This window comes from Leucopleurus acutus (assembly GCF_964270905.1).
Source record: "Leucopleurus acutus genome assembly, chromosome: 3".
NCBI classification, from domain to species: Eukaryota; Metazoa; Chordata; class Mammalia; order Artiodactyla; family Delphinidae; genus Leucopleurus; species Leucopleurus acutus.
This window is the reverse complement of record NC_139145.1, coordinates 170,396,633-170,468,721: the sequence shown is the minus strand read 5'-3', so window position 1 is coordinate 170,468,721 and position 72,089 is coordinate 170,396,633. Positions and strand designations below refer to the sequence as shown.

Genomic DNA, 72,089 nt, shown 5'->3' with positions numbered 1-72,089 from the left:
GAGAGATATGACATGTTCATATAGTAGAATAGTCAATATTGAAAATATATCAGTTTTTCCCATTATCAACTACAGATTCAAAGAAGTGGAATAAAAATCCAAACAACTGTTTTCAAATGGAATTTTACACTTTGATCCTAAAATGTTTATGGAAATAAAGAAAGCCAGTAACAGCCAAGGCACTTTTGAAGAAGAGCTAACTGGGACAACTGGTCTACTGGCCTGTCTGTGCAACCTCGCAGAGGCCGGTAGGTCTTTGCTCACCACTACGTTGATGGTAATGGTGACCCTTCCACGTTGTACGGCTCCTTTCACAAGGTTAAAGAAGGCAAAACCTGACCGCAGTATTAAGGTGCCTACTGAGATGATAAATGAATATATATATATTTCAAGATAAAAACCAATAAAGATGATCACTACAAAATTCCAAAGAGTTTTAGCTATACTTGTGGTTTTGGTGGTCCTGGAAATTTTTGCATTCATGGACCTGGGTGTGAGTACAAGGGTGCTTGCTTCATTACTTAGCTGTCCATAATTTTTCTGGGTTTTATATTTCACAATAAAAAATCTGAACACCAGTAGAAGAGAAAAAAGAAATTAGTAATTTATGGAAATTTACTAGGATTCTGTATTAGTTTCCTTGAGCTGCTGTAACAAAGTACCACAAACTAGGTGGCTCAAAACAATAGAAATGTATTCTATCCCAGTTCTGGAGGCCAGAAGTCCAAAATCAGGGTGTAGGCAGGGCCGTGCTCCCTATGAAGCCTCCAGAATTCAGATTCTTCCTTGCCTCTTCCAGCTCTGGCAGTGCCAGGGGTTCCTTGCTTTGTTGCAGCATCACTCTTATCTGTCTGTCTTGACATGGCCATTTCCCCTGAGTGTCCGTGTCTCCTCTTTGTGTATGTCTGTGTCCTAATTTCCTTTTCTTATAAGGACACTAGTCATATTAGAGTAGGGCCCACCCTGATACCTCATATTAGCTTGATTCCATCTGCAAAGACCAAAGAAGTTCACATTCACAGGTACTAGGGGTTAGGACTTCAACCTATCTTTGTGAAGGACACAATTCAACCCATAACAGTCTCTATATATAGGTGTAGATTCTGTAATGAGACCGAGTCCCTGACATTAGCTAACAAGGTGTGTCTTTGAGCAAATCACTTTCAGTGTTCATCCTCTTTAGCTATAAAATGAGGATACCAACTCAGATGCCAGTGTCAGATGGTTTTTTGGAAGATGTAATACTTATAAGGATCTAAGCTACTTAGAACAGTTCTTAGAACAAAGTAAGTGCTACGTCAGTGCTTGCTGTTATTTTAATTCATACCTTTATTATTAACATCATCTTTATCTTTACGGTGCAGGCAGGCACTAGAGCAAACTCAGATGATGGTATGGGTACAGGGATATTAGGGGCAGACTCCACTTTTCACCTTATTATGTTACACAGTTTCCATTCTGGGCAGGAGTATGTGATGGTCACGCTGTATAGGGAAATGTCTTTATTCCGTAATATGGGACTAGATGTTCCATCTTCAGAATTTATGTTTGTCTTTGGGATATGTGGGAGGTCTTTGACTGAAATGTGATTCCATCTATTTGATCCAGTTCAATGTCTACAAAGAGTGGTGGTCCATGCTTGATGCTGGAGCACTTGGCCCGAGACTCAACTTGTCATTCTGTGGTCCATTCCCTGCTGTCGCCCTTAACGTCAAGCCCATCTGTCTCCTCCCATCAGTGTTAGCCTGACCTAGACTGAATAACCCAGATTTGGGTTATTTTAGTTTCCTGAGTCTGCCACAACAAACTACCACAAAATCGATGGCTTAAAACAACACAAATTTATTCTCTTAGAGTTTTGGAGTCCAGAAGTCTGAAATCAACATGTCATCAGGACTGTGCTCTTTCTGAAGTCTCTAAGGGAAACATTCTTCCTTGCCTCTTGCAACATTTGGTGACTCTTGGTATTTCTGGCATATGGTAGCATCACTGCAATCCCTGCCTCTGTTTTAGGTCTTGGACATACATTCTGGGGAGACACAATTCAACCCACTGAATGGGAAATGTTTCTGCTAGAGCTTCCTTTGTCCTTGGGCCACCTGATGGGCAAGGTTATGCATCTCTCTGCAGGTCTGGTGGGAAATGTCCTTTCTTGGAGACAGACACAGTAGCAAAGGACAAGGGTCCCTGGGATACAATCTAACTTCTATTTTGGCTTTTTCACTGAATTAAGGGAAAACTCATTTGGAGTCTATAGTTTATAAATTTTTCTCCCATGTTATAATTCCCCTTCAATAACCCTTATTCTTCATTAAAGTAAAAGGGTCCTGCATAAACTTACAGTAGTGTTATAGAGGCAAAGAGATAAAGTCATGTGTGCCCTCCCCAACACGTTACTTCTCTAGATTCTGTCCAGTGGTCTGTGCCAGGTGTGGTTGCCAGGTATGAAACAGTTTTGGCCTGGATCTGGAACCCTAGGGTAGAAATGTGCACCCAGCGGGAATGAGCAGGCAGGTACAACCTTGGAAACACACCCAAGCACATCCACTAGAGCAAGATAAACCTCAAAGGTAGGGGAGGGCTGGTGTTTGGGCTGATGAGCACATCTGAAAATAGATGTTTCAAGGGCAGACTTGAACTTGATCCATCATAGGCTGCAGAGAGGGAAGGTCATGGACTTCCCAGAACACGGGGACAATCCTAGGGACATAGAAAAACATCCTCAGGGGCATCACTGGGTCTATTTACTGATCACAATACTGAGGAAAAATCTCAGTATGAATCAGGATAAGTATAAATATGATCGATGAGGAGGAGGCTATTTTGTACCTTAGGAGGGATTTGTTGTAATTGTCATCATCATGCTCACTATTGTTTGGAGCCTTTTAGTGCCTTCAAGCGTATTTTTAAAATCTGTGGTTGACAACACCAGCCTATCCCAGAGTCCAAAGGTCTCAATGCACCTTTATCTTGATCTCTTGTCCACACCACTTTGAGCTACTGGTCCACTTGCACTGCTTTTCAGGGAGCCTGGTGTTTCCTGAAAGCATCGGGGCCTTTTTGTCTTCTGGGAAGCTTTGCATGCTCTTCCCCTCTGCTGATGCTGTCCTTGCCTTACCTGGTCAGTGTTTTAGACCACTCAGCGTGGGGCAGGCCACAGGCCTGGGGTGGGGGGAACTCCTTGGCAGTTTCAGGGTGCTGGAGACTCATCTCTCCTTAACCAGACCTGACAGTGTCAAATTCACCTCTAAACCTTCCAACTCCACCCAGAGCCTGCATCTACGGGGTGATAAGTATAGAATAGTGCCGCATGGCTTAGCTGAATTGGCCTTTTCTATAAAAGTAATGACTTTGGTCTGCTGGGAAATATTCTGAAGGTTAATATCCCAGAGTGCAAGAGAGAAAATGAACAAAGAATTGCTTCCAGTCAGCTCAAATAGATAATGATTTTGTGATGTTTCCTAATTATATTTTTTATTGAAAAATGTATCTAGATGTTCACAACTCCAAGAGCAGAAACACAAAGAACTACATGGTCTGGAATCTTCCAGGTTCAGAATTTTGTCATATTTTTCCCAAATACATTTCTCTCAAATTTAACTATTTTTATGAAAATAATGGTATGATAAAGCAGTTTATAAGAGATGTTGATTAATCATTTGAATGAATTACTTTTTGATGAATGATTCTGAGCAAAAGTTACTCTAAATGAACAAGGATTCACATTAATATAACTTGCACATAGACATGCTACATTAATAAAGTGACAGCATTTGAAAGCAGATGAGTCAAAACAGAACAATTTACAACAGAAAGCAGTGGGGACTTCTCCCCCACCTGGATTTTTTTCCAAGAAATCAAATTCAAAATACCATGTACTTTTAAACACTGGTATTACACGATCTATTTGACAGCAGTGAATTCACTTTGCACAGACTTCCTAGCTGAGATAAGTGGCTAAAAATGATTTTCTTTTTAACCATCTTGACCTAGTTGTGCTCAGCTGCACTTTCCAGAAAAAAAGTAGAAAAGAAGTAAAACAAAAAATGTTGTATAAACCTTAGAAAAAGAATTTGAGCAAATAATGACCCTCCAAAGCAAAGTTCAGTACCCTATTTTGTTGTTTCACAACTGTCAACTCTTTTGAATTATGACCATTATTATTATATAAAATTATTGCATTACAAAATTATTCTTTTAATTCTTAAAATATTATTATAAAATTATTAGAATTATTTTAGTTATTAAAATTATTATTTCAAACTTTGGAAATGGAGGTGTGCAAAAGTATTTTCCAAGGACGCTCTATTTACTGCTCAATTATCAGAGAATTTTGTGTTCAGATTGAGGATGTGCTGCCAACTGGACTTTTATGAGGTCCCCACTTTTTTGTTGCTGTTTTAATGTTAGCAAAGTTCTGGCACATACATAGTGGGTATTCAGCAAATGTAAGTTTTTGTGGAAAACATGGAATAAAGGGTACATAATAGACCCTTAACAAATAATGAACACATTTATAATCCATTCAACAATACGGTATCATTGGGTGGATGGTGGAAAACAGGCAAGTGCTGGGACTTCCCTGGTGGTTCAGGGGTTAAGAATCTGCCTGCCAATGCAGGGGACATGGGTTCGATCCCTGGTCTGGGAGGATCCCACACGTCACGGAGCAACTAAGCCCGTGCGCCACTACTACCAAGCCTGTGCTCTAGAGCCCGTGAGCCACAACTACGGAGCTCGAGTGCCACAGGTACTGAAGCCTGTGTTCCACAACAGAGAGAAGCCACCGCAATGCGAGGCCTGCGCACAGCAACGAGGAGTGGCCCCTGCTCGCCACAACTAGAGAAAGCCTGTGCACAGCAACGAAGACCCAATGCAGCCAAAAAATAAAAATAAACAAAAAATTAAAAAAAAAAACAGACAAGTGCTAATTAAGGTTAGTGGCATTCACAGTTCTGAGAAGTGCTTAACTGGAAACAATGGGTAAGATACTTTCTACTGGTCATCTTGTTACATGGAGTTTTCCTCCCCAAATATCATCAGGGCTGTTATTGTGGTGATTATTTTAAATGTAATGCATGCACATGGTGAGTAATTAAAGCAAAACCTATCAACATACAGTGAAAAATAATAAAAAAGTGAGCCTCCCTCATTATTATAAAGTTACCTGGTATTTCATTGAATAAACATAATCTGCTGACCTAGGTAGTATTGATTCCAGGGTTTCACCACTATGAACAATGCCCCAGTGCACACAATGCCTTGGGCACTCATTCTTCCCCATATGTGGATGTCTGAAGGAAACCTCCTGTAAGAGAATTCCCAAACCAAAGGGCAAGAGATTTTTAAATTTTGGTAAAGCTGCATGTTACTCTTCAAAGAAGTGATGCTAAAGAATGTTTCAACCAGCAATATAGAAGAATCAATTTCTCCACACTTTTGCAGACACTTAACAAACAATTTTTTTCATGATCTAATATTGAAAATGATGCCATCTAGCTTTTATTGCACTGTTTTCTTTTCTTTTCTTTTTTTTTTTTTTGTGGTACGCGGGCCTCTCATTGTTGTGGCCTCTCCCGTTGTGGAGCACAGGCTCCGTATATGCAGGCTCAGCAGCCATGGCTCACCGGCCCATCTGCTCTGTGGCATGTGGGATCTTTCTGGACCAGGGCACGAACCCACATCCCCTGCATCGGCAGGCGGACTCTCAACCACTACGCCACCAGGGAAGCCCTTATTACACTTTTTAAATAAGGCAAATAGAGTTTCTTTTTATACATTTTAAATTATTTCTTCACATTTATTGCCCACTTTTACATTGTTTTTTCCCCTTTGTTTTGCTGATTTGTGAGAGTTGTTTATAGTTTTTAAATATTTGCTCTTTATCTGTGATATGTGTTATAAATATTTTCCTGGTTTATTGTGTTGTTTTCACTTTATTTCTGGTACTTATTTTGCCATGCAGTAAATTTTAATTTTTTATGTAGTTAAACCTAACATTTATTTGTGTGATTGTGTTTTGGATTGTGCTTAAAATGTCTCTCGTATTCTGAGATAATTAGTAAAATTTCTGTATTCTCTTTCAGTATTTTACAACTTAATTTTAAAAACTTAATTCTTACTTTCACCTGGAGTTTGTTTTTTGTTTTGTTTTTTGTCTGCACCCTGCAGCATGCAGGATCTTAATTCCCTGACCAGGGATGGAACCCTAGCCCCCTGCAGTGGAAGTGCAGAGTCTTAACCACTGGACTACCAGGGAAGTCCCTGGAGTTTATTTGATGTAAGTGTTGAAGTAGGAATCCTAGTTTATATTTTTTCTCAGATACTAATTAGACACCTCACATACATACACACATGTATATTTGTATTGGGTTGGGCAAAAAGTGCCTTCGGTTTTTAAGTAAAAATAAAAGACACATATTTCATTGTCACCAAGAATTTTGTTGAACAACATATTCACCCTTTTGTTCCACTACCTTCTACCTTCTGACATTTTTTAGGCAACTTCATAATTCCATCTTCCCAGAACATTTTATCATTTTGAGTAAAGAACTGTTCCATGTGCCTTTTACAGTCTTCCAGGGAATTGAAACTTTTTCCATTAAAAGAATTTTGTAAAGACCTAAATAAGTGGAAATCTGAAGGTGCAATGTCTGGTGAATACAGCAGATGAATAAGAACTTCCCAGCCAAACTGTAACAGTTTTTCCCTAGTCATCAAAGAAACATGCAGTCTTGTGTTATCCTAATGGAAGATTATGCATTTTCTGTTGACTCATTCTGGACACTTTTCATTGAGTGCTGCTTTTAGTTGGTCTAATTGGGATCAGTACTTGTTGGAATTAATCGTTTGGTTTACTGGAAGAAGCTCATAATAGAGGGCTCCCTTCCAATGCCAGCATATACACAACATCACCTTCTTTGGATGAAGACCTGTCTTTGGTGCAGTTGTTGGTGGTGGTTCATTTTGCTTGCCCCATGATCTCTTCCATTCCACATTATTGTATGGTATCCACTTTTCATCACCTGTCACAATTTGTTTTAAAAATGGAATGTTTTCATTACGTTTAAGAAGAGAATCACATGTGGAAATATGGTCAAGAAGGGTTTTTTTGCTTAACTTATGTGGAACCCAAACATCAAAGCGATGAACATAACCAAGCTGGTACAAATGATTTTCAATGCTTGATTTGGATATTTTGAGTACGTTGGCTCTCTCTCGTGTGGTATAACGTTGATTGTTCCCAATTAATGTCTCAGTTTGATCGCTATCAACTTCAACTGATCTACCCAACCATGCAGCATTGTCCACTGAGAGATCTCCGGTACGAAATTTTGCAAACCACTTTTGACACATTCAGTAAGTCACAGCATCTTCTCCATATACTGCACAAATCTTTTTTGGCATTTCAGTTGCATTTTACCCTTCTTGAAATAATAAAGCACAGTATGCTGAAAATGTTTTTTTCCTTCCATCTTCAATATTCAATATTTTTCTTCCATCTTCCATCTACACAAAAATTCACCAATTTTGATATTATTTTTTAATACATGCTAATATGACAGCTGTCATATACTATCTAACAAAATTGCTTTGAATGAAGTTAAGGACAACTAAATGCTACTAGAGCCATCTTACAGAAAAAAAAATGAATGAAACTTTTGACCAACTCAATATATATGTGTATTATAGATAGTGTTGTTGCATCACATGTTTAAAAAAATGAGGAGGAACTACACAGGGCCAAAACAGAGGTATTTATGATTTCTTAAAATAATATAAAATAAGTCTTCTGAAATATTTAGAATTCCAGAATTATAAAGTCCAAAGAAAGAGAAGTATGAGATAGGAGGTCATTGTTAAGGACTGAATGTCTGTGTCCTTCCAAATGCATACATTACAGCCCAACCTCTAAAGTAGAGATGGGGTCTCTGAGAGGTAATTAGGGTTAGATGAGGCCATGAGAACAGGCCTCTGGCCTACTGAGATTAGTGCCCTTATAAGAGGACACTATAAGAGATACCAGAGAGTCTGATTTCCCTATCTCAATCCATCCTCATGCACACAGTGAGAAGGCTGCCATCTGCAAGTCGGGAAGCGAGGTCTCACCAGAAGCTGACCATGCTGACACCCAGCCTCCAGAGCTGTGAGAAGATTAATATCTGTTATTTAAGCCCTTCGGTCCATGGCATTTGTTATGGTACCCTGAGCAGACTAAGACAGGTGTTTTATTTATTTACCAGCTAAAATAAATCCAAACAATGTTTAACTTAAAATAGAATGAGGAAAGAAGAACTTTCTGATGATGAGACTGACCAAGATCTTTCCTGAAGATCATCATATAGTGGGGTGGGGGGTGGAGGTGGAGCACAAACCAACCAAATCCCTTCACTCCTGGAAATTTGAAACATGCACCTGTTTACAGACAAGGGATGTGACTATTTGATTCCTCAAGCATATTTTCTACCCATTCCTTGAATATTAGATGATGTTGAATTTGATATTTTTATTTAATATGTCTATGTGAAGCCCTTGACCGACTGGTTTATGAGTACTTTCTTCTCCAAGATTTAATTTTTAAGAAAAACTCTTATGGACATGATAATGTATTTCACCAAAGTGGACTCACCTTCAATGTGTTCAAATCCATTAAATGAAACAAATTAAGGGTGAATTTTGGAAAAGAGATGGGCATTTTTAAAAACAGCTGATTTCTACCCATATTGCTTGAGTGTTGAGAAATCAAGTTAGACCTCATGTCAAAATCCACATACATACTTACAAACTATATCATTCATCTTTAATTATACAACAGTTCAATGGAGGTTGGTATTAAACTCATAAAACCTGTAAGGCTGGTTCACAGGCACCAAGCTTTTCTTCATGGAGGAAAATTGATATTCAAAAGGGACAATTTGGGAATGGATTGATGTATATTTAAATAGAGATATTTTGACATAGACTCATTGGTTTATTTGGCAGATTTGGGGTCCAGTGAATCTATTAAGGACTCTGTTGGCACATTACTGCTCTGCTGAGGACTGAAAGATGTCCTTCCAGCAGTAGGAAACATTTCCTCCCTCCCAAGTGCTTGTACACTTTCAAGTAATGACTGGAGAGAACACTTGATTAATAGCTTGTGACCATAGAATATCATTTTGGAAGGAGCCAGAAAGGAAAGAAAAAGAAAAGTATTCAAATGATCCACAGCATTAGAAGCTACAGCTGAGTAAATAAATTTTGAGTAGAAATTATTGGGAGATATTATTTCTTCAATTTCTCATCAGGAAGAGCAAAAATGCAACCAGCAGCAAGAAAGAAAAAGCTGCATGCAGTCCCAACTGGGTGTTATCTTATGATAAGATTCTGAATATATGGATTGAACTTTCAAATACTAACACACTGATGAAGATTACTTGGATTTAAAACCACTGGTGCATACCAATGAGCAGATATAATCAAAGAAGGCCATTGGTTGTCAAGGTCATAAGGATAGACAGTTGCCAAAGGAAGCCTGTCAAAACAATTCAATTCTAACCTCACAGCCAACCACCAGTGTCACCCAGGAACATCAATGCTAGTTGGCATCCCTCTTATGTCTAATCAGGTAAAATTCCATTACACAGCACTGGTGACTTGGACTCTAACGTGATTGGAAAGTCCAGGTTGGTCTGACCGCCATCAGCAGGTCAACTAAGTTAACTGTTCCTAAGAAGAAACATGAGAATGGAATTTTAGCTGCTTCACTGAGGGACACCATAGGGAATGCAGACCTGATTGATGGGACCAACACATCAGTCTTTCTTTGTGACACACAAGCTCTCTCTTCTAATCCCCATGTCTTATTGCTGCTCTCTCCACTCCACTGAGGCACCTCAGCCAGGTTGTAAAGCACTAAATTTCCAGTCCATCAATGTTTAGAAAGCATTCTGAGAGAATCAGTTAGCTATATGAAGTTGACAATGAAGTGTTTTGTATATTTTATTATGATTTGCAAATATGTGCTATACAACCTTCATATCAGTAAAATGTATAATAAAAATACCACACACATACATTAAAAAAAAAAAAGAAGGAATTTTTCCTCAAAGCCAATGCCAACTGGCTTCATTGGAAAAGCTTTCTTCCCTAGCTCTCTGAATTATGCACTGGTAGGTTGTGGTTGTTTATTTCAAGATAGTTGTTTATTGTGGATTTTGAATTATTCATTCACATGAGGCTGTCTCTCAGCAAGGCAGATACAGCTGAACAGTCTGGTGTCCCCAACAGCTCAGGAAACGTGGACTCTAGAATGCAGTTCAGAATCCAAGCAGCTCCAGTGGTCACAGAGCCGAGTCTCATCCACCTTTGTTCTAACCCTCTGTTCTCATTCCTCTATGTCTGTCTTGTAAAAGAAAAATTGCACTGGATTGCAAGGGAAGACTTTATTCAAGACTATTGCAGCAGGGGAGAGAGTCTATTGATATAGGGGAGAGAGATTGATCTTAATTCCACTGAATCAAAAGATGGAAGAGTTTTTAAGCCCTGGGTGAGCTGGTGGAAAAGTACTGCAGGACATTATGGGGAGGGCAGTCAATGTGCTTAAGATCTGAGTTCACTAAGTTTTGCACATCTAAGTTAGGATCTCATCCTCCCACAGAAATTGGGAGACAGGGACAGTATCCCCACTCCATCATGGTCACATTTCAAAGGTGGTTCCCAGGTCCTTGAGGAAGACAGTTTCTGGGTTGTAAAACTGGCAAGAGGCTGAGAGAAGGTCTATGTGTCAAAGGGGCAGAAAAAGAATTTACAATGGTGAGTCTTCAAAAGGAAATGTTCTAAGTAAAGGGAAGCCAGGGGTCTGGGGTCAGGAAGAAACCAGTTCAGGGTCAAAATTCAGTCAAGCTGAGGGAATATTTAGGCCGTTTCACTCAGTGTACACATGCTTTTCCACCTGGAACTAGAGCCCAACCCCAGACCCCAGATTCCCACCCTAATCCTTGCCCTCTCCCCTCTCCCCCTTCCTAGTGTTCCCTACCCACCCCCCCACCACCACACACTCCCTCTTCTGGAAAACAGTCTTAGTTCCAGCTTCTCTTATGCAGGAAATCTTCCCAAATCCTGCTCCCACCCCCAGGCTGCACTCTTACTGTTCAATCCACATTATAACAGTTCCCTCTGGTTTGCCCTTTCCACCAGATGCTGAAAGTCTGCAGTTCAAGACCACGTCTTTTGTTTCTGAATCCCTGAGACCTGGCCTGCTACTTGGACACGTAGTAGGAATCCATTCGGTGTTTACTGATTGGTAAACTAGTGGTTAAATGCTAGTTTTATTCAACAGTCTCAAGGAAACATTTTAATATGTCAAGTTTTCCAGAAGAAGAAACGGATTCACATGTAAGCATCTGCAGAGAATACCTTTTGTGAGCCTTTACCTTAGGCTTACATAAAGCAGAGGGCCTTCACACCATATGGTGATCATATGGGGCTCCTCCACAGTTTAGAAACCCTTCTTAAAATAGGTTGTATTTGTCCATCACATTACAGTTTATATAACCCTTCTGCATCACTTCATTTGATTTTTACAACTCATCTAAGTAGTAAAAGACCTTTTATCCCTGGTGAAGGATGGACTCTCAGCAAGTTACAAAGCCAGATGCTGACCCCAGGTCCAGAGTTCTTTCATCACCCCACTCCTACACCATTCCCCACTGCCTACCTTCAGCCCTCACTCCTGCCCCCTTCACTTCTTCAAACAAAAGCTCCTTTCTTTCCACCTGCTGTAAACCCATCAATTCTTGGAGAATCTCATGAACTCTAATTCCAAATTTCTTCTGACATAATGACATTTATTTTTTAATGTTTCAAGGATTGAAGGACCTGGAAACAAACTAAAATTAACTGTTGCTGAGGGGAAAGCAAATTTTAAGTTGTTCTTCCCACTTTCCAAACTGATAAGGCCTGCGGCAGCAGTCTCTAATTCACACTTAGACCAGGTAAATTAGACTCCCCATGTACTATTTGTTACCTAAGGATAGATTCTTGAATATATCATTTATTTCTCAAGGCACATCGGCTCTCACTCTCCTATCAATCCAGTCCTTATCTGGTTACCTCTCTCTGGAGTCCTTCCATTTTTCCCCCCATTTTACTTTACCAGGGAAGCAGGGAATTTCTTTTTTTTTTTTATTATTGGAGTATAATTGCTTTACAATGTTGTGTTAGTTTCTGCTGTATAACAAAGTGAATCAGCTGTATGTATACATATATCTCCATATCCCCTCCCTCTTGAGCCTCCTTCCCACCCTCCCTATCCCACCCCTCTAAGTGGACACAAAACACTGAGCTGATCTCCCTGTGCTATGCAGCTGCTTCCCACTAGCTAACTGTTTTACATTTGATAGTGTATATATGTCAGTGTTACTTTCGCACTTTGTCCCAGCTTCCCCTTCCCCCTCCCTGTGTCCTCAGGTCCATTCTCTACATTGAAGCAGAGAATTTCTGCCAATGAGTGGAAGTATGGGTAGCAGAAATATCTCCTCCTTATCTTAAAATAATAGTCATATGATAATAAAGATAATAAGATGATCTTCCAAAATCATCTTTGCTGGAAAATATGAGGATGAGTAGAGTAGAAATAAAAGATCTGAACAGTAGATAAGCATTTCTAGAAACAATATCCCTATTACATATTGACATTGGTAAAGCTTCAAGTAGCTTTCCTCAAAGAAATCGGTAATATATTTAGGGTCATAGCAATAAAGCAGTTGCTTTTTTTCTTGGTATAAGAAGCTAGGCTAGTACTTCACACCTTAACTGTGTCACTGAGTGAATGTTTATTGATGGAAGAAAGGAAGGAAGGAATAAGTAAAAGAATGAATGAAGTGAGCTCATAGCAGGTTGGATGAGGCTCCGAGTCACTGCCAGCACCCCCTTCATGCCCATCTTCCCCCTTCCATGGCCCCAAGGCTTCTCTCTCTGACCTTTGGTCCAGAACAGCCAGCTCTGCTCCTCTGGATTGGACAAGGAAAGCAGGGTAGAGGACTCTAACGTGTGCCCCCAGCCCGTTTAGCATGGATTTAGATTCTTTCTTCAGGTCGCTATTTATCACTTTGCAAAGCTGAGAGGCACTGAATTCCAAGGGCTAAGGCCCTGACCTTGACTTATTCAATGGGAGCCCAGGATGACCTGGGCAGTGACAGAGGGTACAGACCAGGAACAAAACCCAAGCCCACCCTCCTGAATGACCAAGGTCTGGCTGAGTGGCTGAGACAGTATGTACAGTTATAGCCAAAGCAAGAGGCTCCAGGTGCGGTGCAACTGAGGTTCCAGTGATGTCATCCATCAAGAGCTCGCTACGTGCCACCGCCCAGGGCAGTGATCCAATTATGGTCTCTACTGTGCGTGTGAGATTTAAGATTGATTAATAGCAGGTTCAGGCCTGTGTGGCAGATCTGGGTCTGTAACTGTGGTCTATCTGTCTCAGAGCCTGAAACATAAACCAATCAGTTCCGGCATTGACAACATTTCCCTTCCTTTAGGATAAAGTTCTGATGGTTTCTGGGGGCCACTCATGGGGGATTCCTTCCTGCCTTTCTCTCCAGTAAACAGGCTGAGATGAGATGTGACTTGAAGTTACACTGAGCTACACGACGAACCTCACGGAATCAACAGAGCCGACACCACCCTCCAAGCACCAAGGACCCAAAGATTGAAGGAAGAGGAGCCAGGGGAGGGTTTATCTCACTTTCTGAGTGTTAAAGGGAAACTATATGGTTTTTAAGGGTGTGCTTGAAAGCACTAGTAGAGTGCTTTCACTTTTAGAAAAATCTTTAGATTTTTCTAAAAGAAACCAAAGTAACCTACTTTCCAAGAAGTTATTTGCTAATTGAGGAGATATGAAGCACCTGCCACACTCATTTTAATAGACCTACCATCTGCTTCTTCTCAAATAATATCAACAGGTGCAGAAGTATCACTGCATTTTAGAGCCAGAAGTGTTATTATACAAAGCTCCATAAGTACCTTAGGCTTGGGCCATGAACAGACTTCAAGGATCCATCAACATCTGGAAAATATATGTACTTTGGTGGGGTTTTTATGTGCATCTTTTTCTAGGGAGACGGACCATGGATGTCATTATTTCAGAGTCTGTGTCAGAAGTGTTTCAACCACAAGTCCAAAGTGACACAAAATAGACAGTAAACAGCTAAGTGGGGTAGGATGAACCTCTACCTATAGACAAAAGTCAACATGTAAATGTAGAAGGAGGGATAGAAAATCAGCATTTTGCAGCCATCATGGTGCTGATTGCTTCAGGCAAGAGTTTCAAAGGGAGCTGAAGTCATTGGTGACAGTTTTGTGAGGAAAGAGGATGTATGCTTAGCCTTGAAGTATCTCCACAGAGATTACATGTTACACACACAAAAGACAAAGTGGTCGTTGCAGTGGAGGAACCCGGGGACACTCTTCAACCAAGTCATCGAAGTGGATGTCACCACCAACAAGACACATTGGTCTCAGCCTCCAGAGAGAGGCACCAAGAGAGACACAACTGCACAGTCAAGGTCTCCTGGCCCAGAATGCACAACTTAGATCTGAACGTGAGGAAACATCACACTAACCACAAACAGCTCTACAAGTCCAAAAGGTCAGGGTCACAAAAGACAAAGAAGTAGGAGAAAATGTCCCAGACCAAAGGAGATCAAGGAGGCATGAACAGTTAAACCAAAAGAAACATTGCTGCAGTCTACATTGTTGAGACATTTAAATATGGATTGCAAATTATACAGCACCGTGGTATCAGTGTAAATTTTCTGACTTTGATAACTACATTTTGGTTTTGGAAGAGGTTGTCAACAGAAGTATTTACTTAGGCCTAAAAGGGCTCAATGACTCCAATTGACTCTCAAAGGGTTTGTCAAATGTTAATAATTATGTATCATTATAATAATCATCTTCTTTGTTATTACATAAAAGAGAAACAAGCAGACACAGTCAGTGAATCTAGGTGAATGGAGCTCTATAGCTCATAGTATTTACTACTGCTGCAACTTTTCTGGAATTTTTTCAAGTAAAAGCATTTTAAAGAAAGTTAAACACCTTTGACCGGCTTCTTCTCCCCCACTTTACAAATGAGAATTTCAGTCTCAAAGCAATTTAGTTAAAAGTATCATCTGTTAGTGGGAGAAGTTGTATTAAAACCTGAATTTCCTGACTCCCACAAAACCATTCTTCCCACCTTCCCAGACAGTCTGAAAACTCACCTATATTTATTTTTTACATTTATTTTATGCAACTGAGGTCACATTGTTGATGGCTGGTGTTGATTTTTAACTCTCTCTCTCTCTCTCTTTTTTTTTTTTATCAAGTAGAACTTTGTTCTTTTTCAGAGAATCAGGTAAGACCTGTTCTTACCTTCTTGCTGAAATAATTAGGAGATACCAAGCACATTCTATTTTACCCCAGTTTTCAACTTCTGCCAAATATATGTAAAAGTAGGCAGGTTTTGCGTGAAGAGAATATTGCTGAAAGTTATCTTTTCATCTCAGAGCCCTCACAGCATCCCGACAGTGTTCCCAGGAGTGAGTTCACATGTGTTCTGAGACTCGGAGCATTTCATTTGATAAGCTCTGCCCAAAGCTCCTCTCTTCTCTTAGGAGGGACAAAAGGGGCCATGGGTTTCCAGAGAGACTGTTCATTGATTCAGGTACATCTTTGAAAAAGTTTCCAACAGGAAAGCTAAATCCATGCTTTTAAGGGTATCTAAGCTACTCAAATAAGCCTTAATGACAAATTCCACAGTAATGCCTGCCCAAGTGAAGTCAAGTACAGTATCAAGGATGTGTCACATTTATTATTCCTTTCCATTGGATTTGTAATATGGTGTTCAGGGAACATACTCTACAGCCAGGAAGTGTCTGTGTTTCAGAAGACCAGTCACTAGCTCAGTGACCTTGGGCAACTCACCTGAACTAATTTTATCTCTAGTTCTCTACCTATGAAGTGGAGATGGTAATATCTGCATTCTTTATTTATACTTTCTAAAGTCAGCAACTGACATTTAGTGGTCATAAAGATCATAAGACATAAGATCATGATACAACATAAGATCATAATACATAAGATCATGATACAACATAAGATCATGATACAACAGATTAAAACAAACAAATGAAGAAACTGGGTTTCAGGAGAAACAAGGCAAAGAGAATAAGGTTCCACCTTCAGCAGTAGATGCTTCCAGGGCCCAACACAGAGATGCAGAACTTCTGTGCTGTCTAGCATCCATGATGGAAAAATTGAACACTTGTAATTGAATTTAGAATGGGAGTTTTCTTGCTGTCCTGAATTGTGGTCAAAGTTTTGTAGCTGAAAATAGTGAGTGATGCTACCCCATATTCTAAAGACAGGCATGGACACTTCCTCAAAAGAATGGTCCAGAGAGATGGTCAGCCTATTCTCATGACCTCCATCCTCAATAGCCATCTAAGAGAACACCAAGCCCAAGAGGAAGGAATTCTTCTGAAGTTGTAGAGAAGCAGCATTCTTTTCCTCATCTGCCAATGCAGTCCCTCCAGCCAAGAGAGAAATGAGAATGGTGCTTACAAAAAGAGGGGAAGATATCTCAAGCTGGCTGGATGCTGGCTGAGCCACAGATTCTCAGAAGCCACCCTATTCAAATGTAGAGTGAGGAAACAAGTGAAGAGCCCAACTTGTGTCCACTTGTGTCCACTCCCCATGTTTGGGGGCAAAGAGCAGTGCCTGACCCTCACCTGTATGAGTCTGAAGATGGGAAGCTGGCTGGTACAGCCATGATGGAGGGACCAAGGGGGAGGGCTACAGCAGGATCCACCTTTGTCTATGCCCCGGGAAGGTAGGGGACAGTAAAAGGACCCCACCCTAGGTCCTGGGTCATGGTACTCTCAGCAGGCAGGTGCTATGGAGGAGACATTGCCTGAATCAGATGCCTATACAGGGCTGCAATTCCCTGGGGATGTCTCCACAGAACCACACAAGCTCCCAGAGAGAAAGAGTCCATTTTGGAGCCAAGAGAACATTTAAAAAAAAAAATAGCCCCAGCTGAATCCAAATAATTATTTTCTCCAGTTCTTTCTCCCCTTATTCCAGACCCCAAAGGTGGGAACCAGTGGGGAAGGAGATGGAGCAAGGAAAATTCTAGAAAGAATGAACACCTTCCCTTCTCCTGGTCTAGAGAATGCCCCACTTCACCCCACCCTCATGCTCAACTGGTGAATGAGAAACTCAGATTTTGCTTAGATTTTATCAACTTTGTAATGTCTAACAAGACTGCTCTAACACCTGAGGTGCATCAGAAATCTTTGGAAGGAACCAAAGTTCCTTCTCATGCAGTTCATGAGACTGCAAGAGGGCTGACCCAGCCAATTTGGAGACACAGTCAGGAAAAATGTATTTCTTTCCAGGATTGTAGTCTAAGGAGTTCCAAAAAGCAGTGACTTCGATTTGTCAGGTCCACCTGGTGCTAATGACCCAGTTTCTCAGAACGGAGCTTTCCCATTCTGACTCCAAGAGAAATGTTCCCATTTCATGCCAAGAGGAGTGGTAGCAATCCTACTTCATAGCTTTGTGTTCCATCCAGGCCTAGGAAAGAAATTGCCAGGAAATTCCTGTGACCACACTTGCATATTTTCAGTTGATCATGTATCAAGAGACAGTTATTATTTCATAATACACTTGGAAAACTCCAAATTTTCTTGGTTTTCTTTTCTCCCATACAAAATAAACACATAACATTCCCATTTTTATGGAATAAAACCTTCCACCTTTTAGGAAGTCATAGTAGAGTCATTGTCTCCAGGAGATGTTTTATATTCTTTATCACTAGTTATCACAACAAATAATCTAGAAAGGCTCAGAGAGGTTGTGTGACTTGTCCTAAATCACACAATGAGAAGCTGGTGGGTTGGAACCCAGATTTCCATTATTCCAAAACACAAGTTCTTTCCAGTTGTTTTATTGTCCTCTCTTATTCATTCTCTCATTCACTTATTCCTTCATCTTCGTGTGCTATCATGCTCAGTGCTAGGGAAGATGGAAGAGGAAAATGAGATTAGGACACCAGCTCTAGTTCTCAGGTATTCTCACCTCCTTGGTGCAACTGTGAGGTAAGAATCTCATGGAAAGAAGCTGGGGACTGAATGCAAATGAAAGTGTACAGTCCATACTTGGTGTAACTCTTTAGGAATGAGAAACAGGGGAGCAAGAAGTTGGCAGATGAAGAACCTGTAGACACCAGCGTTTTAACAGCCCTTGACTTTGAGACCCTGCCTTCTTCCATCCTGAGGGAAAACCCAGCACTTGTCAAGGTAGGTTCTGCAAGGATGCTGTTACCACTGGGGTCAGTTACTCTGGCACCAGTGTGGAGAGCTACTGGGCAGGTGCTCTGGGGGTTGGGTGGTGATTGCTGGAAAGAAGTCTTTAATTTGGAATTTTAGAAAGGCAGTGGAAAATCTGTTGAGTGATTTTAATCCAGTGCTGAATGTATCAAACCAAACTCTTGAATGATAAATGTGGTATGAAGAATTATCACCTCCACTGAAGACAGCTGCATGCCAGTACTGTCAGCTCAAAAATGTTAAAACAAAAGCAAGAAACAAAACCCAACTCAAGTTCCAGATTGCAGAGTGCAGCCTTAATCCTGTAACACATATTTTCTCTTTTGCTATGTTTTATGCTGTAATTTATGTTCTCTTTGCCTACGTTCCTTCCCAAATAAAACATAAGCTCTATAAGGGAGAAACTATCTTCGTATTTGTACATCACACAAAGCTAAAGACAGTAAATACTGAATTGATAAAGGCATGGATAGCTGCAAAGGGACAACAGATTACAGGAATTTACAAGCCAGAAGGGAACTAGCTTTTGGAAAGAGTTGACTTTGCACAAATTTAGACTTACCTATGCTTTTTATGGAATAACTGAAACTACTTGAAAGTACTCTGGAAAATACTAGAGAAACATATAAACCACTAGAACTCATTTTTATATACTTTTATCTTCAAGCTAACTGCCCTTATTAAATAAAGGCTGTTTTGTTGATGCTATTTTAGGAGTCAGAAAAGAATGTTTTTGTAGTTCTTTAAAATTACTCTTAATGTACAAGTTTTGGAAAATACACATTTGAGCTGAGAGATCAGAAACAAAATCCCAATATTCTTTTGCTGCCATATGTAACAACATTATTTTACCCAACATTAAATCTATCCTATGCATCTCTGTCTGCTGAATTTTTTGTTTCCAGTTGTGTCTTTTGGGATGGACAGCATTGTGAGCTGGATTTGAATGTTGTAAGCAGGCAATCCTCCCTCCCCTGCACCATTTTCCCTTGGCAGCTCCATTCATGCTCTTCCCTGTTCTCTCTGTATTCCAGATTTCCACCCATGGGCTTCCTGTCCTATCTCAGCTGGTTCCTGACCTCGTTCAGTCAATGGCAGGAGAAGACAGGGTGGGAAGAAAAAAGCTGGGGTATTTTTCCCTCATTGTCTCAACCAGCTCCTACCAGATGTCCCTGGCCTCATATCAGGTCACCTCTGCCTCTGGTCTGTCCATTATCTGCTGTTGCCAAGTTTCCGCACAGTCTCCTGCTGGTTTCTCAACTTCTAGTTACCAAATTACCAATCCCCTGAATAAATTCCTTCTGTTGTACATATTTAGAATGGTTCCCCTTTTCCTGGTTGGACACTGACAAATGCAGCAACCATAATTCTCAAAGGGAAATAAAAAAGAAAGAGGTTGGCAACAGGCCCTAATAAATGTGCTTTTAAGTGAGGGGCTCCTATGACACCTCACTATCTCACTAATGTGGTGGGACAGTTTTACAACTGACTTCTCAAAACTGAAAGTCCATATCAGGATGGCACAGTAAGGAAGTCAACATTCATAATACCAGAAGTTGATAGGTGGTTTCACAGATGGAGAGATATACCATGTTCTTGGATTGGAAGAATCAACATTGTGAAAATGACTATACTACCCAAAGCAATCTACAGATTCAATGCAATCCCTATCAAATTACCAATGACATTTTTCACAGAACTAGAACAGAAAATTTTACAATTTGAATGGAAACATGAAAGACACTGAATAGCCAAAGCAATCTTCAGAAAGAAAAACGGAGCTGCAGGAATCAGGCTCCTGGACTTCAAAGTATACTGCAAAGTTATAGTAATCAAGACAGTATGGTACTGGCACAGAAACAGAAATATAGCTCAATGGAACAGGATAGAAGGCCCTGACATAAACCCACACAGCTATGGTCAACTAATCTATGACAAAGGAGGCAGGAATATACAATGGAGAAAAAACAGCCTCTTCAATAAGTGGTGCTCAGAAAACTGGACAACTACATGTACAAGAATGAAATTAGAACACTCCCTAACACCACACAAAAATAAACTCAAAATGGATTAAAGACCTAAATGTAAGGTCAGGCACTATAAAACTCTTAGAGGAAAACACAGGTAGAACACTCTATGACATAAATCACAGCAAGATCCTTTTTGACCCATCTCCTAGAGAAATGGAAATAAAAACAAAAATAAACAAATGGGACCTAATGAAACTTCAAAGCTTTTGCACAGCAAAGGAAACCATAAAGAAGATGAAAAGACAATCCTCAGAATGGGAGAAAATATTTGCAAATGAAGCAATAGACAAAGGATTAATCTCCAAAACATACAAGCAACTCATGAAGCTCAATATCAAAAAAACAAACAACAAATCCAAAAATGGGCAGAAGACCTAAATAGACATTTCTCCAAAGAAGATATACAGATTGCCCACAAACACATGAAAGGATGCTCAAAATCACTAATCATTAGAGAAATGCAAATCAAAACTACAATGAAGTATCACCTGACACCAGTCAGAATGGCCATCATCAAAAATCTACAAACAATAAATTCTGGAGAGGGTGTGGAGAAAAGGGAACCCTTTTGCACTGTTGGTGGGAATGTAAATTGATACAGCCACTATGGAGAACAGTATGGAGGTTGCTTAAAAAACTAAAAATAGAACTACCATATGACCCAATGATCTAACTACTGGGCATATACCCTGAGAAAACCATAATTCAGAAAGAGTCATGTACCACAGTGTTCATTGCAGCTCTATTTACAATAGCCAGAACATGGAAGCAAGCTAAGTGTCCATCAACAGATGAATGGATAAGGAAGATGGGGCTCATATATACAATGGAATATTACTCAGTCATAAGAGGAAATGAAATTGAGTTATTTATAGTGAGGTGGATGGAACTAGAGACTGTCATACAGAGTGAAGTAAGTCAGAAAGAGAAAGACAAACATTGTATGCTAACACATATATGGAATCAAAAAATAAAAAAATGGTTCTAAAGAACCTAGGGGCAGGACAGGAATAAAGATGCAGATGTAGAGAATGGACTTGAGGATGCAGGGAGGGGGAAGGGTAAGCTGGGACGAAGTGAGAGAGTGGCATGGACATATATACACTACCAAACGTAAAATAGATAGCTAGTGGGAAGTAGCCGCATAGCACAGGGAGATCAGCTCGGTGTTTTGTGACCACCTAGAGGGGTGGGATAGGGAGGGTGAGAGGGAGACACAAGAGGGAGGAGATATGGGGATATATGTGTATGTATAGCTGATTCACTTTGTTATACAGCAGAAACTAACACACCATTGTAAAGCAATTATACTCCAATAAGATGTTAAAAAAAATAAAAGAAGTTGGTAAGTGGTTTCTATGGACTATGCCACGTCCATAACACTAGCAATCTGTGATGTTACACATCCATAGCTCAATTTTATGAAAAGGTTCAGAGAGGTAAAATAATGTTTCCAAGCTCACACGGATAATAAATAACACTGTAAATTATATCAAAATAAGGATTCTTGTTGTTGATTAGAAATTGAAGGTATCAGTTAAATTTAGATAAGTAGACAGATGCTGGTTTTTTTTACAAGAAGAGTCTTTGATGGTGAATGCTTGGAAAGATCTTTTTTGGGTTTCTCCTAGACCTGAGAAATAGCAAAGCATTTATATAAAATATGGTGCTTCCTAGTCATTGTTTATCAGCAATCCGGCACTTCCCAAAATTACCTTTACCAAAATTATTCCCCTTCTTTACAAGTATATTTGACCTTAACAATAACAGCTGAGGTTTGCCTGAAACTCTTCTAAGCACTTACATTTACTTGTTTCATCCCCAAAACAACCCTCTAATACAGGAGGAATCATCTCTCCCGTCTGAAAGATGAAGAAACAGCCTAGAGAAACTAAGTAACTTTTCCAAGGTCACATGAAGAACGAGTGGTCCTGCAGGCCACAGAGCAGAAGTTTGATATTTTCAATAACAATGAAAATGTTTCATGACCCATGAATTGGGAGAAAGAGAAGGAAATGTTTCAAGAAAAATAAAAGGAAATGAGAGGAAAGGGAAATAACAATTGAGTCCCGAGTTTGGTCATGTGTCATCTCTCACTTTCTCTCAGTTAATATTCAAAGCCTCCTTTGACATAAGTGCCATTCGTATTGTAGAGTTGAGCACACAGGTTCAGAGAGATTGATTCTCCTGCCCAAAGTCATACAGCTACTATGTGACTCAGCCACATGTTCCCCTGCATTTTCACTCTTCATCTGAATGGTTAGTCTTGTGGTTTTCTGTGGGACCCTGTTGCAATTCTCACCTTCCATGGGCTATAGTCATTCTTGAATTCATTCATTTGGTGAATATATCTTGAGTGCACTGTGCTGGGTCTTGCAGTGCAGCAGTGAACAACACAACTCAAGTCCAAGGTCTCCTTGGGATGAGCAACCTCAGATTGATGTCAATACTGGATAAAAATTGCTTTTTTTTTTTGAACAAATCCACACTCTTTTTTATTTACTTTTCAATAAGTTTAAATCCTTGAAGGGTACAGCATCACATGGATTCTGTGTCCAATGGCCTTAGCAGGAAGGTTGCTTCAGACTTTGGCATGAACCATGCCACTGTTTCCATGAGCGTGAGTTCTTTCCCCAAATTACTCTGGTTTTGTTAGATTTTCCACCAGGAGTTACTGCGTTGTCCTTTGCTTTGTACACATAAGGAAATCTCTTGCCGAGATAGAATTCAGTTTCATCTCAAGTATATACACCTTCAATTTTCAGGAGAGCTGTGTGCTCCCTCTGGTTCCATACCCCACTTATAGCCAGCAGAAATGCCCTTGAACCACAGCCTTCCAGAAATATTTGTCGTTTTAGAAGTTCTGGTCCCAGGAGCCTTCGATAACAATTGTTAACGTGGGGTCTTTAAGGCCTTCCTGCTTGTTTGCTGGCACAAACAATTTCCATTTTGGAAAGATGCTACTTCACTGGCTTGATTACGTTTGGTCAAGAGTTTTCTTATCGTTTGTGCTTTTGCAGTGCATTATGCAGAAAGCAGTGGTGTGATTTTTTTAAAACCACTTTGTTGAGGTATAAATGACATGTAAAAAGCTGTACATATTTATTGTATACAACTCGATGAGTTTGGTGATAGATATAAACCCATGAAACCATCACCGCTGTGAACGCCAAAAAGACATCCATCACGCCCCAAAGTCTCTTTCCACCCCTTTTATTATAATATCATGTATATGTGTGGTAAGAAACATAAGATCTATCTTCTCAGCAAATTTTAAGTATCCAATACAGTACTGAGATCTATAGGCACTATGCTATACAGTAGATAGTCAAAGAGTATAGTTTCAATTATGTAGTATAAGTAACTTCTGGAGATCTATACAGCATGTGATTTCCACATGATAATAAAATCTATTCCCAAATGCATTTTTTTCTCTCTCTCTGTCTCTCTTATTTCCTCATCTAAGAATCAGAGACATGACCATCAGGCACTAATTCCACTAAATTATATCATTCCCCATTCCATGCTTTTAAAATACGAATTCTGGGTTGATTAACCCGCTAGATTACCAACACTTCAGTGTGAGTTCTGTTCTACATCGTTCAATTTATGGCAGCAAGTGTCAGCAGAGCCTGAACATATTAGCTGCTTAAGAACAAAAAGAGACATGGATAGGGAGGAAAAAGAGAAAGAAATGTAGGCAAAATGTCAGGGTTCATTTGCATCTCAATGCGGCAGAGAAAGAAATCAAGATGAGAGAGGTCATGAGTCTACCTTTGCATCATCTCCCTCCTCCACTCCACACTGTAGGACCAGAGGAGTGAAGGTAAAGCACTTGATTTTGACCTGTTTTTCCCAGCTTATGGGCACAACCTAATAAACACCACCAAATGAACTGACTTTCATCATTGGCAAGATGCAATGGGGCAACACCTTTAAGATTCACCATTGAATTAAGAGTTAAGTGGAATCCTCCCTACCTGCTCCATTTTTTGATTTTTACTAAGTAAAATACTAACTTTATTGATTTTTCTTTATATTTTTTATTGTATATAAAGTAAAAAGAAACAACATTTGGACATCAGATGAGGCAGAAAACACAGATACAACAATCATTGATCTAGGCAATGGATAAAGGCATAACTTTTTCCAGATCAAACAGGTCAGCCAGAATACACACCCATGGAGAAGTTAATCGATAAGATCAATGGACAACGCTGAAGGTTACAAGAAACAATGAGTTATTGTGGGCAAATAAAGGCATTGCCATAGACTTTTCTTTTGAAAACATCCATTCAATTTATTGAAGGACGGATTCATCTACCTTTCTACGTGTTGTGATAAAGATGACCTTGAGAGAGGTCAAGAAATCTTAGGTCTAATGGTATGTACTGGGGAGATTCTTTGTCCCTGTCCACTGCAGATCTTTTTATATTAGGATTTCTAATTAGAAATGGCAAAGCAAGATGAATGACTTTTATTCCTTGGGCTAAATAGACTGTACAGGTATATGTGTGTGAATATATAATTGTAACACTGTATGTGTACACAAAAAGTATTATTGGTCATTGTTATTATAATTATTTATTTCAATACCTTCTGTTAACTTGTCTAAGATAAAAGTTGTGAAACTAACTGAACTGTACAATTTCCCTTGAAATCATGAGACTCATTGCTCATTCTCAGATTAGACACACATTGGTGGTAAGCAAAGAAAGCTTTCAGAATGCTGAACAGGACTGCCTCTTTCTAGTACAAGGCCTGGGGCAGAAGTCATCTCCTAGTCAACACAGGCCATATCCTGCTTCCAAGCATGTTTTGTTTATTCCAGCTGTTGTTTTAGAACATTTGTGCATATTTAAATATTTAAATATCGGTAGTAGTCCCACAAAACCCTGGATATTTATCTCCTCTTGAAAATCTGGATCCGACCACAGGTGGTCTCACATTCCCACATGGTCACCACTGGTTCAAGCCAAACAATTTTTTTTTTTTGCTGTGGTTCCCACCCTGCCCCTGTTCATTCACTTAACTGCCCTGTAAGAACGTAAGTTTGTGACCCTTTGGGTAGAGGTTGGACTTCAGCTCCACAAATTCAACAACTTGAATCAAATTCACACAAGGTTGACTCAAGCACAAAACATCTGTATTTCAGTATACAAAGAGCCTACCTGATAAATAAAATGCCTGTCTTCTAACCTACCATAAGAAGTATTGACCAAATTATTCTCCTCAAGGGATCAGTGTGTTCTCTCCCAAGCAGCCATGTCTATAAAAGAATCAAGCAGACAATGTTTGGTGACCCAGTAATTGATGCAAATAAGTGGTTAGATCATCTTAAAGACAAGCTGTCATATTAAGATGCACCATCTCCTTCCAAGATGCCCACCAACGGTATGTTCCTCCTTGGGCCATTTGCTCAGGAACTGAATTTTAAGATTTTTTTTTAACAGCCCCCAAATCTATGAAGATGGCTCAAAATAGGTTGGTGGGTCACTGCCTTTCTGTTCCCAACCACACCTTCACTAACATACACGCATACTTCAGTGAGAGCACCTCACATTTTTTACATTCTTTCTTATTTATCTTAAATAGTAAAATAATAATCATGGCAAATTTTAATGAAGATGAGAAGTAAAGAAAAATGTTTTCAAAATACAGACAGTGATATCTTAAGGAAGTTTAATCCTTTAAGTTGAAGTATAGTTGATTTACAACATTGTGTTAGTTTCAGGTGTGCAGCATAGTGATTCATTTTTTTTTCAGATTATATTTGATTATACGCTATTACAAGATATTGAATATAAGACCCTGTGCCATACAGTAAATCCTTGTTGGTTATCTATTATATATATAGCAGTTTGTATCTGTTAATCCCATACTCCTAATTTGTCTGTCCCCACTTTTGGTAGCTATAAGTTAGTTTTCTCTGTCTGTGAGTCTATTTCTGTTTTGTATATAGATTCATCTGTATTATTTTTTTAGACTCCACATATAAGTAGTATCATATAGTATTTGTCTTTCTCCAGACACTTCCATTCCCTGAGTTGTCTTTTCGTTTTGCCAGTCATTTCCTTTGCTGTACAAAAGCTTTTAAGTTTGATTAGGCCCTGTTTGTTTATTTTTGCTTTTATTTCTTTTGTGTTGGGAGACTGATTGAAGAAAATATTTTTATGATTTATGTTCAAGAATATTTTGTCTATGTTCTCCTCTAGGAGTTTTATGGTGTCATGTCTTATATTTAGGTCTTTAGACAATCTTGAGTTTATTGTTTTATATTGTGGGAAGGAATGTTCTAATTTCATTGATTTACATGTAGCTGCCCAGCTTTCCCAGCACCACTTGTTACAGAGACTGTCTTTTCTTCATTGTACGTCCTTGCTTCCTTTGTTGTAGATTAGTTGACCGTAGGTGTGTGGCCCAGACGTAGAGAATGGACTTGAGGACACAGGGTGGGGAGGGTAAGCTGGGATGAAGTAAGAGAGTGGCATTGACATGTATACACTACCAAATGTAAAATATACACTACCAAATGTAAAATAGATAGCTAGTGGGAAGCAGCCACATAGCACAGGGAGATCAGCTCGGTGGTGCTTTGTGACCACCTAAGGGGGTGGGTTGGGGAGGGTGGGAGGGAGATGCAAGAGGGAGGGGATATGGGGATATATGTATATGTATAGCTGATACACTTTGTTATACAGCAGAAACTAACACACCATTATAAAGCAATTATACTCCAATAAAGATGTTTAAAAAAAAAGAATAAAAATAAATAAATACACTATTGTATATATGAATAATATATATTTACTCAACATGAAGAAATAGTATTTTCAATGTCTTTATCAAAACTCAGTCTGTATTTAAAGCCAAAATCTTATGTCATGTAGAAAAGGTGCAAAATAACAAAGGAATATTTCTCTCTCAACTATGGATAATATAAAGCTTTCCTGGAATTCAGTTTGACTTTCTTGGAAAAAAAATTTTTAATAGAGTTAATAATTTGTTTAAAGTGGAAATGTGTGCATTTGTTCTCTGGCAGCAATAAATTAATTCTCTGATATATAAAAAAAAGAATATTATCATTTATATAATGGGTAGTCTGGATAAGGAAAACCTAGAGATACACAGATATAAACAAAAGCCCAGCTTCATTTTTCTGGCTTTTAACTAATTTGAAATATTCTAAGTGGTAAAACTTCTCTCCATTCTCCTGAGAGCCTTTCTATTAGTCAAATATTTCTAATTATCAGGAAGCATTTCCTGACATTCAGTCTAAATTTTTATCTTTCTTGTGGCATTATATAATTTAGTTAATTATATTATCCTGTTGGCAGATGAAAAATATTTATCTTGTTGCCCATTTTCTTATTATTGCAGCATGACTATGTGGATCTAAAGCAAACGGGAAGTGAAGTGACTATTGTCTTCTTTTATTTCCTTCTTCTGTCCCATTGATACAGAGAGTCAGATCAATAGAAAACAGAATACAGGGTGATTATGTGCCACTGCACAATTGGTCACTGTCACTATCTACGTATGAAGGGGAAGCATGTTCTCCTAGGAAGGTTGTTTTCTCCCTCAAGAAGCAAGATATTTGGTAATCTATTTTTGTTTGTCTGAGTTTCTCCTGCTGGCTAATAGTAACTGCTATAGGGGAGGAACAGAGAGAGAAAATTGTAAGAATCAGTCTTAAGATTCTGAAATTAACAGGAAAAAATGTATTCCATATTGTTTGCGTGTAATACTAACCTAAAGTTCGCTCAGACATGAGTAAAATGTTAGGCTCTGAAAAGACAGAAGTAAGCTACAAGTCCTTTTGTTAAGATGAATGGGAGAGAAAAAATCCCACTGATTGAGTCACATGGGCTGTTTCTGTAGCAGGTGTCTGAAGCAAGTATTTTCCAAAGGACGGCTGATAAAAACAGGAGATGTGAAAATCAATACTTTGGGCCAATACTGGTCACAATTCACTAAGACAGCAAGCTTGGGAAAAGCCAAGGAAAAATATGCCTTTCCTCTGAAGCATCTGAATCAAAGTTCCCCAGGTGTCTGCCTTCTCTCTTAAGTCACTGGGTCTCCATAGTCTTTGACACCCTAATAACTAGAGTCAGCATCACTAAATGCCCTTCTGGGCATATTTCACTTGGTGAAACAATAAACAGTCATATGAAAAATCTTAAAAACTCAAGGTCCGCATGGGCCAGAACCCCCGGGCTGTTTTATACCAGCCCACCCTCCACCTTACTCTCCATGTTTAAACATGCTCCTTTTCTTGTAATAGTAATCACCAAACTACAGAAACTTGTTTCAAAATATTCATAGTAGTATTTACTGGGACTACATTGATTTAAGACTACTCATAGTCTTGAATTTTAAGGGCTATTACATTTTAATTTAATAAAAATTGCATTGAGTGCATCTTAAAAGCTACTTGAATGCATGTTCTGTTTGTCGTATTAATTCATTTAACCTCATCACAAATTCAGAGAAAATGACTTAGTTCATGGTGTGAGATGACAAACCAGGACAACTCTTGGGAGGGGAGAACTCTGTCAGTATCTCTTCCCGAGCCCAGGAGATGATGAATCTGGGGTCACAGTATCACTGACAATATTTGGTGTGAAAAACAAAGCATGGCAAATGCACTGGATGATGACAATAGAAGCGCTTCTGTGACAGGTTGCAGGAGTCTTACGAACTGTATCAGAGACTTGGAATACTAAGGACCACATCTGAAAAGGAAAGCCCAGGCCAGTTTTGTGTTTCCCTTGGTAATCAGCACTAAAGACCTCTGAAAAGTATTAAGCCTACTGGGCTTAAATTAACGTTCCAAGTCTCTCTAATCTCCTATCCGCCCACCTCCCACTGCCTTTTTTTGGCACATCCAATAATAAGGAGAATTCCTTTTAAATTATTTCTGGGCAGCATTTCCCTCCTTGATAACAACGTATCCTGCTCAGTGAGCACTATAGACTTCAGAACTTTGTAATCTACAAAAGGCAGAATCATCTCCACCAAATGCAGAAATCTGATAAGGCAGTGGGGGAAGACTTAGTGCCCTTGAGTTTGCTCTAGGGCCAAACCCACTAGTGTGGACTCTCCTTCCATGTCCAGCCAGGGCAGTTCCGGAGACCTGAGAGGTGGGACTCCAGTTAGGGGAAGCCTGAGGGGCTGGTCCGGCAGACTCTCCCTGGGAGGGCCACCTAGCACCATGTGGCACATCAATCAGCAAAGCCACTAGGAGGTTCTCCAGAGTGGCCAGACTGCCAGTAGGGACAGAACAAGAACTTTAGAGGAAGCCCAACCCTGGGTTTGGAGGGACCACACTTCCAAAGTTCTCAAATGATTGCCAGCATCTGCAGGATGTCCCAGTGTCCATCTCCTCTCTCTCATGGTCTAATTTTCTTCCTGGGACACTTTTCCTGGCATTCTAGATTCTTAAATCAAGGACACTCAGTAAATCATACAGGCCTGCCCAGTAGCTTTTTAGAGCTGATGTTGCTAAATCCTTTCTCTCTTGGTGTACAACTCTTCCATCTTCCAAGGGTTATGCCTAAGGTCTCCAATCTCTTGGTGACACCATAACCAATGAAACATTTCATAAAGTCATCTCACTCAACTCAATGTTTCATTTTTTAGGAAAGAAATTGGTGTAATGTGATTAGATAAGCAGAACTTTCATCCTTGTCTTATGAGGAAATGATGCCACCCTTTTGAAAGGAAACATCAAAGAAGCAACCAACAAAGGCCAGCAAGTGGGTGAGAACCATCGTCTCTCTAGGCAGGAACAATTTTGTATTGTTAGAGACTTCTTTCTCTTGGTAATTCTCCTCTGGATTTTCTCTCTGCTGCCCGCACACCAATCTTTCATCCCCTTTCCTCATCCCACCCTGCATTTGGTGGCAAAGGTCAACCACATCCATAAAAACATGACACAAGTGTTTCTAAAACAAAATCTTTTCTAGCTTAGCCGTGACTGCTACTAGAACAATCCAAAATGTGAAAGGGCTGCCTATCCTAATGATTTGGAAAATACAATTCAAAAAGAAACTTTGTTCTGGAGAAACATGAAATGTATCCACTGAAAACAAATTAAGCTCTTTCACTGGTAAAAATAAAACGGATCCAGGCAAATCAAAGTATCACTTGTTACAGAGATTTTTAGGTCTGCTTGGTCGAATGTTCGACTGACACCCTCTACCAAGTTTAATTGCCTCCGTAGCATTCTATTTGGTGTTGGGTTTCTTGTTTGTCTAATCAAGGCATCAAAGTACACCCTGTGCTCTTCTCACAGGGCATATCCTGCTTCACCCACTAACTGTCAAGATTTGGGAAAAGGTCAACTAAGCTTATCTAAACACCTACTACGAATCAGAAAATTTTGAATGCCTATCTTTACTCAAAGATAACATAAATCAAAGTGCATACTTATTATAAAATAGCTTGGTCTGCTTAATAATCTTGCCCAAAGAATTCACCATTTCAATAATAATATTAATATACTTATGACCTCTTTATTAACGTTTTATAGATTAGAAAGTATGTGTACATATGTAACTTTATTCACTTTTAAAACAGAATTTGGAACTAGGTAATATTATTTTTCTTGTTTTATTATGGATGAGGAAATTGTTGTTCAAACAATGTACATAATCGGGCTCACAAATGTATAGCCAAAGTAGTAACCAAAGTTTCCATTATACCACATTACCTCCCATGAATTCTTAGACTGAAGAATGGATAGTTCGTGAACTTGTAATTAGTGATTAAACACAAGAGGAAGAGATAGGCTCCTGATATTGTAACTGAAGCTTGATCCCTCCCTTTTCTTTCCAGAGCAGTACAGCATCAAGACAGACTGGGACCTGGGACCCTTTGCTGCAGTGCTTGCTCCTGGACACACCTCTCCTCAAGCAACAAAATACAAAGAAACTATAAGGGACTAAAAATAACTGCGCACATGCACAGCTGGGGCAAATTATGGACAAAAGATACAAAAAAGACCAAAAAGACCAACTGCCACTTCTAAAGAGCAGGGAGCAAAAGCAGGTACTGCGCATGCCCACTGCCCTCAACACCACCAAAAGGGTGAGCAAGCCACCCCTCCAGCCTGACCCCTGGACACACATCTACCCTCACGCCATGTAAGGAACCAGCTCGGCTTACCCCTCCCCTCCCCTGCCCCAGCGAGCAAGTAAGCAAGGGAAATGCTTACTTGTTCTCCCTCCCGGCTGCTGCAGCAGGGGCCCCAATAAACCCTTGCCTGAATTTCTTGTCTGCCCTCTGATCAATTTCTATTGATTAAGGAGGCTAAGAACCCTGGTGGGTAACAGCATCATATCTTACCCTAGTCATCCTGAGCTGATTAGTGTGGCACCAAATGATGACCCCAAGTTACATGGAGAGCCCAGATTTGCTATCCCCACTCTGAATAGTTTCATGGCATGAAAGACCAAGGAACATCACAATGGTACATACAAAATCTCAGATTATGGTAGACGAGGACACAAGGGAGATTCTTGACCTCGCCATCTCTTTGTTTTGTTGCTAAAAGTTTAACAGCTATAGAATTTCAGGGCATTCGATGCTGGGATTAGAGAGTATCATCTTTAATTGTTTTTGAATGATATTATTCTTCTGCCCTTGAAGCTGCATGTGTCAGAGGGCAGGATATCCTGATTGGTCCTGGGATTGTTAAGCCAAGGCACTGTGCATCTACTCCTTAGTTCAATTACAGAAGAACATAGCTGGTGCAGCCTTTGTAAAAACACAGTTTTCTGATACAGGGTAAAGGCATAGCAATCTCTCATTAGAATTTAAGCTCTATGAGGACAGGGATATTTTTCTGCTTTGTTCACTGCTATTTCCTTATTGCCTATAAAAGTACCTGATACATCATAAGGATTGAATAGGTAATATTTGGATGGAGAATCTATATATATTTAAAAATCAACACTTTCTCAGCTATGACCATCCTAACCTTAAGGGGGATGGTGTGGTGGAGACTTATTATAGGCCCTAGTACTCATCTCCCCCATTCCTCCCTGTAACAAGACCCCTAATTTTTATCTGGGTGAATGGCTATTTAGAAGAAAGATTGAATTTCTCCCTCGCCCTGTCAGCTAGGCATGGCCCTGTGGCTGGGTTCTGATGCGTAAGGGGAATCTCTTGTCCAAGTTAAGGTGGGTACCCTTGCCTCCTTCCTGCTGACTGGGTTGTCTGTGCGAAGGCTGGGATGCCAAAGGCCATGATGTAGGAGGCTTCTGTTGAGGATGGAGGAGCAATTCCATGGATACAGTTGGGAACCCTGACAACCACAGCACTGGCACCAGACGTCTTTTACACAAGAAGTAAATAAAAACTCAGTCTTGCATAAGCCACTGCTATTTTCGGTTTTCTGTCACTCACAGTCAGAACTAATCCTAATGGATACAAATGCACTGTCATACATAGTATTAGTGACAGAGAAATAAATATCTTTTCAGAATACATTTATAAAGTTATCTAACCACTGGCTTAACACATCACATTTATTTATATAGTCTTAGTTTTGTGTTTCCTGAAAATGAATGGTATGATGTGTTGCTCTGACTTGTAATCAACGCTGATGTTTTTATTTTTATATCTTTTTATACAGCAGGTTCCTATTAGTCATCAGTTTTATACACATCAGTGTATACATGTCAATCCCAATCGCCCAATTCATCACACCACCACCACCACCACCACCCCCGTTGCTTTCCCCTCTTTTTACCAAATTCATTGATTAGCTCTAGTAGTTTTCTGGTGGCATCTTTAGGATCCTCTGTGTATAAAATCATGTAATCTGCAAACAGTGACAGTTTTACTTCTTTTCCAATTTGGATTCCTATTATTTCTTTTTCTTCACTGACTGCTGTGGCTAGGACTTCCAAAACTATGTTGAATAATAGTGGTGAGAGTGGACATCCTTGTGTTGTTCCTGATCTTAGAGGAAATGCTTTCAGTTTTTCACCATTGAGAATGATATTTGCTGTGGGTTTGTCGTATATGGGCTTTATTATGTTGAGGTAGTTTCCCTCTATGCCCATTTTCTGGAGAGCTTTTATCATAAATGGGTGTGGAATTTTGTCAAAAGCTTTTTCTGCATCTATTGAGATGATCATATGGTTTTTATTCTTCAATTTGTTAATATGGTGTATCATATTGATTGATTTGCATATATTGAAGAATGCTTGCATCCCTGGGATAAATCCCACTTGATCATGGTGTATGATCCTTTTAATGTGTTGTTGGATTCTGTTTGTTAGTATATTGTTGAGGATTTTTGCATCTATATTCATCAGTGATATTGGTCTGTAATTTTCTTTTTTTGTAGTATCTTTGTCTGGTTTTGGTATCATGGTGATGGTGGCCTCATTGAGTGAGTTTGGGAGTGTTCCTTCCTCTGCAATTTTTTGGAAGAGTTTGAGAAGGATGGGCGTTAGCTCTTCTCTAAACATTTGATAGCATTCACCTGTGAAGCCATCTGGTCCTGGACTTTTGCTTGTTGGAAGATTTTTAATCACAGTTTCAATTTCATTACTTGTGATTGGTCTGTTCATATTTTCTATTTCTTCCTGGTTCAGTCTTGGAAGGTTATACCTTTCTAAGAATTTCTCCATTTCTTCCAGGTTGTCCATTTTATTGGCATAGAGTTGCTTGTAGTGGTCTCTTTGGATGCTTTGTATTTCTGTGGTGTCTGTTGTAACTTCTCCTCTTTCATTTCTAATTTTATTGATTTGAGTCCTCTCCCTCTTTTTCTTGATGAGTCTGGTGAATGGTTTATCAATTTTGTTTAGCTTCTCAAAGAACCAGCTTTTAGTTTTATTGATCTTTGCTATTGTTTTGTTTCTATTTCATTTATTCCTGCTCTGATCTTTATGATTTCTTTCCTTCTGCTAACTTTGGGTTTTGTTTGTTCTTCTTTCTCTAGTTCCTTTATGTGTAAGGTTAGATTGTTTATTTGAGATTTTTCTTGTTTCTTGAGGTACGCTTGTATAGCTATAAACTTCCCTCTTAGAACTGCTTTTACTGCATCCCATAGGTTTTGGGTCATCGTGTTTTCATTGTCATTTGTCTCTAGGTATTTTTTGATTTCCTCTTTGATTTCTTCAGTGATCTCTTGGTTATTTATTAATGTAATGTTTAGCCTATATGTGTTTGTGAGTTTTACATTTTTTTCCTTGTAATTCATTTCTAATCTTATAGCATTGTGGTCAAAATGATGCTTGATATGATTTCAATTTTCTTAAATTTATTGAGGCTTGATTTGTGACCCAAGATATGATCTATCCTGGAGAATGTTCCATGGGCACTTGAGAATAAAGTGTAATGTGCTGTTTTGGGATGGAATGTCCTATAAATATCAATTAAATCTATCTGGTCTACTGTGTTATTTAAAGCCTGTGTTTCCTTATTTATTTTCGCTTTTGATGATCTCTCCATTCATGTAAGTGAGGTGTTAAAGTCCCCCACTATTATTGTGTTACTGTCGATTTCCTCTTTTATAGCTGTTAGCAGTTGCCGTATGTATTGAGGTGCTCCTATGTTGGGTGCATATATATTTCTAATTGTTATATCTTCTCCTTGGATTGATCCCTTGACCATTATGTAGTGTCCTTCCTTGTCTCTTGTAACCTTCTTTATTTTAAAGTCTATTTTATCTGATGTGAGTATTGCTACTCCAGCTTTCTTTTGATTTCCATTTGCATGGAATATATTTTTCCATCCCCTCACGTTTAGTGTGTTATGTGTCCCTAGGTCTGAAGTGGGACTCTTGTAGACAGCATATATATGGATCTTGTTTTTGTATCCATTCAGCAAACCTGTGTCTTTTGGCTGGAGCATTTAATCCATTCATGTTTAAGGTAATTATCCTTATGCATGTTCCTATGACCATTTTCTTAATTGTTTTGGGTTTGTTTTTGTAGGTCCTTTTCTTCTCTTGTGTTTCCCACTTAGAGAAGTTCCTTTAGCATTTGTTGTAGAGCTGGTTTGGTGGTGCTGAATTCTCTTAGCTTTTGCTTGTCTGTAAAGCTTTTGATTTCTCCATCAAATCTGAATGAGATCCTTGCCGGGTAGAGTAATCTTGGTTGTAGGTTCTTACCTTTCATCAGTTTAACTATATCATGCCATTACCTTCTAGCTTGTAGAGTTTCTGCTGAGAAATCAGCTGTTAACCTTATGGGAGTTACCTTGTATGTTATTTGTCATTTTTCCCTTGTGCTTTCAAAAATTTTTCTTTGTCTTTACTTTTTGCCAAGTTGATTACTATGTGTCTCAGCATGTTTCTCCTTGGGTTTATCCTGTATAGGACTGTCTGCACTTCCTGGATTGGGTGGGTATTTCCTTTCACATGTTAGGGAAATTTTCGACTATATTCTCTTCAAATATTTTCTCTGGTCCTTTCTCTCTCTCTTCTTCTTCTGAGACCCCTACAATGTGAATGTTGTTGCATTTTATGTTGTCCCAGAGGTCTCTTAGGCTGCCTTCATTTCTTTTCATTCTTTCTTCTTTATTCTGTTCCGCAGCAGTGATTTCCACCATTCTGTCTTCCAGGACACTTATCTGTTCTTCTGTCTCAGTTATTCTACTATTGATTCCTTCTAGTGTAGTTTTCATTTCAGTTATTGTATTGTCCATCTCTGTTTGTTTGTTCTTTAATTCTTCTAGGTCTTTGTTAAACATTTCTTGCATCTTCTCAATCTTTGCCTCCATTGTTTTCTGAGGTCCTGGATCATCTTCACTATCATTATTCTGAATTATTTTCCTGGAAGGTTGCCTATCTCCACTTCATTTAGTTGTTTTTCTGGGGTTTTATCTTGTTCCTTCATCTGGTACATAGCCCTCTGCCTTTTCATTTTGTCTATCTTTCTGTGAATGTGCTCTTTGTTCCACAGGCTGCAGGATTATAGTTCTTGCTTCTGCTGTCTGCCCTCTGGTGGATGAGGCTATCTAAGAGGCTTGTGCAAGTTCCCTGATGGGAGGGACTGGTGGTGGGTAGAGCTGACTGTTGCTCTGGTGGGTGGAATTCAGTAAAACTTTAATCCGCTTGACTGCTGATGGGTGGGGCTGGGTTACCTCCCTGTTGGTTGTTTGGCCCGAGGCAACCCAACGCTGGAGCCTACGTGGGCTCTTTGGTCGGCCTAATGGCAGACACTGGGAGGGCTCACACCAAGGAGTACTTCCCAGAACTTCTGCTGTCAGTGTCCTTGTCCCCATGGTGAGCCACAGCTACCCACTGCCTCTGTAGGAGATCCTCCAACACTAGCAAGTAGGTCTGGTTCAGTCTCCCCTGGGGTCACTGCTCCTTCCCCTGGGTCCTGATGCCCACACTACTTTGTGTGTGCCCTCCGAGAGAGGAGTCTCTGTTTCCCCCAGTCCTGTTGAAGTCCTGCAATCAAATCCCACTAACCTTCAAAGTATGATTCTCTAGGAATTCCTCTTCCCGTTGCCAGACCCCCAGGTTGGGAAGCCTGATGTGGGCTCAGAACCTTCACTCCAGTGGGTGGACTTCTGTGGTGTAAGTGTTCTCCAGTCTGTGAGTCACCCACCCAGCAGTTATGGGATTTTATTTTACTGTGATTGTGCCCCTCCTACCATCTCATTGTGACTTCTTCTTTGTCTTTTGATGTGGGGTAATTTTTTTGGTGAGTTCCAGTGTCCTCCTGTCAATGGTTGTCCAGCAGCTAGTTGTGATTCTGCTATTCTTGCAAGAGGGAGTGAGAGCACGTCCTTCTACTCTGCCATCTTGGTTCTATATCCAACGTTGATGTATTTTAAGAAACCCAATTCCTCAACTGTGTTGCATGGTAGAGTTTCAGAAGAAACATCTGCACACCATGTTTCTTGCTGTCATCAATGCTTAGTACATGGAGCTTGTGGGGAGGGGATTATTGAAGGTGAAGAAGAATCTTGACATCTCAGCACTTTCTCAGTCTGGTTTCTGCATCACAGCTTTACTCCTTGGTTTGAAGAAAATTCTCAAAAAACAAACAAACAAAAAAAGACTTATACATTTTCAAAGGTGTGGCAAAGCATCAGGCCAAGCACAGAGTAATTACTTTCCCACTAACATAATGTAATTTCCGTGTGCAAACTAATTCCTATGTATGACATCAAATACACCTCTACCCTAGTGATCCCATATTCTTTTGTTACTCAACCTTTTCTTAAACAATACTTTCTTGATGTACATTGTGTTAATTCTTAAAGCCAATATTTTACCAAAATTCATTTTATTTATTTATTTATTTATTTATATTTTATTTTTTTGCAGTACGCAGACCTCTCACTGTTGTGGCCTCTCCCATTGTGGAGCACAGGCTTCGGACGCACAGACTCAGTGGCCATGGCTCACAGGCCCAGCCGCTCCATGGCATGTGGGATCTTCCCGGACTGGGGCACGAACCCGCGTCCCCTGCATTGGCAGGTGGACTCTCAACCACTGCGCCACTAGGGAAGCCCCATTTTATTTATTTTTTATTAAAGAAAAATTTCCATAATAAATAAAGTTTTTACTATCAACACCATTCATAATAATCTTTCCCCCAATCCCAAAAGGGTTTCTTGCCATCACTATCTCTTTCTTATTAAGAATTACTGCTTTCTGACAAATACCATATATCACTTATATGTGGAATCTAAAATATGACACAAAGGAACTTATCTATGAAACAGAAACACTCACAGACATAGAGAACAGACTTGTGGTTGCTAAGGGGGAGGAGAGGTGGGGATGGGATGAATTGGGAGTTTGTGATTAGCTGAGGCAACTATTATATATAGAATAGACAAACAACAAGGTCTGACTGTATAGCACAGGGAACTATAGTCAATATCCTGTGATAAACCATAATGGAAAAGAATATAAAAAAGAATGTATGTATATATTTATATAAATAATAAATATATTCATTATTAAATATATATTTATATATTATTAAATATATTTATTTATATACATAAATAACTGAATCACTTTGCTGTATAGCAAAAATTAATACATTTTAAAATCAATTATACTTCAATATAATAAAATTTAAAAAGAATAGGAACAAATTAATGACTTCTTGGTCTTATGTTCAACTGTATCTTGTATATGCCATAAATTTTTCAAGCTTAGCATTTTCCTATTTGAAGATAATATATTCAGACCCCCTCCACACGTGTTCCCCCTCCTTTGTTTCTCATGTTGATGAAGACACTATAATAGTCTTAGTGGCCTGAGCCAGAAACTTGGGTGTTATCCAGAACTTTATGTTCTATATTCATTTGGTCACCAGTTCATCAATGTCAACTCACAGGCTTGCCTTTCAATCTTTTGGTCACTACCTTATTTAATTTTTCATCACTTCTTGCATGAATGTTATCCAGAGTCTTCAAACTCTGCTTCCAATCTCATCCCACTTCAGCTTACCCTCCACCCTGCAATCACAGAACTCTGACTGCAGTGGAAGCCTAGACAGCTAACCTCTTAGACCCTGAGCTGAGTAAGTCTGCGCAGAGGATCTGAGCACTGCCTGGCGCTTTGGCTTCATCTACCAGCCTTCCTTTGAATCCTACACTTCGGTCTTTGCAGAGTCTGCAGTTTATGGCAGATTGGGGCATGGGCTCTGAGCTTAGCCTTGTATTCACCTCCATAGTCTCATTTTCCTCCAGGCAGCCTTTAAAACTTAGCAGAACTGCATGCTCTGGAACACTCTCTTGACCCCTGACCTTGGCTAAGGGTCAAGTCTTACCCTGTGGAATCTATTCGACTAGATTATGAGCAATCTAAGAGCGGGGACTATCCTCTTCCTCTATCTCCAGTACCAAGTATGGAAATTCACATCTAGTGGGTTCTTAGAAGGCAGTTGCTTGGGGCTTCCCTGGTGTCGCAGTGGTTGAGAGTCCACCTGCCGATGCAGGGGACTCGGGTTCATGCCCCGGTCCGGGAAGATCCCACATGCCGCGAAGCGGCTGGGCCCGTGAGCCATGGCCGCTGAGCCTGTGCCTCCGGAGCCTGTGTTCTGCAACAGGAGAGGCCACAACAGTGAGAGGCCCGGATATTGCAAAAAAAAAAAAAAAAGTCAGTTGCTTGAATGAGTGAGTAAACCTCCATTTGAATCATCCAGGCCCCTTAACAAAGAGCCATGGATTTTCAGAATAGTCTTGTTTCTCTCCATTCTCTACTTATTTTTCAAACTGCATTTTTCCTGCTGTAGGAAAAAATGGTAAATTCACATGGATTAACTCATTTCTATAGAGTCGTTTATTTTTTTAAACATATCTTCAAGTTCTACCTGACTTAGTTTTCTTCAAAACATGGAATCAAAGCAACAATTCAACAAGGTTCATTTACATCTTTATTTTATTTTGTTTCTAGAGCTTCTGGCTTTGTGTGCAGACAATTCATAGATGATTAAAAGTCTATGATAACTGAACATTAGAGAATTTATCTCTTATGAGGCAATCATGCTTGGCATGGCCAAAATTGTAATGGTTGGTCACGTACTTACGATCTAAAGGAGAAGTAGACCATGACTAATCCTGACCTGGGATGAAGGTTAAGGAGAATAAGAAGGAAATTTATACTGAGTATCTACTGTGTGTCAAATGCTGTGTGGAGGTTCACAGCATTAAATTAAATCCTCACAGACAACCTATGAAGTAGGTATGATTATCACAGTGGGACAAACAAACCAAACACAATGAGATAGAGACAAAGAGTAGTCTCAGCTGTGAAAACAGACCCACACTGTTTCCAGCACCCCAGACCACAAGTGTGTCATTATCACCCATGGGGACCCCTGGCATGAAAACATGAGTGTATGCTTCAGATTGAAAGTGTTCACAAATCTGTTTTTCTTTAATTCCACTAGCTAATGACTTGCTTGAATTTAATCATGTAGTTTTTGAAAAAAATAAACTTTTTATTTCAGAAGAATTTTATAAATATTTCTAGGAAAATTATAAAGCTAGTACAGAGAATTCTCATATACATTTTGCTTAGTTTCTTCTAGTATTAACTTCTTATATTAGTGAGATACATGTGTCACAATGAAAGAACCAATATTGATACATTATTGTTAACAAGTCAACACATTATTCAGATCTCCTTAGTTTTTATCTGATGTTTCTTTTTCTGTCCTGCGCTCGCATCCAGTACAGTACATTACACTGAGTTATCATGGCTCCTCAGGCTCCTCTTGGTCATGGCGATTTCTCAGATTTTCCATGATTTGATGACCTTAACAGTACTGGTCAGGTATTTTGTATTTGTCTGATGTTTTCCACACAGCTTTTTCATCAGCAAAACAAAAGGATTGAACTGTACAGTGAGATAAACAACTCTGATTTTCCCCAACACTTGTGCTATGATCTCCTTTGGAGGTTACATGAACTCTCTGAGGGACCCACATGAAACATGAAAGAGAAACAAATTCCATACTAGGGACTCTTGCAGTTTGGATCAGTAGAGACATATTTCAGACAGAGCCTGAGCAAGGTGATATGAGCAGTCCTGAACCATTTCCTTTCATATATATTAGGGCAATGACACATGCACAGAAATAAACATAAGTTAATATCTCATATCTGTTATCAATTCAAAAATACACCTGGGCTTTTAATACTTTTCTTCCCCACCTCCTTTTTTACAGCATGTCTTTAATGTTATTGAATTTTAATGGGTAATTACTGAGAGAGAGAACTCTTTTAATGTTCAACTGTTCCCAGTCTCAACAAATTCCTAATTTTTAAGCACTGGCAATTGCATTTTGGATTCAAAATCTCCAGAGGGGAGTGTTGGTAAAGACAGAGCCGAAATAAATGTTAAGAGAATGTGGTGATAAACTTGAATCCTCCTTATCCTAAGGGTTTTTAGGACCCTATTGACTACTGACTAGAACTCAAGGAAGGAATTAAGTGGACAGGTGTCACATATGCTAATGAAACTTAGCTACCCTGCTAAATGATAGAAAACTGGCTGTCAATAAATGTTTGCTGAATTGAATTGAGCTAAAAGGGAGAAGAGACAACTGCAATGACAATATTGCTAACAATAATAATAAATAATGAAGATAAGGCAACCACTTATAGAATATGTACTTGGTCTGGGTTCTTTCCAAGCATGGTTTTATTTAATCCTCATGAAAATCCTATGTGTCAAGCACTGTCATTATTCTCATTTTAAGATGAAGAAGTGGAGGCTGAGAGAAATGACTTGTCCAAGGTCACCCAACCAGGAACGGGTGAAGCTGTCTGAAAGTCGCTTTCCTCCCCAGAGCAACATTCCTTACTTCCTTGGTCAAAGGGAACAAGCTAAGGGTAAGGGGAGGCTCCTTGGGAAATCTCACAGCTCAGAGATAAATACTTCATCCCAGCTCTGAGTTAAAGGACAGAGAGTTCAATGAAAGTGGCCCCAGAGTTTTTCTCAGGTCCAATCCCATCTTCACAGATTAATTGATCCACCTCATACAGAATACATGCGTCCCATCCCAAACCCTGGAAAACTCTCTGTATACAAAGTTTTGACACTTTGCTGTTTTCAGTTTTCATGAAAGAAAAACAAACTTATTTTAGTGTTTCATGATTAGCTGAGTGTCTGTTCTCTGACCCATTTTAAAGTCTGATGTAAGATGATCAGACGCCTGGCAGGTCAGCCCAAGGCTTTGAAGAATCAAAATCCTTCATGTCTGAGACTGCAATCCAACCCACATTTGCTTGTTACACAGAAAATCATATTTGCCATTTCCTGCTTACTTAGGGTAAAATGTTGGCAGGTTTCTACATTCCACTAAGTTTGACAAATATTAAGTTGGCTGCGTAGCCTTGTATAGAATACAAGTGGTTGTATTCTTACTACCATCAAAACACTGAATTGATGGGCTTTGAATCTGAGCTGATTGAGTAAAGGCATCTCCCACCCACTCAACTTTGACAGCTGCTTTGCACACTTTGAAGCATGAGATGTGATATATCTAGTTTCCATATACCCACGTTTCCATGATGGGACTAAGCATACTTGGAAACATCAAGCAAATTTTAATAGCCGGGCAATTGTTTGTAATAAACTTTGCAAAACAAGATGCTCTTTGTTTAATACTCGGGCACATTAAAACCTCTGGCATCAACACAAGAAGAAAATTTTCTCTCTTGAGATTCAGAAGAGAGATTCAGTGTCACATAATCATTTCAGAAATTTCAAAATGACTTCTTTTTATCCACTGCCAAACGTATCAAGCTCTAAAACCTTCGTATAAAGCTTCATCCTGATCTTCCTATGATATTATTTAAAATATCACACCCATCTATATTTTCTGGATGATAGTTGGAGTTCGATATTGTTTCCTCTGAGGCACTACAATCACCCATGGTGTTCTGTAAAGCTCCTTATATGTTCAGATTTTTGTCAACTATTATCGTTATTAAGAGGAAGTGAAAAGGTTGTGCTTAGTTTTATAATTCTGGGTTCAAGACTGAACCTGGGCTTCCTTTCTCTAGAACATAGATTTGCTATTTTGGTTTTCTTCTTTTAACCTCCTCCACCTCTGCAACACTCTATCCCCCAGAGCAGCCCCCATCATGGAAGTGGGATGATGTAGCAGTCACACATGAGATGTGTTCTTTACACCTGTTGCTACACACACACACATGAACTTGAGTCAACCTGCATTAAATGATTTAAAATCCAAAAGCATGCTGGATTTAATTACACATATTGCTTTTTTAATGTGCTTTTAAGTATAATTAGATGGCCTATGGGGAATGGAGTTGAAAAACTCATGAAACTTGGTTGATTATCCTCACTTCCGTTGCCTGGGTAGTCCATACTCCTCTCCACGATATCTGTTTAAGCCAGTGCATCCAGATTCTCAAGATTCCTTTGACTCCTAGTTTTTGTCCACTGTTTTCTCTCATATTATTCTAGATCCAACAATAGTATCTTCACCATTTTTCATAAGAAATCCACTTATGCCACTGACTTCATGACTTTGGTAGATTTTGATAAACTTTTTGACTTTGGAAGACTGGCTTTTCATTTAAATACAAACAAAATTTAAAAGCATAGTATTTTTTTCTTGGAAGTTTGGGCATTTTAAAGAATAAAGAATCATCATTTATATTCTTAAATGAAAGTTCTTTTTTTTCCAAAAGTTTTGAGTTGCTGACAATGGGTCTCTACTCAACGTTGGGTCATTAATAAGTTAGGCTAAACAGGTGTGAGACTATTACTGTTATCCATATGAGAATCTCTTTTTTGATTGATTTGTCTACATTAGAAGTCCTTGTTGATGTTATGGTTCTTGACCCATAGGACTAGGAAAATAGCATACTTATTTCAAAATGGTGTACATTGAGAAAAAACATATAACTTACAGGGAATATAATAACGTTTCTCTCATTATAATGTTTTGTGATTCTCTCTGAATTTCAGCCATTGTCCATCTCCATAACAACTAGGTTTTTTAATGGGCTGTGTCAGCTGCCTTTTGAAACTTCATCATACATGTTTGCCTTCAGAGCTCTTGGTATCATCTAACGTTTAGAAACCTGAAGTGAACAGCAAATGACCATCACCCCAAGGGTGTATCTTTGGTACCTACAAAATACATAGACTGTAGGCATCAACAGAGCATTTGAGAACAAGGGGTGCAAATTATCACCCAGCATCTTTGGTAATGAAAAAATCAGTGTAATGGGGCGATAGCATGAGCCAGCCCTAGAAGGCAAGAAGCACTAACCACCAACCCCAGAGGGAAGATGGACTAGGCAGAGCAGCTTAGATTTAGACCCGTTCGACTGATTTGCAGGCAGTGAGGTTTGTGAGTTGTGTCTTTGATAGCATTTGGCTGAGAACCCATGACCCCATCTCTGAAGTTTCCCTTCCTCATCTTAGCACTGTACATATCTTCTGTTGTTCCCAAGGAAGATACATAAATGGAGAGCAAAAACACTTTCCTAATTACCTCTACTACAGGGGACCAGAACTATTCCTTCTTGAACTTCTTCAACTGTCATGCCATAATCCATCTCTGGGTGCCATAATCCAGTAACTGTCCCTTCACTTGACACACACTTGTCAATGCCTTCCCTTCTTGGGACAGCACAAGGAGTGGACACTTGGAATGCTGAGGAGGAGATGGGCAGCTGTGGCTGGAGCCAGACTGGCATCCATAGACAAAGCATTGGAGAGATAAGCAACCGATTTTAATTTCTCCCTAGAAATTAATCAGAGAAGAAAACCAAAAAGTAAACCAATAAACAAAAACAATCATTTTGGGGAAGGGAGGTCTGAAATTTGCATAAAGCTTACTAGATTTTCTGTTCCTCTTTGGACTCTTGAAATTGGAACTCCAGAAATAAGCTCAGGGGGGCTTTAAATACATGATTCAGAAAACTTTTTCTTAAAGAACCGGAGAGTAAAATTTTAGGCTTTGCAGACCAAGAGGCAAAATCAAGAATGTTATATAGCTACTCACATTACCACTTAAGATGGAACCTTTTAAAAATGTAAAAGCCAGTCTTGGTTTGTATCCTGTGCAAAAACAAGCAGCGGGCCAGTCTTGGCCCTTGGGCTACAGTTTGCTGACCCCTGCATTAAAGGCTTCAGTGTGTTATGGGAAATGTATCTTCTCTTAAGAGAAAGAAACAAAAAGAACAAGAAACACTTAGCTATGAGTGAATTTAAGTTTACAAAAATAGAACCTTAAAATTAATAAGGTACCTTGAATCTGACTCTTATTCTTCACAACTTAAGAGCATATAAAGACAGGGATATATAATGGGCCAGTCAGCCTTAAGGGTCACAGGACAAAATTTGGTTTTCCCTGACTTTATGGTTTCAAAGTAGTATTTGTAATGTGGACTGAGAGATACTGAGAATGTTAGGTTTCCAAGTCATATCCTGCCTTCATAAGCTCTTCTGTGTAACAGTTTATGAGACCCTATTCTCAGAAAACACTAAGAAATAAAAATAATTGCCTTGTTTTTGAAAACATTTTAGAAATGAAGGCACAATATTTTGAATTGGGAAAAAAAGAAAACAAATCATAATTTTTCTTCTTATAATGGTGTCCCCGATAGCTCACTTTGGATTATCATGTATAATGATTCAAACATCTGAAACAAGTAGATACAATGAACACATAAATAGCTTGATGGTGGGCATACTGAATATTTACCAATATCTTTCAAAAAATTCATTAAGGAAAATTTAAGTCATTTCAGCCCTTATATGTCTAATATCTATTTGAAGATCATTTTATATTGTGTATACACTTCTTAGCAGAGTGGAAGCAGAAAAACCTTGGTAAGAAGTTAGTGCAGTAATTCTGGGATGAGGAAGATGAGGGCTTGGATAACGGTTGTAGCATCTCAGACAGTGGGATGTATGTTGAGAGTTGAACTGATAGAATTTGTTGATGGACTGGATGTTGAGGGTGAGGGAGAAAGAGGAGACAAAGATAAATCCTGGATTCCTGGTCTGGGAAATTGGGTAAATTATGGTATCATTTCTTCAGATGGGGGAAGTGTGTGGTGGGGTAGAATTTAAAAGTTCTGTTTTGCACATAATATGTTTCAGACTCCTTAGATATCCAGGTAGAAAAATCAAGGAAACATGCACATCTACATTTGCATCTCAGGGAGATCTTAGAGATGGAGACACACATGTGTGAGTTATCAGCCTTTAGAAAGATTTGAAGCCATAGAGCTGGATATGATCACACAGAGAGATGGGGAGTGTAAAGGGAGAAGAAGGAATGTCTCCCACCAGGAGCTTCCATTGTGTAGACTTTGGAAAGGCTGGGAGGAGCCAATAAAGAAGGAAAAAGGAACAATCAGTGAGAAGGAGTAAACCAGGCTGGGTGGGGAATGGGGAGTTATTCTAGAGCAGGAGGGAAGGGAGCCTTTCAAGAAAGTCAATTGCTGCAGGGGATCCATCAAGAAGGACTGAGGAGTGACATTAAACTTGGCCAATCACAGTCCACAGCTACCCTGAGAGTGCAATGGTGGACACAGAAGCCTGGTTGGAGGGGTTCAAAAAGAGAATAGTAGGTGTCTACAGATCCTTACTCCTCAAAGAATGGTCTCTGGTCTTGAGGCATTGGCATCACCTGTGAGCTTGTTAAATATTCAGAATCTCAGGCTCTACCCCAGACTGACTGAATCAGAACTGTATTTTGACAAGCGCATCCCTAGGCAAATTTGAGAGGCATTGGTTCAGCAACTCTGTTGAGTTGTTTGGCTACATAGGGTGAGTAGAGAAACAAAGCTACACTCCATTATAGCAAAGGAGAAAGGATATGGGATAATGTTTTTTTTTAATTTTTTTAAAGATATGGCCTAACATAACATTTTTTCATTGATCGCAGTGATTTGTTAAACATAGAAACATTTAAGGATGAAGAAGTAGCTAATTGCAAAAGCAGTGAACTGAAGTAGGCAAAAAAAAAAAAAAAAAAAAGAGATCCAGTGTACAAGTGGAGGGATGGCCTTAAATAGAAATAGGAGGGAGCACAGGGCCTCAGTGCAGGGAGTTTGGCTCATTTAGTAATGGGAAATGCAGTTGCTATCTTTTTTTCTGTTTTCTCAGTAAAATAAGAAACATGATTATCAGCTGAGAGTAAGCAGGTAAGTTGGCGTTAAGAGGTTTAAGAAAAAATCAGAAGGTCTGAACCATTTTCTCTGTGAGTGTGAAAACAGTTTGCAAAAGAAATATAGTAGGATTGTTGGACAGTGCTAACGATCTACTTAAGATTTATGGTCATAAATTACAAAGAAAGGCCAATCAGCATAATGACTCATTTTTCTCAATGCACATTAAGCTCTTCGGATGCAGGCACAAAGTAGACAGTGAATTGGATTTAACTGGTGTTCGGCTTCTTCCAGGCAAATATGGAAGTGATGGCAGGGAGAGACGGAGGAATCAAAGTCCTGGGAAGAAGACATAGAAATGCTGGCCCCATAAAAAGGTCAGACCAAAGGCTTAAAGATCCCAGTGCAGTCAGAGACTGTTAGAATTTGGATTCAAGGTAATGTTGCCAGATTTGGAAAATACTAATCTAGGATGCCCAGTTAATTTGAATTTCAGAATTAAAAAAAATAGTATTTGAGTAAAAGTGTTTCTGGAAATGTTGTATGTACACAATCATGTTTAAAATATATGAAATTGTTTATCTGAAATTCAAATTTAACTGGGCAGCCTATATTTAATCTGGAGACCCTAGCCCAAGAGAAAGTAGTCTGTGAGGTTGGAGGTCACTGTCTGAGAACTGAAGGCTTTATGGTGATCTAATCACTGGCAATTGAAAAAGTATAGGAAATGACCATGGCCATGGGGGAAGAGGCGCAGGAGGGCTGTTAGGAGAGGTCAAGGAACTGAAAGGCCAAGGCTGGGAATGGTTTATCTTGATGGATGCTAAATCTGTGAAGAATGAAGACAGGAATGGTGATGGAGAGAGTGAACCAGTGAGTCAGGTGCTGAAATCTCTTGCAAATGACAGGGAAAGACTGGGCAGCTTTCGTACAACAGCAACAAGGAGGAAGAGCCTCCAAGGAGGGGTAGCCAATGAAATAGTCTGATGGTATGTATTTCTATGGAAACAAGGTTTTTGAAAGAGGAAGAAAAGAAGACATGGTTGGCCAGATGCAATGAGGAACAAAGAGCATACCTACCCGCCATTCAGATGTACCTGGGGTTGGAGGACCAGAAATGAGGGCACTGTTTGAGAGACTTGCAGGGGAACTAGGGTCCTTGAGGCAAAGAAGGGTTTCAGTTAATTATGAAATTGAACTTGTGAGAAGGCTTCAAAAATGTAGAAGACTCTGCAGTTGACATCCATGAAAGCACACGGTAGAACTGGGGGTGGGGTAGTGAACGAGGAAGGACGGGAGATGGAGGGATGTCCAAAGTCTCACGAAGATAACAGCCAGGAGGGTGCTGATGGATGACCAAAGCCTCAACTGAGGGACATGAGGAGAGATGTACAGCTGAGTGGGCTGCTCCCAATGAATGATGTTAGTCAAAGACAGGTAATCAGTCCTCTGATGGAGCCATCTCTTAGATGGTTTGCACTGGTGGGCAGGTGGTAACACCCTGGGAGCAGTGACATCTTTTCAATAGTTGGGGCATGGCATACTGTAGGTGAAGAAGGTTACCAAGAACTTGGAGTGTTCTGGGTAACCCCCCCCCCACTATATGCTGGATCAAAGCCGGGAATAAGGGGCACTTTAAATTCTGTGAATCCTGGAGGCCACACTTAAACCCTCCTCTTAGGGCCTATTAAACTCCAGTTTAGAATTTAATGGAGAAGAAGATAGTGAGATAGGTGAGTCAAAAAAGATTTAGCTGCTTATTATTTATTCTCTAAAAGCCAGGGTTATAAATAGTCAGATTTTTGTAGTATATTTTTGCCATAGATAGTTTTTGGTTTTTTGCTAACCTTAGATTGCATGTTGTCACCAGTCATCGAAGTCTGTGTTCTATGCAGATGACACCTTCTTTTTTTGCAGAATATTATTAGGCAGTTATGCTCAGGAGAAAGTCATGCGTAAAACATCCACTACTGGTTCCTTGGCTGTAATTAAACCAAAGCACTTAGGATTCAATAACTATAATAGCCACCCAGTTCCCTGGAGGCCCAGTGCCTCCACATCCTTGCCCTGAGGGAGCTCAAAGCTTGAGATTTGGACACACATACAAGACGATGAGAAAGATGTCTGTGACTCTTGGCAGGGTGTGGTTATATTTATTTGATTTTTTGGTGATAATTTCATTAAGTCCCCATTTACAGAAATATATAAAGATGGCATGTCATTTAAAGAGTCCTGGCGAATGGGAGAGAGTCTCTGTCTTTCAATGTTCTTTTCTCACCAGTCTACCATGGAACCAGAAATCCTCACCCTGAGATACATTTTATGGATGAAAGCTGAGAACTTCAATCTCTTTTCTTCTCTTCAGTAGTTCGCCTTTACCTTCAGAAACAATTCTACAGGGAAGCCTAACACACAACTCAGGGAAAAATGCATTTCTTTGTTCAGCAGACTCTGCACCAGGCAAGTGTGTTTTCATATCTGATCCTCACAGCAGCCTTGAGCTGAGTCATTCACTTTCTTGATACAGATGAGGAAACTGAAGCTTCAATGATTAAGTTCCCTCAGTAGCTACGAAATGGCAGGTATTTCAGCTCAGGTCTCTCTGGCACCAAATAAACATGAAAATTTGCTTAAACACCTGCAGCAACTCACATGCCTTCCCTGGCCACGCTCTCCAGACTGTGTGCAGACCCAGCTCACCTCCAGGTATCCAGGCCTGGCTGGCTCACTCATGCTGTGTCCCTGTGTTCGCTCATCCCACACATGCAGGGAGGGGGGCCAGCCCAGGACAGGCAGTCAGGCTTACTGGTCCTCCGCAGCACCTCTGGGGTGAGGGCCCTTATGTGCGTCCCCCTCCCCAGTCCAAGTGTAATCTTACCACACCACAGATCTTCAACCCTCAGAGGAGGGGTCCCTCAGGACACACATTCAGAACCCCACCCCACCGAGCTCTGTTCATCAGAGAACAGAGGAAGCATGCTTGTTAGGAGAAAACAGAGAGATTTATAGGAGTAAATGCCTGAATGACAGGAGGGAGGAAAAGGAGAATGTAGAACAAACCAGCCACAGCAAGGTTCCTGGCCCAGCCCTATTTTTACAGTTTAGTTACTGATTAAGGAGCCCGTGTCCAGGTGCCCCTTGTTGGCACTCACTCCCTGCTTTGTGGACTGCGCCCAGGTCTGATGGTGGCTGGCACATCTCCGAGGCGCCTGGTTGGCTTCCTGGTCCAGATGGGATTTCTGGGACTAAGTGTCCTTTTCCTGACAAACACAGAGTTATTTGATCTTCACTCGTCACATAGAACTGCCATTTCTTAGACAAAATAAATCTCTTAAAATTGGCTTTGACCAGTAAGCTGGAACCAAGCGGTGTTTCCTCTCTTTCCTCCACTTTGGGAGCCCAAGGATAATATAATTAAGGCTATTATCAGCCAATTGGGTTGGGGGAGAGCACATTTAACATGTGGTAAGTGAAGTGGCGGAAATCTGAGAATTACTCCACCAGCAGACAAAGCTGGGGCGATAATTGCCATTTTCTAGGATGTTTTCTAGCACTTTCCTCTTAAATATACAAGGCAAGTTTTTTCCTTTCAAGGACCCATATGTGGTTTTCATTGAATCAGCCCTTATGGTCTACTTAATTTTACAGGGACACAATCTAGAACAGAATAAAACTCACAGTTTTAATAGAAGTGATGGTTAAGATAAGGTAGCCTTTGGTCACCAGGGTATATGTCTATCTGTGTTTCCTTTGCTTTTCCACTGTCCTTGTCCAGAGTTGGGTCATGTTTCAATAAGGTTGAGTGGAAAGTGTTAATTAATACTGCTCAGTGCTAGGAGCTTCAGAGATTCAGAGACTTGATCCAGGGTGTTCAGAAGTCACAAGAAATGAAACACAGACACAAACGACCTAGGAACAAAGACAACCTAAGTGCTGCCAGATACCTGAGGAGTTGGAGGAGCTGCTTACCTTAGAATATTTCCTACCATGTAGTAAACATAATCGAGATCATAAAACGCCTCCTTCTTTTTCAATAGGTCCAACATTCACAATTTTGAAAGGTAAACTTACTTAACCATAGTATTTTAGGATTCTGATTTCATTAAATCATCAAGTGGGAAAATTGTTCAGTACCTAGATATGCATCTCACTGGCAAACTTTTGAGGGGCTACTTTATAAAGTGAGCCAGGCATCAATAACAGCAACTCAGGGACCACACACATAATGAACTTTTAGTCACGGACATCAACTTCAAGTAAACCTAGAAAACTCAAAATCGAGTCACAGAGCTGGTCCATTTGAAATCAGAGGGTGAGTCGACACATCTACAATTCTTCTGTCTGATGAGGAGGGTGATAATAAATAAGTTGTCTGAAACTATGTGTGACTTCTCCACATTACACTACAAAGTTGAAAGGAAAATGGTGTTCATCTTTGTGGTCCCTGCTGTGCCACGCCACCAGAGGAGGGATATAGTGAAAGTATATTTCGGGGAACTCTGCTCAATATTATGTGACAACCTAAATTGGAAAAGAATTTGAAAAAGAATAGATCCATATATCTGTATAACTGAATCACTTTGCTGTACATCTGAAACTAACACAATATTCTTAATCAACTGTACTCCAATATAAAATAAAAAGTTACAAAAAGAAAGCACACTGCAGATCAAAATAGGCAAATTCTAGGACTTCCCTGGTGGCACAGTGGTTAAGAATCCACCTGCCAATGCAGGGGACATGGGTTCGAGCCCTGGTCTGAGAAGATCCCACAGGCCGTGGAGCAACTAAGCCCGTGCGCCACAACTACTGAGCCTGAGAGCCACAACTACTGAAGCTCTGTGCACCTAGAGCCCATGCTCCGCAATAAGAGAAGCCCCTGCTCGCCACAACTAGAGAAAGCTGGTGCGCAGCAATGAAGACCTAATGCAGCCAAAAATAAATAAATTAAAATAAATAAATTTCAAAAGAAAAGGCACATTCTGGAACACACAGAACTCCTCAGCCTCTGTTAACATGTCACCATACAGTTTCATTTTCTACATGTGCCCACTTCACACAGATGGACCATTCCTCACAGAGATAATGCTTGGAAACTTCCTCATAGAGAACAACAGGACTCTTGCTGCCTTCAGAATGTCCCTGCAGCTCCAGCTTAGCTGAGACAACAAGCTTCAGACCCCAGTGAGGCTGCCAGGGCTGCTCGAGTGAGGCCCCATCTCCTGCCTGGAATACTACTCCTGTCTACCACCTCTCCCTTCAGTGACTGCCCACGCCTTCCTCTTTTTCTCTCTTGACAATGGAAGCTGAGTGCCTCCTCCACTGGCCATATCTTTAGATAATTGGTGGAGGCCTCTGCACCCCTTAATGGCAGCCATAGGAAAAGCATGAGGTATTTGGGGGGTTTTTTTGGCCTGAAGTCCAACCTTATCCACCACTTAACCATCTGTATGATTATGAACATGCCTCCCAACTTCTCCAAAACTGTTGTTCATTTTGTAAAATGGAGATAATAATAGTTACCTCATAGGGTAATTGTAAGCATTAAATTGGATAAAATGAGTTGGATAAGGTGCACAGTCACGACAAGACTTCAGTATATGCACTCTCCCTTCCTAATTTTTTATTCCGTAATCCACCTTAACACCTGTATTAGTCCCTATGCCTGCCAGAACAAACTGCCACAAACTTGGTGGATTGAAACAACAGAAATTTATTCCCTCACAGCTCTGGAGGCTAAACATGCAAAATCAAGGTGTTGGCAGAGTCATCCGCTCTCTGAAGACTCCACAGAAAACCCCTCCTTGCCTCTTCCAGCTTCTGGTGTTGCCAGCAGTCCTTGGCTTGTAGCTGCATTACATCAATCTCTGCCTCCGTCTTCACTTGGCCTGCTTCCTTGCGTGTATGTCTCCTCTTCTTAAAGGAACAGGAGTCATTAGATTTGGGGCCCAACCTAATGCAGTACAACTTTATCTGAACTTCATTAATTACATCTGCAAAGACCCCATTTCCAAATAAGGTCACATTCTGAGGTTTCAGATGGACATGAATTTTGGGGCAGCACTATTCAAACCACTATAACACTGTACATTTCTATGTTTTTTTCTGGAAAGATATGACTTTAATCTTCCTTAAAATCTCCCAAACATTCCCAAAGTATGTATATTTTATGAATGCCTACTAAAATGCATATTGATTTTTTCTGATTAACTTAAGAAATATACAATATGACATTTTCATCATTATTAAGGTATAATGAACTACTGTGGTGTTTCTAATGGTACAGAATGTTTTCTCTCACCTCTGTGGAGTCCATCTGGCTTGCTGGACTGGTTTCTACTGAGTGTGGATGTCATTATCAGGTTACAAATCTGGAGGGAGGTTTTGAGACAATTCAAATCCTGTGATCTGTGATAGGCTACCATCACTTTCAAAAGACACCTTGTGTTCAAACTGTGTGCTAGGAGCAAAGAATCAACATTTGTCATTCCTGTTCTACTATATAAGATGGTACTCCTCAAAAATTAGATTTTGAAAAAAATTCAGCCTCTAAGCCACTGTTTCAATAACTAAGAAAGATTTGCATTCATCAGTATCCTTATAAAATTTTTAAAATTCTTAATAAAATATATTTAATATCAGAATCATAGAATTTTTTTTCATAGAAAGGCAGTTTATCTTAAATATGGCAGTGTGTACATGTTAATCCCAAACTCCCAATCTATCCCCTCCCCCCCTTCCCCCCAGTAACCATAAATTCATTTTCTGTCTGCAAGTCTGTTTCTGTTTTGTAAATAAGTTCATTTGCATCATTCTTTTTTTTGGTTCTACATATAAGCAATCTCATATGATATTTGTCTTCCTCTGTTTGACTTACTTCACTTAGTATGACAATCTTAAGAATAAAAGAATCTTAGAGGTATTGACTTCAATCCTCTCAGTTTACTGTTGAGAAAACTGATGTCCTGGAGGGTTAAGTGGTGACTTTCACAATGTTACACAGCTAATTAGTTTCAGAAACCACATCAGTATCTAACCTCCTCCCTCCATACCAATACCAGATCTGTAGGTTGGGTTTTTAGAGACTCCTTCTAATTTGTGTCATTATCTCAGAAGCCTTTTTTTCCCCCTAGGCATTTTGATCAAGTTTTTTGCTTTCTTAAATGTCAGTTAGCAGCTCCAATTTTAAAGATACATTTGGATAGAAAAGATTTCTAAAAATGATTTGTATTATTTAATGATCATTCTTGTGTAGCCAGAAATCAACACAGTACTGTAAAAAGAGAGATTTGGTACCATATTAAAATATTTCTTAAATACTACTGCTGGATTGGAATTCTGATATTTATTGGAAAAACAAAGATGACAAAGATCTAGAATAATTCCTCCAAGATTCATAATCACTGTTTATAAACTAGTCATTAATTTAAGAATTTAGTAAGATAAGCAAGAACTTTTATAAAGTCAGCAGAGAGAGGAAGTGTCAAGAAAGCCTTCACATATCACTTGATCTAGGACCTCAGGAGGAGAAAGGCGTAGAAGAGAACATATTGTTCTTGGAAGGGTAGAAATAAATGTTAGATTTGGAAAGCAGCGGGCAAGCTGAGTCCTCCCAGAAGCTTAGCCCATCTGTAGGTCATTTAATTTATTCATTCAAAGACATTTATTGGGTCTGGTCTAGGCACCATTAGTCACAAGGCATAAGGCAATAGGACACCGTGTCTGCCCTCAAATGGAGTAGATGGTTCACTCCTGAGATTTAGACTTTAATTGGCTTCAAAGACCTTATTGTCCAACTCCACCCATTAGCCAACCAGAATGGGGAGACTGCCCCCTGAGTCCCTATTTGGGGAAGATCTTCAGGCTGAGGGACCCATTGGAAGCAAATGTGTGCAGAAGGGAGAGTAGGAATGCGGGAGGGGCCTCTGGGCATGTGACTGAGGAGGGCAGGACCCTCGCCATGTTTGCAGGCTGATGTTTGGCAACACCGATCTTTCATAAGTTCCCTCCAGGGCTAAACCCTCAGATGTACCAAGACCCAAACCCCAAAGAGTTATTGAAGAGTAGAAACCAAAATGAGATGCAGTGAAGAAACCATTTTTCAGTTTACCATGTATTAGCTTTCTATTGCTGCTTCAAAAATTACCACAAACGTAGTAGCTAACAACAGCACAAACTTGTTAATGTTTTTCCTTTGGTAGGACAATTGGAAAAGTTTCCTTTGGTAGGACAATTGGAAAAGTTTTCCTTTGGTAGGACAATTGGAAAAGTTAGCTAATGTCCCTTGTTCTCAGGGACAGATGACCTCCACACTTGTGTGAGCATCCATACAGTGCTAACATGAGGCTAGTGAGATGGAATATAAACAGGACCTCTCTCCTGTCATCACATTTCACGTTCATTAAGTTCTAGAGATCTATAGTTAACAAAACATCTAAGATGCACTTAAAAATGTGTTAAGAGTGTAGATCTCATGTTAACTGTGTGTTATTACACACACACAAACACACGTACATACACACACAAACAACACACACAAACCCACAAAGGCACACAAGGAAACTCTTGGAGGTGATGCCTGTTTATTACCCTGATTGTGGCAATGATATCACAGGCATAAGCATATATCCAAACTCATCAAATTGTATAGATTAAATATGGGCAGTTTTTTTATATGTAAATTATAACTTGGTAAAGCTGTTTTTCAAAAAGAATTGCCACTCTCATAATTCTAAGATAGTTTTAACTTCTGCCATCAAATATCTTGTATTTAGGTCTTTTCTTCACATAATCTTTTCTGATTTATGATTTCATTTGTTTTTCTGTGGTGATACCTCAATACCTTTGCCAAACCTTCCCCCAGCCCCAAATGTTAGAAACCTCATTCATTTCCACAAGTTTTTGAACGTGAGTACTTCTGCTGGGAGAACAATCTATGTCAACTTGAATAATAAGAGACTATTTAAGACAGTAACTGGGATCCACTGGCCTTTCTTAAGCCTCTCAGTCACTTTGATGATTTCTTATGGGATACAGAAATGGGCTTTCATGAGATGTAGCCATGATATAAAGTTAAATTTATAAGTTCTGCCGCCAGAGTCTCCGTGTTCAAATCCTGCCCCACCATAGACCAGCTGTGTGAATTGAAATTACCCACACTCCTGGGTGAACACAACAAACACTGGCTGTTACTATTATTTCTTTGATAGCTGGAGAGGTAAGGAAGGTGTGAGTTTGCAAGATAAATGTAATTACCTCTCTAGAAGCAAAAGCTACTTCTAACTTGTGTTGGAGGTATTCTCAGCTTCAAAAATGAATCACATCTAGAAGTCTCAAATTATCAGACCTGTGTTCTTTAGCACTTTTGGGGAAAACAGATTACTTTCCCCTTCACTTTAGATCATGGCTTGAAAGACCTGAATGCCTCAGGAGGTTATTTATAGACACGCTCAGAGCATCTCATGAGTTACTGCTGAAGAGTACTGAGATCAGTAAAGGCAAAAGTCCTCCATAAAGCAGTTCCTATAAAATCCCTATGTAAAGATCATCTCACTTTTCTCATCTGTATAATGTGGAAAAAAAAGTACTTAACTCACAGAGTAACAAGTTGTGAGGATCAAGGAGCTATAAATGTGAAGTTCATATCCTAACTCAGAGTACCTGCTCTCGAAATATTATCAACATTCTCATCATCACCATCACCATCCCCATCATCATCACCATCACCATCATCACCATCATTATCATCATTTCATCGTCTAGCCTTTGTCAGGCTTTCTTTCTAATTCAAAAGGTGTTATTTTGTCCAAAATGCCTCACTTTGTTTCCTTCTTCTCTACAGCACAACATCTTTCTGACAGCTTACTTTAAGCCCCTCCACCAGCACCTCTAGCATCACCCCTATGTGGTGATAATTTAACAAACTCTTTCTGGACCTTTATTCTCTTTCTTTTCACTCTTTCCCTAAACAATTGCATTGATCTTAAGAATTCCGTGAGTATATGTTTCCAGCCTGTTCCCTTCTTCACCTGCCAACAGGATAGTCACTTTGGATATCCTGCATGTAGAAAAACATATTTCAAAATTGATTTCAGTATTTTTTTCTCCAAACTAAAATTTTCAACCTAGGTTCATTGATCTCTTTTTGATGAGAAATGTAAGGCATAATATATGTGGCCTCAGTGGAAAGGAACCAGACAGTTCTGTGAAACCTATTAGTAAGATGTAGCGCAATCCCTGCCACCCAGGACCACCGTCTCAGCCCATGTGAGGAGGTGATGTGATGGCAAGCAGACAGTGAGCTCTACTGAGTCAAGGCTCATTGGATCAGTGGAGAGAGATTGGGCTTTTGTTCATATCCCATAGCAAGACCTGTTCAAGCTTAGTGAAAACCTTATCAGCAGACTTATCTTAAACATTGGGGGTGAGTCCAGGAAGGGGAGGTTGATGACTCATTCCCTCCACATCTGCAGTTAGACTTGCCACTTTTTCCCAGGGGCAGGTACATGATTGGACAGAGATGGCAAGGCAGGGAGGCTATAGCAGTGGGGTAAGCTGCACTTCTGCTCTTTCAGGACACAGGAATGATTGAGTTTCCCTTGGATCAAGCAACCCCAGTGGGAAATGGATTGATTTAGGCGTGTTTCCAGGATTCCACCAAGAGGGCCATTCGCAGGAGACCAGAGGAACCAGAAAAGGGTCACTGGAAGAAGGCAAGTATGATCTCTCATGTCAGGGAATATACAGCGGGGCCTCTTGTAAAGTGTCTGGAAACAAATCACACTGTGCCACACAAGAGCAAACATCAGAACGACGTGGCTGCCTGGCAGACGACAGAGATGCTGAGGACCATGCTGCAGCAGGGCGAGACCATGCACTTCCCACAGTGCCAGATCGTGGTGCAGAAGAAGGATGGCTGTGACTGGATCCACTGCACTGTCTGCCACACAGAGATCTGCTGGGTCACCGAGGGTCCTCGCTGGGGCCCCGGGAGCCCGGGAGATACCAGCGGGGGCTGCTGCTGCTGGGTGAATGGGGCTCCTTGCCACCTCAACTGTCAGAATTGCCACTGAGCTGAGGGTGGCCTGGTCCTCATGCTGACCCAGCCCTACATCTGCAAGCTGCTGTGGGACAGGGCTGGTGCTTTGGCTCTGATTTCTGGCCTGGGAAATGCCTTTGCGCTTGGCTGAGATAAGGCCCCTGAAGAGGCCAAGGCCCCTGAGCTGCGTGGATGGCCTTGTTTGCTGTAGGCATTGCAGGGTCCCTGCCTGATCTGGTCATCGTCTGCAGCTGCATCTGCCCCAGTGCCTTTGCCCTTCCTCTGGGACTTGCCAGCCAGACCTTTCGTCTCCTCTCTGTAGCTCCCATCTCTGCCTAACCCAGCCTTAAACACAGCCCTGGCCAGAGGCCTTGCTGGTTGGAGCCTCTGAGAGCCCCGCTTGAGTCCACACTTCCCTCATCCACCTCCCTCGTCTGCAGAACGCTGAGCACTCACAGCCTACCATCTCCCCTGCCGGCTTTCTGGGGGTGACTTTTCTCTGGCTTTGCTCTTGGAGGCCTTGGAGGCAATACAGTCACCTTGGAGGTTAGGATGTCAGCATATGAATCTGGGTGGGAGAGCACACAGTTCAGTCCCTAACAGCACTTAGAGACTCAGTGTAGATATAGGAGTTGTCTTTATAGTAATCTTGATAACAGCAAGTCATCACGGGGTACAAGGAAGGGGACCCATCCCAATTCACAAACCTGTGTTACGGTACTAGTTTCAAGCCTTATGTTTTCCTCTTCTTCTAATTCACCCCAGAATATTCTGAACTTCCTTCTGCTTATTTTAGTTGCATGAGCTGGGGCTATACCCATTGGTTTAGCTCAATCAGCAGCCAGCTCTGGAGAGGCGGGTGGCCACAGGCAGTGGCAAGAGAGGGAAGAGATTCTGGCAGTGACCACGTGATTTGGTTAAGCACTGACTATCTCCTCTGCCTCAAAGATGATGAGTCCAGTTTCATTCCTAAGCTTATCTGTGGACATGCTCCATATTTTGATTAGATAAGCTAGGGCATTGTGATATTCTTCTTCTTCTTTTTTTTTTTTTTAGCTAACCAGCTCTTGGGTATGTCTGTAAAATCTATTAGTTTACTGTTTTTAATTTGTTTGTTTTTGTTCAGAAACAAGAGCTTATATAAAGCTCTTTGGAAAGGAATCCCTCTGTTTTTAAGGGACTTAAATATTCTATCTTCAAATAAAATCTCCGCAACAAAACATGATGATAGTACTGTGGTAAACCTTTCAAGTTCTAATGATGTAAAGAAAAGATGAAAACAAGGTCTTTTTCCACCAACTTGAAAAATTAGTGTAGGATCCCTATGAGTTTTCTTAAAAGGAATAAAATGTTAAAGATTCATTAAAATTCTTCTCATTCCCTCACACACATAATTAATCTCCTGAGGTTGAGATATTTCATTTCCATGCAAGTTTTTATAATTTAGTGTATATAAATGTGATTTTATCTATGATATGTATGTGTGATTACACATACACATTTATTTTTATATGTATGTATACATATATACATACAATATCATTAAGCTAGTCAATATTTTTTAAACTTTTTTCTCTGTGGCACCTGATAACTTATGCATATAATAGAATACCAAATAGAAGAGAAAAATGAATAAACTACAGCAACATTTATCAACAGGGATAATACTAAGCATTTCATTTGCATTTTAAATTTTTAAATTTTGTTTTAAACTTTATATCTCTTTGCTATTTCAGAATGCAATGCAAAGAAACACATTACAATTAATTGTCATATCTCCTTAGTCTCCTTCAATTTTTGACAGGTTCTCAGGCTTTCCTTGTCTTTGATGAGCTTGAAGAGCACTTTTCAGTTTTGGTTTTGGAGATTTCCCTTAATTTGATTTTTGTTTGTTTGTTTGTTTCAGAATTGCTAACCAGTAAGCTCTGTGAGAAACCAAATTACCAACTGGAGTGAAGTATCTCATTTTCTCTTTCTTCCCCCTAGTTTCTTAAGGTGGAAGCTTAGATTACAGGTTTGAGAACTTCCTTCTTTTCTAATATGAGTAGTTTTTGCTATAAATTGCACTCTAAGCACTGCTTTTAACTGTATCTTACAATTTTTTTAAATTTTAATTTTTATTTATTTATTTATTTTTGGCTGCGTTGGGTCTTCATTGCTACGCAACAGCTTTCTCTAGTTGTAGCGAGCAGGGGCTTCTCTTGTTGCAGAACACAGGCTCTAGATGCATGGGCTTCAGTAGTTGTGGCAGCCAGGCTCAGTAGTTGTGGCGCACGGGCTTAGTTGCTCTGCAGCATGTGGGATCTTCCAGGACCAGGGATCGAACCTGTGTCCCCTGAATCGGCAGGCAGATTCTTAACCACAGCACCACCAGGGAAGTCCTATCCTACAAATTTTGAAATGTAGTATTTTCATAATTTTCATTCAGCTTAAACTATTTTTAATTTTGCTGTGCACTTCCTCTTTGACCTATGGGTTATTACAAAGTGTACTGTTTAATTTCCAAATACTTGCAGATTTTCTAGATATTTTTCTGTTATTGGTTGCTAATTTTAAATCAAGACTTGAGAAAACACTTAATTATGCTTTTTATTCTTTTAAATTTGTTAAAACTTGTTTATGGCCCAGAGTGTGAGCTATTCAATGAATGTTCCATGTATGCTTAAAAAAAGGTTTATTCTGCTGTTGTCCAATAAAGTATCAACTTAATGAAGTTGTTCATTCGAGTTTCCTATATCTTTACTGACTTTCTGCCTATTTGTTCTTTTAAGTACAGAGAGAGAGGAGGGTTGAAAACTCCAACTCTAATTATAGATTTGTCTACTTCTTCTTTTAGTTCTATCGGTTTTACTTCATGTATTTTGAAGTCCTTTGTGAGGTGCACACATGTTTATTATTATGTCTTCTTAGAGAATTGATCTTTTTTATCATTATGTAATGTCCTTCTTTAACTCTGATAATTTTCCTTGTTTTGACGTCTACTTCAAACGTACTATATGAAATAAATATAAGTACTATAACTTTCTTTTGTTTAGTGTTTGCATGGTATATCATTTCCCATCCTATTAGTTTTCACTTATCTGTGTCTTTATATTCACAGTGAATTTCTTATATACAGCATAGAGGTGGGCCTTGTTTTTACCCCATCTAATGGTATTTTCACTTTGTGTGTTCAGACCATTTACATTAAATGTAATTATTGATACAGATTAAAACATACCACATTATTAGCAGTTTTCTACTCATTTAATCTTTTCTTGGTTCATTTTTTTCATCTTTTCTTGTCTTTTCTTGGGTTATTTGAGCAATTTTTGTAATTCCATTTTTATTTCTATTGTTGAGTTATAATTTATACTTCTTTAAAAAAAATTTTCTGATGGTTGCCCTAGGGTTTAAAACTGTAGATATTAATCAGAATCTGTATTCAGTTAATATTATACTTAAAATTATACTTCTTCATATGTGGTATAAGAACCTTACAACTATATATTCTTATAAGTATAATATATATAAATATAATTATATATAAATTCTTCCCTCTTATTTGTGATATTGTTGCCAGTTTATTTTTATGTATACTATAAACACACCATACAATATTACAATTTTTGCTTTGCACAGTTATCCTTTATAGCAATTAAAAAGAAAATGAAAATGAAGTTTATATTACCTTCATTTTTTACATTTTCCACACTTCTTTTTTTTATTTAATAGATTCATGTTCCTGTCTGATATTATATTCCTTCTCATTGAAGAGCATACTTTAACGTTTCCTGTAGAGTAGATCTGCCGGCAATGAATTTCCTCAGTTTTTGTTCATCTGAGAAAGACTTCATCATCTTCATATGACTTCATCATATTTTTAAAGGGTATTTTCACAGACTATTAAATGTTGGATTGACAGATTTTATTTTCTTTCAGGACTTTAAAGTTGTCAATGCATTATGTTCTTACTTGCATGGTTTCCAATAAGCATTCTGCTGAAATTCTTATCTTTGATCCTCTTTATTTAATGTATTTTTTTTTCAGTCTAACCTCATGTTTTTCTCTTTGTCTTTTGTTTTCAACAGTTAGAAAAATATATATCTTGATGTTTTGTGGGGTTTTTTGTTTGTTTTTACTATATACTGCTTAACATTTCTGAGCTTTATGGATCTGTAGTTTGGTGTCCATAAATCATTTTAGAAAACTGTCATATTTCTTATGCACTCTTTTCTCTTCTCCTTTTAGGATTCCTATTATGCACATATCCAAACATTTGATATTTTTTCATAGCGTTGGATGCTCTTTTTATTTTTCAGTCTTTCCCTCTATGACTTTCAGTTGGATAACTTTCATTGACATGTTGTCAAGTACACTGACTCTTTCTTGAGCTATATCATGAGCCCATGGAAACCATTCTGCATCTCTGTTACTGTGTTTTTCATTTCTAACATTTTTATTTGATTTTTTTCTTACAGTTTCCATCTCTCTGCTAATTTTTCATCTGATCTTTCATGTTATATGCCTTTTCTACTAGACTCTTCAACATAAACGTATTAGTAATAGTTATTTTAAATTCCTAGTCAGATAGTTACAACATCTGCTTCATATCTGAGTTTGGTTTTATGTATTGTTCTGTTTCTTGGGAGTTTGTTGCTTTTTTATGCTTTGAAGTTTTTTTGTTGAAAGATGCCCATAGTGCTGTAGAAACTGAATAAATAGTTTTATGGTTGGAAATAGGCACATCTTTTCTTACACTCATCCCTTCCCGGGGAGTTTTGTCTTAACTTAGTCAAAAGATCAGCAGAAGCTTTTGGAAAGGGTCAAGTAACAAGTACGTTAGGACTTGTGAATCATAAGATCTCTACAAAATAACCTCTGACAATAGGTACACAGGTGGGTGTGGATGTGTCCCAATAAAACTGTGTTCACTAAGCAGGCAGTGGGCCAGATCTGGTTGCGGGCCATGGTTTGCTGACCCTCAATCTACTTAGGAGTAGGGCTGTTGTTATGATTATCTTCAATCACTACAGGCTTCAAATTCTTCTAGCAACACCTTGTTGTTTTATGGATGCTGGCTTTCTAGATGTTTCTCCTCTAAAAAGGAGAAACCTTAAAACTGCCCCACCTCAGCTTTAAGACTCCCCTTCCCCTGATCTTCAGAGAGAGTCTGTCTCTGGTTTATTTCCCAGAAGTATTCCACAATTACTTTTAATCGATGCTTGTTCCCTGGTTTGGGGTGGATGGACTTCTCTGATGTTCAGATTAACCCTCAGTCTTAGACGGGCTTGTGTCCTGGGCCTCAGGGGAAGGGACTCCATGAGTGGCTCCTGTCCGTCTTCCAGCTGTAGTTATGGACCCCTTTGGTATTCCTGCCCCTACCCCCTGACCTTAGGATTAAAGGCCTTTCTTCTGTTCCCTTCCTGCAGCTGCAAGACACTATTTTTTTGCCTAAATTACCCCCACAGATTAGACTTTTATTCCATGGGGAAGCAGGATCCAGGTGGACTTTTGTGCCCCTCCCACAGTAGTTTCTTGGGATTCCTGTCTCCCCTTTAGCATCTGATGGGATGCATGATAAAAGGCCTTCAAGAATGGGCAACCCCTTCCCACCCCTGTTATCTGCTTCTCCCAGGGGCTGCACACCCTCCTTCCAGCCTGCACTTGGCCTTCACCAGTACATTGACTGTTGCAGCAGAATTCTACTTACCAGGGGGTCCAGCCGCATGTGACCCAGGTCAATAAGTACTGTGGTCTCATCTACCTCTAGGCATTGGCCTCTCCCCAGATTTGGAGTTATTTGGCTACTCTGTGACTGCAGCTCTCTGATGGGTACAACTTCATTGTCGTACTAGTGTAAGCCACACTTTTTCCACCTGTTTACATCCCCACGTAGACCCAGAACTCTCATTTTTTTAAGTTTCATATGCACTATTAGATCTTTTATGCCTCTAGAATATTTCTGTTGCTATTTTGTGGGCAGAGAACTGATTTTATTTTTTTCTCCCTATGACTAAACTTTTTTAGCACAATACCTATCTTCTTTTTTTAATTGGGTTTTAAAAAAAGGTTTATACAACTTACCTTCATCTTCCTAATGATTTGAAGCCTATTCACTGTAAAATTTTTCAGTTTGGTATTTTACAGTTTCAGGTTCCTCTGATACACTAGTTGCTGTGTTTTCCTTAGGATTTTCAGAGAGGTCTTCTCCATGTGTTTTTAAACTTTGAAATGGTTCTTATTTTGTATGTCAATCCACAAAGCCTCAATGGGTGAAGTATCCCTCCATTTAATTTTGGCTTTCTACTTAATTCTTCCAGATGGCTCAGCAATATCACTGGCCTAGGACCAATTTTTATATTAATCCCTCTAATTAGATTTTCCTACACCTCATGTGTAGAATAATTTGGACTCCTGACTCAGGCAAAATTCAGGTCTGGAGTTTTAATTTCTCCTGGAAGATATTTTCCTGAGCTCCCCTATCCTGCTGGACAGAATGTCCCAGTCCCTCTTCATCCGCGTTTGCAGCCCTCTGACAGTCGCTGTTTTGTGCATGGACACTTGCTCCTTTCTTACCCAGACACAAACCCAGGAAACACAGCTGAGCCAGCTTGGGACTGCCCCTCTGCCTCTCGGACACTGCCCTCTGCACCTGAGTATCCACAGCTCTTTCTTGAAAACTCAGCTTTGTTAAAAAACAGAAACATGTGCATTACTCTGATAAAACTAAAAGGAAAAGAACATCTTTAACATACATCAGCCCAGATGGGGTGATGTTTGAACCACTCCATTCAAGATGCTGTTCAGCAGGTTTTCTCCTGCTGTGTCCTCAGCTACCTCCTCTCCCTCTGTTGTCTTCCCAGCCTCTTAAGGAGGAAAGAGAATAGCCCCCAAGAAACTCCTGCCCCTGGCAGAGTTGCCTTGGATACATATCTTTATATACATGTGGGGTCTTCCAAGTCCTACATTGGTTGGGGGAAGAGATTAGGAAGCAAGGATTGCATAGAGTGTGTACAAGATGTAACTTTCCTCCTCTCTCCTCGTCCCAACCATGTCCTGGCGTGGTTGCACCCCATCTGTCTGAGGTTGGCTGGACTTGGAGTGTGTGCAGGAATTACTGCAAAAAGCCCTTGAAAATGCAGACTAGACAGTTAGGAGATGGGGGTTCCAATCTTGCTTTCTCCGTAACTCACAGTAAAACCTTATGCAGCCCGAGGAAGGACTACATGATACAGAGTTGTATTACTTAGCTTGCAAACTTAAATCTTCTTTTCTTACCTTTTTCACAAATGTCAGCTTATTTTTAAGGCATCGCCATTTTCAGCCTGTGTTTCCTAAACCATGGCTCACAGGAGAAAATTGTTTACTTTCTTCCACAGCTAGATATTTCTGCCTATTTTTCCCACTTAGAGATTAAGTGGATGGGGTTAAGGCATTGCTACCATGGTAGTAGCAATCTCCCCGCATCTGAATAGGACCAAATTGAAAAGAGATGCTCCACAAACTCACCAGGACACTGTCACACTTCTCAGTGGTGTTGGCACCCACGGGAGAGGGCTGCTGTCACTGCAGAGGGGAGCTTCAGTAGCCACACCACGACTTCATCCGTATGGTGTCATCCCTGTGCCCAGAAAGAATACAAAAGCTACAGAGGCTCAAGCTGTCCCCAGATGTCTCAAACCTGTCAAAATCCCTCACTCACAAATCCACACCGTTGCCCTTCATTCATGAGCCATCCTTGTACATTGGAGGGAGAATCAGATGCTGTGTCTGGGTGGTGTCAGCTGAGGAGACAGGGAGTCGGGCAGGTCTCAGCAGGTGCTGACCCACTGGGACCCACGTGCTGCCTGTCAGGCACTCCGCAGCCCTCCGGAAAGCCAGGTCCAGGGAGCCTGAGACTAACAGCTGGATTTCATAGTGGGTGAGAGGCCATCCGTGGGGTGAGCTGTGGGCCTCCCCAGAGAGGAGACACGTCCTGGCAGGCCTTGGGCATCTGGAGAAGCCGGAGCAGCCTGCATGGAACAAGAGGAGGAGGGGCGGCACTGGAGATGCGACGCTCAGGAAGGTGGGGTCTCGGTGGGTGGAGCCTCAGTGGGGTTGGCTGCGATCCAGGAGGGGACAACAGTGCAAACAGCACATCCAAAATCTGCCTGTGTCAGAAAGTTTCTAGGGAAGATTCTTAGATTCCAAGAACCCAAGTGGAGAGCTCAAAGAGAATGACAACAAAATATGTCTCCTCTACAAGGTGGGCATCTTTAGGGGGGCCCGGCGGGAATGGCTGTTAAGGGATTTACCTGTACCATTTTTACATCAAAAAAGTCAATGTTTTGTGTCTGAACTGTAGAGCTGTTCCTGAGCTGACGTGATGTAGGAACTGAACATCTTACGTGAAGGGGACTTCGAACATTTGAAGGAATTCGAGGCAGCACAGAGTTGCTGGTTCCTGGGGTCTGAAGACTCCGCTTGATGCCAATTAAACATAACACTTAAGATTAGCACTGTCAAATTTTACACACATCCAGACGGAAGCAGTAGGGGGCCAAGTTTCTGAAGCTGTGGCTTGTGTCTCATGGGTCCAGGAAATTCTCAGGTGTCAGAAGTGCCCATGGAGGAGTGGCTGGGATGATGACAGAGGCAGAGGAGGAGCTGGGATGCAGAGGGAGAAAGCCCGCTGAACAGCATGTTGCTAGGGGTGTGGCCCTAGCATCACCCCGTGTACCTGAAACATCTTAGAGATGCTCCTTGTTCCGTGTTATTATTGACGTACTGTGGTATGCGTGCGCTTTTCCTATGCGTATTTTAGGAGGTCAGGGACGGCACCTGGAGTCCTCCCTCCTCCTGTTTCTCTACACTCCTCAAAGGCCAACAGCTCACATGTCAGCTGTTTCTCCTGCCATTGACGTCACTGTTTCTAGATCTCATACTTATTGAAGAAACTTGATTTTTCTGTCTTAGGTTTTCTATGGAAAATGAGTTTACCCTTCATACTCTCCCCTTCCTCCCATCAAATTGGTGTCACAGTTCTGCTTCAACCAATCTTGTTAGTCTTCCAGGGCTGTGTAACCAACTGCCACAAACTGGAAGGCTTCAACACAGAAATGTATTGTCTCCCAGTTTTGGAGGCTGGAAGTCTGCGATCAAGCTGCCGACAGAGCGGGTTCCTTCTGAGGATGTGAGGGAGAGTCTGCTGCACGCCTCTCCCCTAGTGTCTGGTATTTGCTGGCCATCCTTGGCGCTCCTTTGCTTTGGAAGCATCACCCCATCTCTGCCTCTCCATCTTCCTGTGGCATTCTCCCTGAGAGTGTGTGTCTGTGTCCAAATCCCTTTTTTATAAGGACACCTGTTATATTGTATTAGACCCCATCTTAATGACCTCATCTTCTCTTGATTACCTCTGCAAAGACCCTATCTCCACAAAACAGTTACATACTAGGGTTTAGGCCTTCGACATATCAATCTGGAGAGGGGGGCACAAAATTCAACCCACAATACCACTATCAGCTGCTTATTATATAATCTTATAATTCACAGTGTAATCACACACCATAAAAGGGACACAAAAGCTGTCCCTTTTCCCCCCTAGAGTTTGTAATCACTTGTCTTGATTCATTTACTTACTTTCCTGCATACTTAAATATGTATTTCCAAATTCTCTGACAGCATTGGCTCTCCATTCAGTCAAGCACATCAGGGAATGGTTCAGAGCCATTTTTCTTCTTGGAGACTCAGGTGTCTTTACTGCTTTCACCGGCACTGTTGAAGCCTACAGTTGCTGCACAATTTCTGCACCTGCCTGCCCTTCTCCAGCCTCCTGGGAATTCTCTCTACCTCTTTCCTATGTTGGATCACCTACTTCCTATACACCACACCTTACTGTTTCTTTTTCACTCTCTCTTCGGCGGAGCACAACATTTGCTAATTCACTAAGAGAGTGTTCAAGCATGCTAACGATTTGGAGACCACAAATGGCCAACAGCTACTTTTCCGGCAACATCCATTTATGTTTTCTCTCTTTAATAACTGTGGCAGGCATCCGGCAGGCTCAGAATAAAGACTGCTTTCCCGGTTTCCCTGACGTGTTAATGTGGCCGCAAGAGCTCCCTGTAGCACGTGAGAGGGAGGAAGGTGCCCTGCTGCCTGCTGTCCCCAACCCCTGACTAGAGTGAAGACATGACTGTGTGTGTTAGAGCATCCATCTTGGACCCTCTGGTGGGAGCCACATGCTGAGGAAGACAGACAGTAGAAGAAGAGGAATTTGGGTTTTCTGATGGTTGCCTCGGCTTCCATACCTGTCCAGGACTACTAGACATCAACGTGAGAAAAGCAGACTGTGAGTTTGGGATGTTTGGTTCAGCAGCTGAGCTATAACAACCCCATTGACAACCAGGAAATAACAACCAAGCATGCCTGGAAATTCTGAAGCCATTTCTTCACTGAAATCTAGTTTCCAGGGTTGCTGTTGAAGTCTGATTCTCAATTCAGGCACCTCTCCCACCTGAAGCTCTCAGCATCCCCTGTTTGAGAGATGAAGTATTTATGAGCACGGTCTCTCGAACCACTCACTAGTCATATGATATGGGCAGTTTTCTTAACACCTCTGTGCCTCAGTTTACCTCATCTGTAAAAAAAAACAAAAACAAAAAAGAGGTGATTGTAAGGCTCTTAAAGCCTTTACACTGATTTTAAACCATCTTCCTCTTATTTTTTTAACCCCACCATCTCACAATGTGGCTCTACTGACTTTTGCCTGGAGCAAATGGTCCTTCTGGGCTCTCTTGTTTAGTCCGTTTGCTCCCCGCTGTCTTCTTCCTCCAGGCACTGAGGGTGAGCTTGCTCTGCTCTGCTAAGTCAAGGATTTCCATCTTTCAACATCAGGTTGGCCATTCACCCTTTGTTATCTCCTCCCCTGTTGTACTTGACCTTGTGTGTTGATATGACTGTGTACGTATGTGTGTATATATTATTTTACTATATATCATTATAGATAATTTTATATTTTTATTATATTGATTTAATATATTCTTTTATTATATATTATGCATAATATATATTTTTTATTGACAAAAGGAGAGTTTGAGGAGGAAACAGAAATAAATGTCCTCGTTCAGCAGATCACATATGACTGGAAAAAAATTATCAAATATTTTAAAATATAATTTAATTCTGTGATGAAATGAAAGAATAATAGAGATTCTTAGGTAGATCTCTGTAAAATCTGTAAATTATGTAGAAAATTCAGTGTAACTGAATCATTCTGGAGTGGGGTCTGTAGCTTCTCTCAGTATCTTAAAAGAAGGTCCTAATTTAAAAAAAAAAAAAAAAGAAACTGCTGGGAACTTTGATTCCTTTGGAATGTAGTTGACTAAAATAGAGTCAAGTCAGATGACATGTCCTGCTTCTTAAATAAAAGAATTTATTTTTTATATTTTAGAAAAGCATTTGTAAGAACACATGTATATTTTACAAATTTTACCTTAAAAGTATACCTATAGTCTTAATATTCATGCAGTTTTACAGTTTTAAGCCTCAGTCTGGGTAACATTACATAATAGTTCATGTGCCAGACCACAGGGAATTTAGGGCCATGGAGGTCTGCTGGAAAATAAGGAAAACAAAATAAAACAAAATCACTTAGCTATTTTATAAGAATATTGCTTCATTTCTATGTCAAAACTCTATGGTTAAGAGAAGAGATATTTTTGAGAGAATACCCAGAATCCCATACGGTCATATTGTAAGAAATAATAACATTGATATAAGGTTTTTTCATGAGAAATATGTACTTTAGAACATTATATCAGTTTTGTTTTTAAAATCTCTGAGTTACAAAGGAAACTTATTTTGCCTTCATAAAAATTTAGAACATCAATGAAAAAAAATAACCTAGGGCTTCCCTGGTGGCGCAGTGGTTGAGAATCCACCTGCCAATGCAGGGGACACAGGTTCAATCCCTGGTCCGGGAAGATCCCACATGCCATAGAGCAACTAAGCCCGTACCCCACAACTACTGAGCCTATGCTCTCTATCCCAAGAGATACAACTACTGAAGCCCGCGCACCTACAGCCCGTGCTCCACAACAAGAGAAGCCACCGCAATGAGAAGCCCCCGCACCGCAACGAAGAGTAGCCCCCACTCACCACAACTAGAGAAAGCCCGTGTGCAGCAGCGAAGACCCAACACAGCCACAAATAAAATAATAAATTAATTAAAAAATAAAAATAACCTAAACTATATCAAAACATTGCGAAAATATCTGGAAAGATATGATAAAGAATCAACATGCTAAATATTTAAAAATTCATTCAGGACCCTTTTGAGGGGTGAGGAAAGGAAGGACTATAAAAGGAGCAGAACAATGAAACTGTAATTACTAAGGAGAGTTTAAAATGTGTCTCCACACTCCTCAACAGAGACAAACAATTCAAGGTAATTGTATGGTCTACCACATGACCCAGCAATCCCACTTCTGGGTATTTATCCAAAGGATAATACCCTACATGGGTACATGGAAATACCCTTAGTTTCTGTCAAAGGATGGATGGATAAAGATGTAATCTATCTATGATGTAATGGAATACTGTCAGTCATGAGAAAGAAGGAAATTCTGCCATTTGTGACAACTTGGATGGACCTTGAGGGCCTTAGGCTAAGTGTAATAAGCTAGGCATGGAAAGAAAAATACTGCATGTTATCACCTATATGTGGAATCTAAAATTTTTTTTAAAAATCAAGCTCATAGAAACAAAGAGTAGAAAATTGGTTGCCAGGGGCTGAGGGAAATAGAGATAGGTTGGTAAAAGGGTACAAACTCTCAGATGAATAACGTCTAAGGCTCTAATGTAAAACATGGTGATTACAGTTGACAACAGTGTGTTACTGTGTTGTATAATTGAAATTTGCTAAGAGAGTAGTACTTCAATGTCCTCTTACACACACATACAAAAGATAAATGTGTGAGGTGATGAATGTGCTAATTACCTAGATGAGAGGGATTCTTTATATATATATATATGTATATATATATATATATATACATATATTTATATAATGTACTATCACGATGGACACTTTAAATATCTTACAATTTTATTTGTCAACTCTGTTTTTAACAAGATAATAGAATAAAAATTAGATAGCGTCTAACATAGATTAATATACTGATAACACTCAGTATCAGTGGGGTTATAGTGAGATGTGCACATTTTGGCAGTGGGAATTGGTACTTACTTTTTGTAAAATTACTTGGAAATGTGTGACAAGAAACTCTAAAATGTTTTTCTTTGAACCAGCAATTATAACTCCTGAAGATATAATATGTAAAATTGCAGTTGAGAAGATATCTCAATATCTTGGTACAGGTGGTCTTAGCAATATAACATATAAAGTTCAATATTACAAATAACCTATTCAGGGTCCACCATAGAACGTAGCATAAAATAAAGCACATAGAAATTCAAATAACACTTGTAAACACTTAGAATCTAGGCAGTGGAACTGCTGTAGCTTTAAATGATAAAAAGAAACTTCAAAAAGTGAGATGCATCCACTTTTTAAAAGAGCTTTTAGAAATTATTGGTTAGAAAAATATCAAAATGTTAGTAATAATTTCTTCTGGGTAATGAGATGACATGGACTTTTAATTTTACCCTTAAATTTTCTGTATCATTCTAACCTCTTCAAATGAAGTAGGATTCCTTTTTATAAACAGGAAAAAAGGAAACTTAAAAATTAGATGTCTGAGTGTTCCATAATAGCGGCTTTTATTTTAATTAGGGTTTTACAACTCCCCTACATTCTTAAAACTCACAGCAGCACATGCTTTATTCACAGGCTGTCAAACACGCGCGATGACAGCCGTACTCTCCTGAATCAGTTTTGATTGGTGCTGGACACAGAGGACTTTGCTGCTTCCAGAGGCAGGATGACTCTGGTAGAACTATCTTGTCAAACTCTTAACAGTCCTATATTTTCAATATCAAGATAGTTTCCCCAAAGAAAAACATGAAAATGGAAATTTCCTTTAAAAAACTACTTGTGAGCGCGGAAATCAAACTGGAGTGCACGTACTGGGAAGGCAG

General features: G+C 39.8%; 1 pseudogene across 1 annotated transcript; it reads right to left on the bottom strand.

The window, feature by feature from the left end:
- Window positions 1–22,901: 22,901 nt before the first annotated feature.
- On the bottom strand, window positions 22,902–53,346 carry LOC309958966 (large ribosomal subunit protein eL33-like; annotated as a pseudogene). Its single transcript has 3 exons — window positions 53,292–53,346; window positions 52,799–52,983; window positions 22,902–23,263 (listed from the first exon to the last, which is right to left on the bottom strand). The product of its transcript is annotated as a large ribosomal subunit protein eL33-like (transcript).
- Between the last annotated feature and the right edge of the window lie 18,743 nt (window positions 53,347–72,089).